The sequence below is a fragment of the Schistosoma mansoni genome, chromosome 4 (assembly GCF_000237925.1).
Source record: "Schistosoma mansoni strain Puerto Rico chromosome 4, complete genome".
Taxonomy (NCBI): domain Eukaryota; kingdom Metazoa; phylum Platyhelminthes; class Trematoda; order Strigeidida; family Schistosomatidae; genus Schistosoma; species Schistosoma mansoni.
Genome location: NC_031498.1, coordinates 20,420,652 through 20,492,740, shown reverse-complemented (window position 1 = coordinate 20,492,740; position 72,089 = coordinate 20,420,652). Strand labels below are relative to the sequence as shown.

The 72,089-nt window shown below is 39.6% G+C and overlaps 3 protein-coding genes across 4 annotated transcripts; 1 reads left to right on the top strand and 2 right to left on the bottom strand.

Moving 5' to 3' along the window:
- The first annotated feature begins 21,838 nt into the window (after positions 1-21,838).
- Smp_062640 (hypothetical protein) lies at positions 21,839-29,247 on the top strand. The gene is made up of 3 exons (XM_018797145.1): positions 21,839-21,980; positions 27,310-27,447; positions 28,909-29,247. The coding sequence occupies exons 2-3, from the start codon at positions 27,355-27,357 to the stop codon at positions 29,155-29,157; spliced, it is 342 nt and encodes a 113-aa protein (XP_018652216.1). The 5' UTR covers positions 21,839-21,980; positions 27,310-27,354; the 3' UTR covers positions 29,158-29,247.
- A 529-nt stretch (positions 29,248-29,776) lies between these two features.
- Smp_062630 (putative dynactin subunit) lies at positions 29,777-44,067 on the bottom strand (the record flags this gene model as incomplete). Its single annotated transcript, XM_018797144.1, has 9 exons — positions 43,993-44,067; positions 43,891-43,953; positions 43,748-43,856; positions 43,638-43,705; positions 43,354-43,607; positions 41,873-42,002; positions 33,099-33,356; positions 31,926-32,028; positions 29,777-29,991 (listed from the first exon to the last, which is right to left on the bottom strand). The coding sequence occupies exons 1-9, from the start codon at positions 44,029-44,031 to the stop codon at positions 29,777-29,779; spliced, it is 1,239 nt and encodes a 412-aa protein (XP_018652215.1). The 5' UTR covers positions 44,032-44,067.
- A 12,712-nt stretch (positions 44,068-56,779) lies between these two features.
- On the bottom strand, positions 56,780-61,386 carry Smp_062610.1 (hypothetical protein; the record flags this gene model as incomplete). 2 transcript variants are annotated; one of them, XM_018797141.1, is made up of 6 exons in its annotated part: positions 61,300-61,371; positions 61,229-61,265; positions 61,157-61,197; positions 61,040-61,123; positions 58,614-58,839; positions 56,780-57,230 (listed from the first exon to the last, which is right to left on the bottom strand). In XM_018797141.1, exons 1-6 carry the CDS (start codon positions 61,327-61,329, stop codon positions 56,974-56,976), a joined length of 675 nt encoding a protein of 224 aa, XP_018652213.1. In that variant the 5' UTR covers positions 61,330-61,371. The 2 variants fall into 2 exon arrangements, with proteins under 2 accessions (XP_018652213.1, XP_018652214.1); XM_018797143.1 differs by lacking the exons at positions 61,040-61,123; positions 61,157-61,197 and having other exon boundaries at positions 56,974-57,230; positions 61,300-61,386.
- Positions 61,387-72,089: the final 10,703 nt, after the last annotated feature.

Sequence of the window (72,089 nt, the reverse complement as noted above, 5' to 3'; positions counted from 1 at the left end):
TTGGCCGCTCATTCTACGTGCACGATGATCTCACTAACGCTAGGTACCTAGTAGATACAGGTGCCGAAGTTTCTGTCGTACCTATCGGTAACAGCAAGTCTCAAGCTACGATGCTCCGACTACGCGCTGAGAGTGACCCAGTCATTCTTACCTATGGTACATGAAAACGTACAGCCGACCTCCGCAACCAACGACAGTATCTGTGGACGTTCATCATTGCCGATGTTCCCACAGCCATACTCGGTATCTATTTCCTACAGCACTATGAATTGCTAGTCGTTTCACTTAGGCTGCAGCTAATCGATACTTCGTCGAACAGCAAATTCATGGGCTTTAAAGCTCACACAAATGCGTACTGAATCTCAGGTGTATTTCATACGCGTGACGATTCATTCCACACTTTATTTCAGAAATTCCTCAAAACTAACTAAACCTCTCGAGGATACTCCGTCGGTGACCAATCGTGTGGCACACCACATAGTCACCCGCGGACCACCACTCACGACAAAACCTCGCCGACTGGCACTGGACAAATTAGCTTTCGCTAAACGTGAGTTTGACAATTTTCTAGCTAGTGGTATTATTCGTCCTTCTCACAGTCCCTGGGCCTCACCTCTCCACATGGTACGATAAAAGGATGGAGTTAGTTGAAGACCATATAGAGATTAACGAGCATTAAACGTAGTTACGTGTTTCGATAGCTACCCCACCCCGCACATACATGACATCACGGCGTCACTCAAGGGCACGACTATTTTTTCCAAGATCGATCTGGTACGAGCATATCGCCGGATCTCAGTTGCTCTTGAAGACATCGAGAAAACCGCTATCACGACTCCCTCCGGTCTGTTTGAGTTCCTACGAATGCCATTTGGATTACAGAATGCTGCTCAAACCTTCCAAAGGTTTATCGATAGCATAGTACGAGACCTAGATTTTGTTCACGTCTATATTGATGACCTGTTAATTGCATCATCAAGCGTAGATGAACATTATCAACAACCAATATTACTATTCCAGGGCCTTTCCGATAACGGAATGATAGTCAACCCCGACAAGTGTGAACTTGGGAGAACGGAAATAAAATTTTTAGGTCATGTTATTAAGCAAGAGGGTTTTCTACCTTGTGAGGATAAAGTGTGTGCAATAATGCAGTACATTGTACCGTCAACACTCAAAGAACTGATGGTATTTCTCGATCTGGTGAAATTCTACTGACGCTTCATCCCGCACGTGGCAGAACGGTTACGACTATTAACCGACTTACTTCGCGGTAATCCACGCAAACTGGAATTGAACGATGCCGCGCGTATTGCATTTTCAGAGATCAAAACGGCCCTAGCTCAAACAACACTCCTTGCCCATCCTAACCGCTAACGCTTAGCATAGCGGTTGATGCATCGGATTTCGCCATAGGAGCCGTTATGCAACAGAACATATCCGGGAGTTGGCAACCCCTCGAATTTTCCTCACGACGCTTCACTCCCACGGAAATGAGATATAGAGCATTTGGTCGCTAATTGCTAGCAGCCTACTGAGCCATCAAACATTTCCGGCACGCACTAGGTCACGATTTCATCCTATTCAACGACCATAAGCCCTTAAAGTATGCTCTGCATACCAAGTCTGACCGCTACTCACCACGAGAGCGCAGACATTTAAACTATATCTCTCAGTTCACGACAGACCTTTGTCACGTCAAAGGCGAGTACAACTGTGTTGATGATGCTCTATCACGTATCCAAGTGAATGCAGTTACTTTGCAGGTGCTTTATCTACCTGCTATGGACCTCGCCCAAGCAAATGATCCTTCATGCACAAAGCACAACAGTCTATGTCCCTTCAGTGCCGGGAAGTACCCCTAGCTACTAGCTCAGGTACTATCCTATGCGATAGTTCTACGGGTCTCCCTCGGCCCATCGTACCCTCTGCTTACCGTCGTCTCGTCTTTGATACCCTTCATGGTTAATCTCGCCCAAGTATCGCAGCCACACCACGCCTCATCGCTGCACGACATGTCTGGCCGTCCATGAATAAAGATGTCCGTATGTGAGTAAAGCAATGCTCTAAATGTCAACGATCAAAAGTGCACAGGCATGTAGCCACCCCTATAGGCACTTTTGCTGCGCCTGGTGCTCGCTTCGATCACGTTCATATAGACATTGTAAGGCCATTAACACCATCGTACGGGTATGATCACATACTCACGTCCATTGATCGTTCCACAAGATGGCCCGAAGCTATTCCCATCACATCTAGTACGGACGAGACAGTTGCTCACCGCTTCGTAGAACGATGGGTAGCTCTGTACGGTTATCCCTCAACTGTCACGATTGACCAAGGACAATAATTTGAGTCCGAATTATTCTCCTCGCCAACACGGCTGCTTGGTACGGAACGCATACGCACTACTGCCTACCACCCAGTATCAAACGGTTTAGTTGAACGGTTTCATCGCCAACTTAAAAGTGCTTTTCGGGCACACGAAAACGACAATTAGTACGAAACCTTACCGCTCGTCCTCTTGGGTATCAGAACGAGCTTAAAGGCAAATATTCAATGTTCCACCTCCGAACTTGTTTACTGTATGACAGTGCGTCTGCCTGAGGAATTTTTCACACCACGGAGCAGCAACAAGTTCGGCGAATCAGACTACGTCCAACGAATGTCTGCATTTATGCGAACACTGCTTCCGGTGTCAATTCGTATACAGCATCGACAGGTCGATCTCCGTCGAAAGATGTCTACCTGTTCACATGTTTTCATACGAGTAGTTTCGGTACGCAAACTTTTGTAATAGCTTTACGAAGGACCTTTTCACGTGATTTCCCGTCACAAAAAGACCTTCAAGGTTGATCAACATGGCCGCGTCGAGATGGTCAGCATTGACCGTCTCAAGCCAGCACACGTCGATGACAGTGCTCTACCCGATAAGCCGAGACTCAATGCTAAACCCACCAAGCCTTCTAGCGGGATTTCTACATCTGCTTCGGATCCCACGCTAGATGGATCAGAGACCTCATTCTCATGTCTCAGTCAACAGCAGGTGTCATCTGCACCGTCTACGGACGAAACTTCAGTCTCACGTTCAGATCAGCAGATCACGTCGACCTTGACTTCGGATGAGATTACAGTCTCATGAGGTATGAACGAGACTACCGTCTCACTCTCCGGTCGCCGAGTACGCTTACCCGTACGCTCCTGAGACTAACCTCACAACCAACAACGGATACACTATAGGACCCTACCCCTACACTACACGCGTACTACACTTTTCTCTTTTTCTTTGATTTTTTTCTTTATCCTGAGCCCACGCCTCCGAACATCTCCCTATTGGTAACGTCGAATTCAGTCAACCTTGACAAAAGCTGGCCTGATCACACACGCTTTAATCAACGCACTCAGTCGACCTCTCTGGCACCAAATACGGTCATGTCCTCCTACTGGTATAACCAAATGTAGAATATGATATATTCCGCAGTAGACAGTATTTGGTTTAGAGTTCAGTTAACAAAATTGCGAGCGAATGGAGAAAAAGAGTTGTGTATATAGCAGTGTATTTGCCAGCAATTAACAGGGTGTGTCGTGCTATGAAAGTGACACGACGGAAGAAAGTGTGTTCAAGGTCGTACACTTAAACAACACGCACAATCACTTAACGATAAATGTACATGCAGTGAAAAATTGACAGAATAAACACAAATGACATCAGAAACGATTTACAAAATAAGGTTGTCAAGCATATCTCCACAAGAGTATAAGCTACTATCTTATGGTCACTGCTTCCAAATTCGTTGTGTAATTGTACAGATAGTGGGATGACATCTCTACTAAATATAAGATCAAGTATATTATCATCCCTTGTTGGGGTAAGAACCCACTGTGACCAACAGTGCAGGCTAAGGATTGCCGAAAATCGATCATTACTTGAATGACAACTACCGGTGCTCCAGTTAATCCCAGGATAATTGAAATCTCCATTGATAGTCTTTGCATTGACGTTTAGAGCAGATGCATGTATAAATGCATTGATAATAAGATCATTCACATTATCTGAACTATCTATGTAATATTTTTGGTATTTGGTTTGGAACCAGAGGGTTTCGATTATACCTTCTTCTTACCTGGCATAGACTTTTAATTTTCAGTGTTTTTAGGTGCACTGGCTAACATGAAATAGGTTAGCTGCACCAGTGGGTTCAGCTGCTGGGACAACGGGATTTGTTGTGACCTCAACAATGTTATTTTCGTTCATGGTACGCTTCTGCGTTAGTCTTCGGTTGGTGCTTGTATCTGGGACTATACGATCGTTTTTAAACTTCGTAAGCGCGCAGATTAGCTGTTCGGAATCTTTGAACTGTTCAGCTAATAAATAGGATTCGAATCTAAATAAGATAGGGAATGAATATTTCTGGTGCTTTTTATTGAGTCGAATACATTGTAAATAGACTGTCTTGGAGGTTAACTGCCTTTAATATCGAATTCCTTACAGATTTAATGGCGACTTTGTCAGATATGTTACAGATAACCACGTTATTCCGAGAGACAAACCGTTTAGCGACTTCGCCAGTGATAAAATCTATGACAGATTCTACTTTCATCCTGTCTTCACGTTCCGCAGGAACTACATCCTTTGACAATAGCAGTTTAAGGGTTGATAGTGTCTTTATTTCTTACTTAAGATCATCATGCTTTAATAAAGAGCCCTCAAGTGACTGTACTTTATGACACATATCGCCTAATTTCTTATAGATAGTGTCGAATTCACTCTTAATATAATCAATACTTTTAGATCTTGAAGTAGAACTCATTAGAGACTGAGTCATCCAGTAGCAGGTGTGTTATACGTCCACTGCCCATATTATCTGATTCAAAATGAATTGAAGAGCATGGGGTATGGGTAATAACAGAATCTTTATTATATATTCTTGATAGCGTTTTTCATTCCCATTTTTTTCATTCACTTATATCGACTGTTTCACACTATATCTTACATCAATGTAAACTTTCAATGCATATATGGTTGTAAGCAGCTGATGAGAAACCCCGAAATATCAGCAAGTCATATAATTCTGTCTACATGTTTATTCGGTCTTTATTTAAATTCATAAAAGTAACTAGCTGCAAGAAACGCATCTAACATTTTGAAGAGAGAAATAACAGAAAATTTATTTCATTCCTTAAATGCCTTCACAATCGATGCACACACTCATGCAGAACAATGTGCGACTTTGTTCTGAAATAAAAACTACATACTACTCCCACTGTGTCGGGTTTTTGAAAAGGTGGTGTGCAACAAACGCTTTCTTGTCTCACGCTCATATGACATAAAACAAAGCCAATTTATTGGCACTGTAATGTGTAGTGAAATTGATTATCATTTAAAAACAATATAATTTATTATACTTATGTACAAAAGGGCTTAAACAGTACCCTTACTAATAAATTCCTGTTCACACAACTGTTTGGAGTTTTTTCCCAGAACTTTCACCGACTTTGTGGAAATCAACAACATTCCCAATGATCTGTGTTTTTCCTTTAAATTTTCCCGGATTTTGAAGAAAACTAGAAGTTTTCATATGACTTCAGAGAAAACCCCGAAATTCTCGAGGATTTACCAAGATTATGGAGATTGGAAACCTATAGTTTACTAACGATGTAGTTAGTGAATAATATCCTAGTAGTTGATCATATGAAGAATTACTATATTATATGATATTGGTTGTTGTCACTAATTATATTGCGATGAATTTGTAGAAATATATAACAAGACTGTATTGTGACTAAGTTTTGGAGTCAAGCAAACACACTGGTTATTGATTTGTTTTTGAATATTATTGATTTTCTCTATCAGTCAGTCAGTCAGCTACAACAAAGTACCAGGGGCATGCATAGATAGGTCCAAGTTTCCACATCTCATTAACACAACAAGATTAACACCAAATTTATAAAAGTAATTACTTCAATGGTAGTAATACACAAAAGAAAGATTATTTAGGCATGTAGGAATCGGAAACTTTGAAAAACGTTGTCGATGAATCTCTGGAAACTTTGTGCAGCATGTCTTAGACCGAGAGGAATGCGCAAAAATTGGTAGAGATAGAAAAGGGTGATGATAGCCGTCAGCAACCATGAAAAGTTGGTTATGCTCATGAATCAAGTCGATTTTCGGAAAAAGAATTGTACCTTTGATATTAGCTGTCAAATAGTAAATTTTCGGCGGCTAGAATAATTATCGTATTTAGTCGCCGATGGTCAACAGTTGGACGTCAAGCGTTGCTTTCCTTTCAAGGGACAATGTGCAAGGGAGGTGTCAATGAACTTTTCAATGGCTGAATAATTCTGAGGTCCTTCGTGTGCATGAATTCGTCTTTGATGGACCTCAGATTTTCGCAATCTAGTTGACACCCTTTCGTAAACACGGGTAGTTCTGTAGTCATGATGTGATGAGTAACATTGCTGAGCACACACAGAGGTTTTGGTTGCGTTTGATAGAATTCGGGGTATTTGTCGAGCATCAGTTGATAGTATGGATCTGTTGTTTACTGAACAGCGACTGGGCATAACAATCAGAAAATGCGGTCCCACAAACAGACAGTTTGTTATTTCCGTCTACTAACCTCTGTTTGCTTAGGTCGATGAGTAGATTATGGTGTTACAGTAGGTCTCTAACAATGATTGGCATAGGGCCATCTGCATCAAAAAATTTCCGGTGGATGGATTGCATAAACCCGCATCAAGATAAACATACCTCTCACCATATGCGGTTTTCCGTTTACCGCTCGTAAGTTGAAAACCAGCTTACGCAGGCAATCGTTAGAATCCGTGGCAAAGACGCTCAATTTTATGTCAGTGTCAACGAGTTGGTGAGCTTTTATTATCTTATCAGTGGTGAAAAGCAGGCGCCTGTGTAGTTCAGCTGCGGTTGCAGTTAACGCGTGCCAACAGGAAGTTTCTAGAAAGGTTTTTCGTGTCGGGCAGTTCCAAGATTGGAGTACTACAGGATTTCCTACGGTTTCTGGAATACCTACATGGATGTTGTGGCAACAATACCAATAAGGACTATTTGCCTCTCGTTGTCTGTAGACAGATCTTATTCGTGGTGAGCCTCTTCTAGGGTTTTGAGAGCGTCTGCTATCATGATGAATATTAAATAGAGAGTGAGAGTATGAAAGAGATCTGTAACGCCTATTTTGTGTCGTAAAAGGTTTTGATTGTCACAATAATCCTCGGCACTGAGGGTTCTAATGATTTTCAGAATCCGGTTAGCAGATACATCCAGTTTGTCTACGGCGTTATTTTGAAATGAAACAAGGACTATCTGTACCTGTCAGGGCAGCTTAGGCAAGAAGACCTGTCTGAACAGGACGTCGTCAAAGGTTTGTTGACCAATGGCCCCTCTCATATGTAGGAACATTTCTGTTGCTGAGCAATTTTGTGGCCCGATGTTGTGGAAAGGTCGGTCTAACCTTTGTCAGTTCATGTCTAGAAGTTCAAGGATAGCTTTCTTCTTCTAAATGTCGTACGGTACTGAATCATCATCAGTGAACATACTAGGTGTGACGTACCCTTGTAAATTTCGCGGGGTTGCCTTCACTTTTGAGAACTGCGGTAGTGGGTATATCACGCCACGCTCGTGGAAGTCAGCTTCTGCATAGCAGAACCAAGCTTCGATATTAGCGGTATGAGTTAAAATGTGGGACGCGCAGTAGTATTTTTAGTTTTTAGTAGAGACGAAATCATCATTAAAATTATCCAGTCCGCACACAGTGGGTTTTTAGCATTGTCCAATAGGGAAGCTACACGCGGTCATTCTAGAATATTCTTCCAAAAGCTGACTGGATGGAATATTTTCGGCTAATTCTGAGCTTCTTAGAGCTTCCCCAACTTTACCTGTGGACTGTTCCCACAGAATGCAACATGCTGGCACAGTGATTAGCGAGTGAGATCGTTTTAAATTATCGACAATGACAGGAGAGCTGTTCCAGTATCTTGTTTTTGTACTCAGACTGCGGTCGCCTGAAGATGCCGAGATCAGAACCAGAATTCTGAGTAAAATTGGGCAATATCCAAATATAACGCTGCAAGAAGTAATTAGTCAATGTCAGAGTTTGGTGAACTTCTATGGTTGAAAACAGTGGTCGACCACCATACGTACAGGTAATAAATGACCAAACAGATTCTTTTGTACGAAAGTAGCGCAACTCAGAGAAACAGCCTCAACATACGTCTTGGTTATGCGATGGGTGGCATTACGAGGAGTTTCGTCTATACATAAACTATAAATGCTCAAAATGTCAGCATAAAGAACATACAGAATCCTGCTGTAAGAGGAAAATGTTTCGAAGTCCACTGCGATTTTATTCCAAGAGACATAAACTCCATGCAATAACCAACAAAATAATGGTAGCGTACATCCGAACAGAACATATTCGACGAAAATATGTGACCATCGAGGTTCACGGTGATCGTGCCCGCCTGCACCTAAACACTGCTTCCGACATCACACTCATAAGCCGAAGAACGTGGAAGCATATTGGAAAACCCCAAGCGCTTCCAACAACTAAGTTATCCCATAGTTCATCTGGAGGTTAATTAAATAGTGTTGCGAAGATGTGCTATACAGCTTCTAAAGGAAATGCAAAGACGAACGCCATACTATACCCTAAAGAGTTCAGGACTAGATTTGCTGAGTATAGACCTAATAGAAACACTACAGCTAGCAAACTACCTCATTAATCATAGCTGCAGTTGCGTGAGAACTAACTGTCCAGTGGGGAAGCACCTTAGGAACGCTGTTTTTCAGAAATATGGTTAAGTGTTCATGGAAAAACTAAGGGAACGCAAAATGGTAAAAGCACTAATAATTTTATACTCTGAGCCACCCCAGTTTTTAGGCCGAAACTTACTGCGTCTTATGCAGCGCTACCTATTGTTGAACAAGAACTAGAGCGTCTGAAAAGAAGATAGGTTATATAACCAGTGATTTTTTTGACTGGACAGCAGAATATTCGATGTAACTAAACAAAGCACTTGAAACTCATAAGTACCCTCCGCCACTACCAGGAGATTTACCCGAGAAAATATATGTAGGGAAGTATTTCTCAAAGTTGGATATATCAGAAACATATCTACGGATTTCAGTAACGGAAGAGTGCAAGCATTAAAATAATAATAATAATTTATTCTCAAATAACAGATTGTTACATGAGGCATGCCGGTTTACAGGCAAGATCAAATTGTTAAAGAAGTTACAATTTTCACTGTTGAAAATTACTCAGCTGGGTTGATATTTCATAAGATATGAATGTAAATGGATTTCATAAGGAACATGTCAATATCAATATCACACTTGGCGCACTTTATGGAGGTAGCGTAGCAACATACAACTGATGGTCGAGAATAGATACATGCGAAGTTGGGGGCTTTTAGAAGTTTCGAACTTATATCCCTCCAGAATATCGGAAGCATTAATAACGGTGTAGGACGAAGTCACCCGTGCCATTTCTGTTTTCGGTGGAGTATCTGCAGGAGGCTGAAAAAGGTGTAAGATAAAGGAAGGATGAAAAGCAGAGCACACAATTTTCATGGAGGAATAGTTAAGGTATAACCATTTAGTCTATTTGTCTGTTACTGAAGTATTTATTAGGTAAGAACATACTAATGTGTTAAAGAAAAATAAGTGTGGGCAAGGTATGAGTGGGTAAGGAACTGTATAAATGAAGGTAGTTCAGAAGGAAGTATGGAATTGTGTAATTATAAAATAAAGTGCTGAAGACAGTATTCCGATACAAATGACTGTCTCTCTTTACTTTAGAAGCTGTTTGAACTCTCTTTTTTGTTTTTAGATTTTATAGGGTATAGAGTGGGCTTCGTTTTTAGCCAATCGTCTAGTTTGCTTGTAATAGGATTACTCGGTAGGAAGTGGAACCAATTTAGCTTTTTTTTAACATGATTCAAAGTGGTATTTTGCATGAATAATTTCTCATCAATACCGTTGGTTCGTGACATTCCACTAGACATAAGGAGCCGTAATTAATATGTTCTGCCCCACAGACACGGGTGGATTGAAGTTATCTCCTTACCATCATGTTTGCTGGTCACTCTGACGATAAACATGCATCAGGGTTTGTTCCGGTATAACAGACTCCCTTTTGAAGTAAGGACCGCCCCTTCAATCTTCCAACAAGTTATGGACACTATGCTGGAAGATGTTCCTGGCACTGCGACATATGTCGATTATATACTAATCATGGGTACGGAACATGCTGACTTAGAGAAGGTGTATATAGTTCTCAGACGCAGAGCAGATTGTCGTTTCCGATTACGTGCTGAAAAATGTGATTTTCACATGTAGCTACTTTGCTATTTGGGGTTTATAGTCGATAAGAAAGGGAGAAAACCTAATCCAGAAAACGTCAAGGCTTTCAATACCATTCTTCCTCTGACAGATGTATCAACTCTACGTTTCTTCTTGAGGATGGTTGGTCATTATGGTATTTTTCCTCCAGATCTGCATTGTCTCTCTCCCCAACTGAAATGGTTACTAAAAAACAACACCGAACAGGTTTCGTCAACGGAATACCAAGAAGTATTCTTAGAAGGAAAACAGCTCTTCTCATTAAATTATTTACGTACGGACTATGATCCAGCTCTTCCCATTGTCATCGCAGCAGATACATCGAATTGCGGAATAGGATCGGTTATTGAGCAAGCCTACGCCGAGGAATCTGATGAAGCAATCACCCACGCTGCATGATAACTGACTACGACAGAAATGAACTACGTTCAGATAGGGAAAAAAGCTCTCTCCACCTTACTCGCTGTAAAAATGCTCTACAAGGTTCCATTCGGCAGTTTACCTTACTAACGTACTACAAGACGCTACTGACAGATTTTATGATCCAAGAGTGGTATCCCTGTGTACAAAACAAACCGTCTACAGAGATACGCAACTACACCGCTGGGCTATGGTTTCGAGATAAAATACCAACTAACACGGGGTTTTAGACAGGTGGATATCCTTTCAATACTAATCAGTTTTCATACCAAAAATGAAGAGGAGGTACTTGTAGCTGCCCTTAGATGTTGAAGCTGAGGTCCACACAGTGTTGGCAGATGCAGTTTCTAGACTTCCGGTCACATTCGAAGCCATTAAAGAAGCCAGCGAAAAAGATAATACATTGAAGATTGTTTGTCGTCGTATAGTCAACAAGTAACCCTAATCTTGTGCCCTTACAATACTTTCGCCGGCAAAATTCGTTGACAGTTGTCGATTTGTACACAGTGTTTGGCCACCGTGTTGTTAAATTCAGAGCCCTGCGACATCAAGTCCTTAAACAGTTTCATGGTGGGCACCCGTGAATGATTAAAAAGAAGCCACTTGCATGGAGCTACACATACTGGCCATCGATGGACCGTGATATGGAACAAAAGTATTGCATCTGTGGATCCTGTCTAGAAGCCATAAAGAATCTGATTAAAGCAGAACTCAACCATGGCCAAATCCAGACGGACCTCGGCAAAGAATACACGCCTATTTCGCCGGTCCCATACAAGGTAGAAACTATTTGATTGTTGTAGATTTTTTCACGAAGTGGCTGGAATTATATGATATGCAGAACGCGACGTCAGAGAAAACAATTAGGACATTGTCAAGGTTGTTTGTTTGTTTCGGGGTTCCAGAGATCTTGGTAACTGACAAGGGAGTCCTGGCAGTCCTAGAAGGAAATTCAACGGACAAGTGTATGTTTGGAAGGAAAATTCGAATGGTTTTAACGGTATGTTGTTACCAATAAAACATAAATGAACTAGGAACGTGTTTTGTAAGGCTACTCTCGGCTTTCAGGGGTTTCAAAGGTTACTTGTCAATTCGTTCTTAGGTAATAATAAGTAAGAACCAGGCTTTATGGAACGCGGGATTGGAAATGTGCTGTAACTAGTCCGGAGGAATGTCGGGACGTGTATAAGACATATAAATCAAACTCAAAGTGATTGCAGAACATTGGTCACACAAAACCGACTCCCGTTTCAAATGCTCGTGAATTCATTCAAAAGAGTCCCAAGGCGAGCAATTACAGGAAATGTGAAGGAAGAAAGAGAAAAGCAGGGCAAACTTCAAGAGTTATGGGCCTCAAAAGGAACGAGGTAACTAAGTTTCAGGTGGACTCGAGAAAATAATCTTACACAAAAGGCCTTAAGGTGGGGAGGTGTGAAGATGGCCCACGGGTAAACTCAAGGAACCTCCAAGCTCAGAAAGAGCGGAAGACCTTCCATCCAATCATCTTCCGGAAGAACATTCTGGAATTTGGATGTGTAGATTTTCTACTGAGAAAATGCTAAAAACCACTGTATGTGGATTGGATGACTAAAATGATGATTTCGCTTTTACTAAAACCACAAATATCTGAGTGATTTGTACTATACTTGACACTGTTTGGAATAACATTCCTTCTCACTCGTCTTTTGTCTTCTCACTTGCGACTTGGAGGATTCTAGCATCTGAGTGCTGAAGTAGTATGCTGTGTATCAAGAATCTAAGCTCTAGATACAGAATATTAATCATTCTTCAGTGTGAGAAGAGAATGAATAAACCACTTCTAGGTCATCGGACGAAGGGAATGGATTGCCGTATTGAAAGAGTGAACACAGGTCATTGATGAAAAGGAGAAACATTAATAGACCAATCACATTTCCCTGTATAACCCAACTGGTTACAACCACTGGCTAAGAGTAGCAAGATTCAAAGCGTACGATTTGACTATATTCTGTAGAAAAGCATCTCGGTCAAGATAAAGAGATTCCGTATTTCAAATGGGGGACGTTTTAGAATAATTTTGAGAGAGGCACTGTCGAAGGCCATACTAGAATCGAAGTACAGGATTATCACTGACTGGCCATCATCTCTGAGTATTTTGATCAAAATGTTCCAGGAACGATGTGAAGCATGGGTGTTCGACCACAAGCCTGTGTTGAGATGGGTTAATCAGGTCATCTGAACGTAAAAATGAAACTACCTGTTTGTGGATGAGTTTTTCCATGATTTTTGATAGCACGGATGTCAAGTTAACGGGCCTGTAGTTAACAATGCCACTACATGACTACTTTTTGAATCTGGGAATGATAAGAGGCGTTTTCCATACAGATGGATAGGCTGCATATTCCATAGACAGCTAGAACAGTTTTAAACAAAATAATTCGAATTCCCCACTGTCATGTTTCACAAATGAAGGGATCCCGTCAAGCATATTATCCCTTTTAGTCGGCTTTCCTTCTTATCGTACTCATCCATAAAGTTCTAATGTTTCAACTAACTTGTCATATCGACCTGGTACCTAAGTCAAATTCCATGTAATGTCCGCAAGATTAAAATCACTTCGTGTAATTTTAAACGTATGCAGTTGGTGTTAAGCCTAGGTAAGGACTTGGTTGTAAGGGGGAGTAGACTCAACAACTCAATCATTATTTGTAATATATTTTCCGTTGCCGACAGAAAAGAAGGCGTTATTGTAAAAACGTCTCCTGATTGTTAATGATTATAACATCTGATCTAGGCATAGTGTACACCCTGAGAGCTTGACCAAGAAGAATATTAGGTCTATGAGTGCAACTAAGTGACCGTTTATATTTCGAATTACTTTTTATACCTGATGTACATGTAACATGTTCTAGATGCTTATTCCCAGGGTTTGTGGTTTCCTTTAGCTCCTTCGTAATCTGGAGAAAATCGAGTGTTGGTAAGCATACGTGCGCTAGTTTGCAAGGTTTGAATTTATCGGCGTTCATTTAGTGGTCAGTTATATGAATGTTATGACATTTCCCGTAAGCTGTTGTACAGTTACTGTAACTGGACGTTGCGCTGACAGGAATTTGAACGGTTTTATCTGATTGGCTATCAACACAACTACTTGGAGTTAGATCTTAGTCAACATTTTTAGGAGGATGGACCCCACCTATACTAGGGCTGCTTTCTTCTGGGTTCAGAACTTCGGGAGATTCAGAGAGTTTATCAATGGTGGCATATTTCTAAAGACGTAGGTTGTCTTAGAATCAGACATAATGTTATGATTATGATAAGTTTGGTAGATTGACTCTGGTGGTCCGCAACTAGCTCTACCTGCTCTCCACTGGCGTGATGTTCTAGCTGGAAGAATCCTAAGATTCTTGAAAATCTCTTTGTCTCATGGAATTGGCGAAAGCTGGAAACTCACTGGCGTCTACAGATGAGTTGAATTCGAACAGGATCGGTGAGTGTAATCCGAGGTAGTATTTTTAAAGAGTATATTTGTTCATTATATTAAACGCAATTGCAATGTCAGATCACCCTATTCGTCCAAACATATCTGAAGCAACACGATCTAGGAAATTATTTGTGTCATCCATCTGATCTGAAATCTCAGCAAGGCGTGGTAAGAAAATGAAAGGTAGTAGATGGATTGAACAAAGTGATAGAAATAAAAACGGGCGGAAAAACAAGGCCGAGGTCTCGATGTAGTTAGGAAATCAAAACCTGTGTTTGAAACAAGAGTGAATATTTCGTGCCTTAAGGTAACCCTTGTGCTATTGATAGAAGAAACCAGAGAAGTAGTGAATAGGTCTTTATTTCGATCTTCGCGCAGTCACAGTGGAGCGTGGGATCATTTGTTCAGACAAACAAAGGCTCTCAACATTCAATATAAGATAATAGGGAATATAACGCTTACAAAAAGTAAGGAAGTGAATGAATACTTGAACAATACTGTTTTAGCATATGCTTGGTTGTTTGGGGTCAACTCTTAACCAACCAACCTGAGCTGTTACAAATATGTCGTGAGGTTTAATTGAAATGACGAATACAAGGTTGTGGGGCAATGGCAGGAAGATGATAGTAGAGATATAGTATGTATATCGGTATATGTATGGAGGTAAAATAGAACATAAATATTCATATTGGGTAAGTTTCAACATTATATTAAACGGAAAGATAGCCTTATATAATGAAGTAATCTAGAAATGTCGATAATCAGTATCAAACAATCAAAGTGGGTACGGCATGTGGTACAGATATAAACGGAAAGTCTGCATTAGTTGAAATCGGGGGAAGGATGGTGATAAAGTAGTTTTAAAGATTATTACCATCTAGATTTATTATGATGCTTCATGACCGAAATATGTGAAACGGAGTTTTAGGTAAAAATACTGACCAAAGGCTATGAAAGAATCACCGAATCGAACTGTTATTTTCAGAAATGAAATGGGTTATAGCATACGAATACAGAATAGTGTGCAGATATGGAATGCAATTCTTCGTCAAATGTGATTACTTATGGTTTTAAATTGATAGAATATGGTCCAGTCGGATAGTCAAAATGAATATGTAATTATGTAAATATGAATTATTATATGAATATGATTATATATACTGTGAATATTTTAAACTGAGATTTTATCATAGAGTATAGAATTTACAGTTTATATGTATATAATTCAGAAACGAGTTGTCTTTCGCGATTCCAACAAAAATGAACGATCCAGCTCTGTGAGGATCATGGAAAAAGAAAACTGCAGGCCTCGGCTTGAAAGTGACGTCCATGTATTTAAGTAATCATGAAAATCATCACAGAGAGATTTTGTTGGCCTGGTATGAAATAAGATGTGAGGGAGTGGACATATTCCTGTGTAGGCTATCAGAAATCTGATGTGATTAGACACAACAAATCTCCCTTAGGCCCCTTCCAAACTCCCGATGCTCGTTTCAACCATGTTCATCTGGATTTAGTAGGACCTTTATCAGGTTCATTTGGAGACTCTTACCTTCTGATGTGCTTGGATCGTTTCACTTGATGGCCAGAAACGGTACACATCTAAGACATTGCTGCAGAAACAGTGACCCGCACTTTCGTCAAACGGTGTCTAGCAAACCTCGACTGTTCTTCAACTATCATTGAAGATCGTAAATGACAGTCCGAATTTGGAATTTACCTTTTTCTGATCACACTATTAGAACTCTCACGATTGCGAACGACTACCTACCATCCACAAAGAAACAGGTTCGTGGAACGATTTCACCGACGGCTTAAAGCTTCACTCTCACCTGCATACGTTTCACAGTGGACCGTCGCTCTTCCACTAGTTCTACTCCGTATCCACAATTCAGTGAAAGCTGACATTGGATATACTGAAGCTTAACTCGTTTGTGAGACGATATTCCGACTTCCAGGAGAATTCGTAGATTCTTCATCCTTTTCAATTAATGTGGATCAAAACTCCTACACAAGTAGGCTTACAAACGCGATGAGTTCAGTTAAAGTTGTCCCCTCTCTATCGTAATCAGTTGATGTTTTTGTTCAACCTGACCTACGATAAAGTACACACGTCATTGTATGTCGCTAATTACTTCGACGGCCTCTCAAAAGAGCACACAAAAGACCCTTCGAAGTATTTTCGAGTGAACTTTAGTACTGTATCATCGCTAAGAATGGAATTAACGGTAGCATCAGCATCGACCGATTCACAACTGATTGTCCGGAAAGATTTTTGTTTGCTCGTTTTCATCATTTCTGAGTGTATTGTTCTTTCATGTTCGTAAACACTTGCCAAAGTTTGTTTAGCGACTTGTATTTCATCATGACCAATGAGAACACCAGTGAACAACCTGTGTGCATCTTTGTTGTCTATATGAGAAGCTCATTCCGCCCAATGGAAATCAGAAGTCAGACGAGAAGAGGTGGGAAAGATATATTTGATACGTTATCAATATATCGAGAAGCGTTTGTTCATAGCTGGCTAGTGAACGTAGGAGCTGTGTCCCACGCTGAGTCGAAACGTGATCTGGTACGAATGCATGACCGAAAGCCTTCAGTTAAACAATTCCACTTAAACAACGTGGTCAGCATCCAATGTCGAACACTTAATGAGCTATTGATTTTGGGGAATTATTTACCGCTACAGATCACTCCACCCCCTAGTGAGGTAGTGATGCTCCTCAGACGTGACCAGCCAGAAGTTTAAACCCGACGAGTTTCGCGTTGGTAAACACTCTTCTGATAGCTTGCTTCGTTTAGCAGCGTCTGGTCGTCTTTCCTTACACTAAGGGACCATAATATAACAGACTAATAGACTAAATGGTTATACCTTAACTATTCCTCCATGAAAATTGTGTGCTCTGCTTTTCATCCTTCCTTTATCTTACACCTTTTTCAGTCTCCTGCAGATACTCCACCGAAAACAGAAATGGCACGGGTGACTTCGTCCTACACCGTTATTAATGCTTCCGATATTCTGGAGGGATATAAGTTCGAAACTTCTAAAAGCCCCCAACTTCGCATGTATCTATTCTCGACCATCAGTTGTATGTTGCTACGCTACCTCCATAAAGTGCGCCAAGTGTGATATTGATATTGACATGTTCCTTATGAAATCCATTTACATTCATATCTTATGAAATATCAACCCAGCTGAGTAATTTTCAACAGTGAAAATTGTAACTTCTTTAACAATTTGATCTTGCCTGTAAACCGGCATGCCTCATGTAACAATATACAACATAGCAATAAACAAATAACAAATCGCAACAAAATGATTAATGAAATTCCAAATAGGAACAGACTCACAGTTTAATGGCTTGATGTACCAGATCACGTCAGGATCACCATTGAAGATACGACAAGTATTCTAGTTTGACAACTAGCGACCAGTAGCACCTTCTATATACGAAGCTCTTTCCGCCCAATGGAAATCAGAAGTCAGACGAGAAGAGGTAGGAAAGATATAATAATAATAATAATATATATAATATAAATAGTGTATATGCATTGTTTCTTAGTCTATAGGCTGGGTTATTGATCGTGGTTGGGCAGGAGGTTAGGAATGACAGTCCATTTATTGCTTTGTAGAGAAATATCAGATTGTTCCTTAACCTACGGTGCCATAAAGGTTCTAAAGAGAGGTGCTTACATCTACTTGTGTAATCAAGAGTGGTGTCACCTCCTAGCAGTTGGCATGTAAAGCGTCTTTGAACATCTTCTACTCTTATTTTGTCAGTGGTATTCATATTAGAGAAGATAAAAGAGCAGTATTCTAAGGAAGGTCGTACACATATTTTGTAAAGGGTAAGCTTAGCATCTGTCGTGAAGAAATTTTTTGTTATGAAGCCAATTAGACGTCTGGCTTTAGAAATAATAGAGGAGGCGTGTGCTTTAAAGTTTAGGCTTCCTGTGTAATTTATTCCTAGATCGTGTACTGAATTAAGTGTCTGGACTTTACTTTTATTTAAGTAAAGTTGGGGTTCATAGGGGTGCTTTCCAAAGTGCATGATCTCGCATTTGTGGAGGTTAAATGGTAATTGTCACCTTTCGCTCCAGATAGTTAGGTTATTGAGATCATCTTGAATCAGGGGTACACTTTCACTTAGAGCCTCAGGCTTATAGCTGTATACTATTTTGAGATCATCAGCATATAATTATGGTTTCCCAGATTTTATGATGTTACATATATCGTTTACATACATGAGAAACAAAAGTGGGCCTAATACACTTCCCTGGATGACGCCACTAGTTATTGGTCTAGGTAATGAGAGACAGTCGTTGTACTTTACCATTTGTTTACGTCCCTTTAAGAATGAAACAAACCATGAATAGAGTGGGTTGTTGATTCCGAAGGACCGTAGTTTGGCTAGTAGCCGTTTGTGTGGAACCTTATCAAAAGCTTTTTTTATAAATGGCTTCCACTCTGTGTTCTTTCTTGGTGTTAAGTTCTCGATTAAGATTGCGTGTTATGGTTTCAGGTCTTCTACGCCTTTTTGCGACTGCTAATAACACGTGTTACAGCTTTAGTCGAATATGAGCGATTGTACGTCTACCTTTAGCGCAGCACTACTCACAATAAATATATCTTAATCACTTTATTCGTTAATTCATCGGTTTTAATCTCGTTTTTCAATGCAAATAGCTGATTGATACGTTTGTTTTTTTCCCACTTTAATACATATCATGTAATTACAATCTTCATAGATCTATATACGATTCTATCATATTATATGAAGATAAACAGTGCATGGACGATTTCTCTAGAAGACAAACAAAGGAAGATGGTGATAGTCGGATGGAAAAATGTATTCAATTTTGGGGAAATATAACGAGAATCAGATTTCTGAACTGGTTACCTTGAGGAGTATGAGCGCTTCACACTGAATAATGGACGGGCATTAAGAGATAGTAATATGTTTTAGAACTAAAAAGGTCATAATCAATATCAAATGATTAAGAAAGTCTTTTTGCAAGGACTTATTTTCTAACACACATATATCTTCAAGTATATAATAGATGCCATAAGTATTTGATAGGGTTAACACATAAGAAGTTAAAATGCGTGCAACTACACATGGGAGAAGATAAAAAGCACTTTCACTCATAACGAAATATGAACTAGCTGATTAGATACCATATTGTACATGAGGCTAGTTATTAAACATATACTAAGTTAGTATACTTACTACCATACATCTTAAAGGGCATTTTCTTTATTCAAAACTCGTTCTTATGATCCAAAGTGGGTGACCTAATCAACAGAATTTTTGTTACTTTCTTATGCTTTCTCCTGTTTGATGTATTTTTATAACCTTAAGTCGACTTCGCTTTCTACGTCGAAATGCTACTACGGAAAAATGCCGACTCATATGCTAACGCTAAAGAGTTGACAAATGGAATGGTCAAATAAGATCACACGATAGACAAACATCTTCCTCCATTGCGAAACATTTAGTTGAAACTGGTCATAAGGTTGACATCAAATCAGCGTTTGTAGTATTGTACAAAAGCCTTCAAGGACGTATACTAAGGTTTATTGAAGCCTTGGCTATACGGAAATCGAAACCCCCTTTATGTGTTCAAAAACAATTTGTTCTAACCCTTAACCTACCCTGGCAATGCTGATTTGTTATCCAGAGTAGTCATCCCCCCACACACTAGACAATATGACCAATAATGAACTCGATGTCTTTGGTTTGCTAAATAAGCTTGATATAGGCAAATCCACAGTACACGATGAAATGCATTCTGGATTACTACAGGAACCAGCCATTTTCGTTGCGAACTCCTAAGTATATGTTTTAATCCATCCGTAACTCATGGTCGATTACCAAAAAGACTGGAGGAATGCCATAGCAAGACCTGTCTTCAAAACAGATGCGAAACATAAACTGAGAACTACCAACCCATCAGCCTAACCGGCGTGGTTGCTAAAATTTTATAAAAGATTATTCAAAATGAACTGTTTACGTATCTCGACGAAGTCGAACTCTTTCTGAATTCAGCGTGACTTCGGAACAGGTGATTTCTGCCTCACTAACCTATTAGTCGCTCGTGAAAGCTGGTGCGCTCTTAAAGACCAAGAGTTACCTATGGACTTAGCTTACATTGACTTCATCAAAGCTTTTGACAAAATTCCTCACAACTGGCTGTTATGTAAGTTAAGAAATGTCGGGGTTGCAGGCAATCTATTGACGGGGATAAAAGACTTCCTAGTTGGGCGCCAACAAAGAGTACTGGTGAACTCCAAGTTGTCTAGCTGGGAAACTATGCTTAGCAGAGTGCCCCAGGGTACAGTTCTGGGGCCCTTGTTATTCCTCTTGTATGTAAATGACCTCTCTCGTCTCTTATCATCATCCGCCTTGTTATGTGCTGACGATGTCAAGATATGAAGAACAACAGAAGTAAAGGTGATAGCTTAGAACTTCAAAACGACCCGGAAAATTACCTGAATGGTCATACACCTGGCAGTTGTCAATCAATGATCACAAGTGTATTGTAATGCATACTGGTCATCAAGATACAGGTACATACATGATGAATAACATTGAGCTACCTGTTGTTCAGACATATAATGACTCAAGAGTCATCGATGTCTAGGACTTGGAAACTACTGAACAATGCAGTGCAATAGCCACCAAAGGTTCTCGAACTTTATAGTCAATATGTTGTGCCTTTAACCATATCGATGATAAAACTTTCTTGACTTCGTACACAGTGTTCGTGCTGAAGATATGACAAGTATTCTAGGTTGACAACTATTACCCAGTAACACCTATATTCGAATTGTCACCCGCTTGATTAAAATCAGAAGTCAGATGCGAAGAGGTTGGAAAGATATATTTGATACGTTATCAATATATCGAGAAGCGGTTGCTCTAATATGGCTAGTGAACGTAGGAGTTGTTTCCCACGCTGAGTCGTAACGTGATCTGGTACGGATGCATGACCGAAAGCCTTCAGTTAAACAAGTCCACTTAAACAACGTGGTCAGCATCCAATGTCGAACACTTAATGAGCTATTGATTTTGGGGAATTATTTACAGCTACAGTGCGTACTAAACTTGAGTACTGCATACAAGTGGCTAGCTCCTACTCGAAAAAAAGACAGTGAGCTTTAGGACAAGGTTCAGAGAACAGCATCTAAGATGATTCTTGGAAGAGCGAAGTTCTCAATGATGCTCAACTGGCTATACTAAACATATTCCCATCGTCATACCGAAGAACCATAGACGATTTGATTATAGTTTTCAAATGACTTAGTGATAAATTTGCATCTGATATGTCCTCGTTTTTCCTGTCTTCCAAACCAGAGGATTTTTGAGGACACCCCAAAAATGTTTATAAGCCTATAACAAATTACTTGTCAGCTGATAACCAGCTTTCCCATAGGATAATCGGATGGAATTCGTTATCTCAACACGTGTTTAAAGCTCCGTCTGTTGACTCTTTCAAAAGAAAATTCGATCAATTGAGATACCATAATTATCAGGACTAGCATGGGCCACCTAACCTCCTGTACTTCCAAAACTGAAACTGATGCGAATTTTCACCTCCACGCTCGCTTTTTGAAAATGGCATTTACGCGATAAGGCTTCTATCTTCACCCCTAATTGAGTTTATTCAAGTCCAATCAACTCCAAAAGTATCAATTTTTAGAGACTAACTTGTCATCTGAGCTTTTTGAGGACGTCGGTAATTTTTATTTGTTGCACTTTTGAATCTAACAGTTTACGATTTTACACCACTTGTCTGGTTATCGGCTTGTATCTCTGCATGTTTTGTATCTGGTTCATATGAAAAACCCTGATTGATGACTAGATAGGGCAAAAAAAGTAGTTACCAGCTCCCGGGCTATCGATACCCTGTGGGAAGTGGCATCTCCATCTCCATATTTTGGGTAATTTTGGGGTTTTCCCCGAAGTCGTCAGAAGTTTGGTAGTTTTACTCAAAGTTTTGAGAAATTTTGTGAAAAACCCCAAAGTGTTGTTGGATTCTGTGGAAATATATATTTCTACGATTTTGGGGAAAACCCAAAATTTCAGTCTTCAGTAATAAGGATAGTAGGTTGATGAACCTGTGTTAATCCTGACAGGTTTCGTTCCAGTGAAGGTCCAGCTTCTTCTTGAAAATGTTCACTGATGGTGCCGATACCACTTGATCTGGTAAATCGTTCCAGTCATTGACCACTCGATGGGAAAAACGGGACCCCACCTTTAGTTTATTAGATCGCGGATTCAGAACCTTCTTGCTATGACCTCGGAGATTACTAGTGCTGGAGGGAGCAAAAAGATAAGACATATTAACACCCAGATCATAATTAAAGATACGAAATGCCAGTATAAGGTCACCTCGCGTCCTACGATAAGATAAGGGGAAAAGGTTTAGACGTTTTAAACGCTCATCGTAAGGGAGTTTAGAAAGACCCTTTACTAATTTTGTCCCTACACGCTGGACACGCTCAAGCGATTTAGTATCCTTTATCAGACAAGGGCTAGCTGCTTGGATACAGTATTCTAAGTGTGGCCTTACATAGGTGGGATATAAAATTCCCTAAACATTTCGGGGGTTTCTCCCAAACTTTGGGTATTTTTCCCAAACATGGGAGTTTTTTGGGTTTTCGTGCTTTTTCCTCAAAGTTTTCCTTTGCGACTTCTCCAAAATAGGGGGATTTGGCTGCAGTGTGTTGTCTACAAAGGATGGTACCACTAAGTTTGCGCGAAAATAAAACCTACGGCTTTCAATTGGCTTAGTAAGAGTGGTTGAACGTGGTTGTGCCAGCAATGCTGCTTGAACTCAAATAGCTTTCTATCCGAAGCCATTCACAGGAACAAACTACTTATCAGCTGACTATCAACTTTCCCACAGAATCGTCGACAAATGGACTTCATTGCCTCAATCAACAGTTTTAGTATAGATGATTGCTAAGCAGACATGTGGTCATTTGAGGCTGTAGTAATTCAGGCATAGAAGGACACTCACGTTCTATGTTAAACAAATATGTCATTACTTAAAATTCGTGGTTGCTTGTTTGTAACATTTAAATTCGTGTTGCATGAACTGCAAATAGTATAATATTTGGTCTTTCTGTATTTTGCACTAACTCTAGTGAACAAGCGCCCGTCATTAGCCCAGCATTTTTTTGTTTGTCTTTATGGTTCGATGATAGCCCAGTGAAAACATTGACGGTAATTAATGTACGTAAAATGTGAGGTGGCAAGTAAGTCGAGTGTGAATACAATTTATGGACGACCTTTACGCAACATCAAACCGACCTTGAAACAACTTACCCACTTACTAGGGTCAAAGGAGGTTTACTAATCAGTATGAGTAACTTAAATTTGGACTTAGAGTTAGAATTCAAGGTTAGTAATCGAAATGATGGTTTTCTTCACTAACTGACAGCTATGATGCGGTTTAAGCGTATGGTTGTGTGGGTTTTGAGACGAGGGCTTGGACATGTCGGTATGGGTTGTTTATTCCCTAAAACGTCAGTCGACGAAATAGGGATACTCTGATTTTTTTAAACACATGAATGCCCTATTTGTTGAGTAGTGAGGTTCTGGTGTGCTTCAATATAATATGAGTCACCAGATCAAAACCCACAGTACACGAAGTTTTTGGGTGTTGGCGCAAGCCCATCAAATTTTCTAGCTTCTAACTCTTCAATGTTGTAAATCAGAGGGTAAAAATTTCGTTATTGATCGTGTTAACTTATGTATTTATCCACGCTTTTTCCGAACCTCGAATATCACACTTCTACACCTATCTCTTTGTGCTTGTTTACTGCGGTATTCCTTCTTTTTTCTGTTGATTTCACATAGAGCTGTTGTAATGTGTTGTATTCCGACATATTGTGTTTTCCTGTGTCTAAAATAATAATAGGGATTTCCCGGTGTTAAAAAAACACAAAAATGACACAATCCAGCTTCAGTTAATGAATTATTCAGTGTTTAGTTTTCCTTAGATACCTTCCTACGAACTAATTATCTTTCACTGTATCATATTCTTATTTTCAATTTTGTTCGTCTTTACATTACTCAGTCATTCACTCAGCTGCGAAATAGCTGAAGTAAATTTTTCTATGAACTTGGCGTTCATTTTGTCGTGCTATTGAGGTATGACAACTTGGACCGATGCATATATGTGCCTGGTCCTACGTTGTAGATTACTGAATTTCATCAGATAGGAGCTATGTTTGATTGGTATTGTACGTCAAACATCTTCTTTGCCTACGCTCCCACTGACCACAGCCCGGATGAAGTGAAAGATAAATTTTACAGAAAGCTGCCTAAACTTCTTCATAAAGCTAGACACTCAAGCATTGTACTAGTAGCAGGTGGCTTTAATGCCCAAGTAGGTAGCTTAAACCAAAGAGAAAGACATTTAGGCGAGTATTTTAGTATCCTGGCTCAGCAAACAGATAATGGTTATCGTCTGTTGCAACTGTGCTCAGACGGTGGTTTATTTTTAGCAAACTAATTTTAAGCATAAGGAGACATCGTCTAACATGGTGACCACCTGCACCAAACCAACAATGGACTCAAATAGACCATATTGCCATCAATCATCGTTGGAGAGGCTCGATAGAAGGCTATCGCTCATTCTGGAGTAGCTGTTTGGACTCCGATCATGCCCTAATACGGACAGGCATTTGCTTGCTCCTCACTGGATGCAGGAAAACTACACTAAGGACACCCATTCGAATTGAATTGAGATACGGTTACCGACCGCATACTGAAGTCTTGTTTTCCCGTCCTTAGGACAAGCAGTAACTCTAGAAGAGCTACTGGCAGAATTTATCGATGTGATAACCAACAGAATGTCAGTTTAATTGAAAATGTCTTGTATTCATGAAAAAAATATTAAGCGGAGTGTACATAAACTTACGACGTAACTCTGACAGAAATAACTTACGATCCTATTCAGGTGGTCTATATCCACCAACATGGCTCTGACCAACAGGGACGTCATGAATCAATATCAAGTCTTGGTTTGGTTGTCTCTGGTATTTTCTGACGCAATCCTACACTAAATCACCGTCCGTCGAGGTAGGTGGTGGTCGGGCATAGGCAACACATAACCCAACCACTTCAATCGATAGAGATCTACAACCCGGTCAACTAATTTACCTAACACTCTATGCTTAATCATAGCAGTGCCTACTCGTCCATCTCCCATACTAGAGAAACCCTTTGAAGACATGTTATCAGAAACCTTCAACCTACCCATACCCACTTTTATAAACCAGGTTTTGCAATAATCAGGTAATAAGGAGCGAACTGTTAAACAGTATACTCATCTTTTGGTTGGGTAACAAACATTTCACCCACGCCACAAGTGATACAAGCTGATAAAGGCAAACCGAGCTTCGTAACTCCGTGTTAAGGATTCACCAGACACCGACCCACGAGGGTTGGTAAAACATCCGAAATACATTAAGTGAACGGTGCACTCAACTACTTCACTCCCTACGATCAGTCTAGGCGATGATGCAAATCAGTCCCGACGCAACAATTTTGCAGAGGGATAAAGATACGTCTCGCATTTGCTTGTATTTTTACTCAAGATCTTTAGAAGACTATTATGTCAGTATTTTCTTCAACAGGAACTGTTATGTCTTTTAGTTTCATAAGTGAATTTTTCGCAACATCAATCCTTCAAAAGTCTGATGAAGAAAGCTTTATCTCCAGAAAAATGTCTATGATAAAGTTGATTACAAATGAAAATAGTATGAAGCACTAACGAGTGTTACTTTAGTTTAACAATTTTACTGACGGCTCGTCAACATCTTTGACTCAATCAATGACGTTCGAGTAGTGAGGTGTTTTCTTCAGTTTAAACTCCTTTCATTTTTTACTATAAAAATCCCATTAAGGCCTATAATAAGCTTTCTTTTGAACAGTAAAACTACTTCAGCTTTGAGTTTTCAGAAATATTCGTAAAGCCATTGTAAAAGTATCCATCTTTTTTGACCAAAATCATATTCCTGACTAGTGTCAACTAATTCGATCACCAAATGAACTGTAAAAATATATTAAACTAAGTAAAGCGATTGCTATACATTCTTTAGGAAATCCAGCAAGTAATGGACCAAGTTTCGCCGTCTTACGTCCATTAAAAGTTCTCCAAAGCTGTTAATAGGTTGGATCAGTGTTGCGTTTTCCTTCACTTTGCCTTTGCATTGCAATAAACACGTTCAAACAGAGTAGTAGTCTACATCAAACTAATGAAAATGTTTAACTGAGGGAATCCAGTTCTCAGGTTCTATATTGTTTAAATATTTTTAAGTTACCAAATGTATTTAAATATGGAGACACTGAAAAACAGTCGCATAATTGATTAACTCATAAACGCAATCATTAATCTCTACTATTGACTTTTCTCCAACTGGTTTGTTGTTTGCTAGGGCTCACATAATATCAAGTTCTATTTTTTTCTTGTGTTCTAATTCGTATAGTAACCATGTATCTCCATTTTTGTTGTCACGCATGATTGTAAAAGCTGTTTCTGAAATAAGGCATATTGACGAGGAGGCTCTGACCTACAAAAGTGGTAGTATGAGAAACCATTAGCTTAATACGTGAGGCTTGTAAAAGCCAGTGAATATTTGAAACTTTTTATCTAGTGTATGTTAAAAAATATTCTCCAAGACCTAAACATTTTATCAAAGGAAGGTTTATGTTTTATTTGTGCTTTAGCCAAATAAGTAGCATGTAAACTATCACCATAAAAAGTTCAAATGTCGAGGCATGAAACTCAAACGTCTGAACACTGGAAAACCAATTGTTACCTAATTCGTAAACTGTCTTATAAACTCCACTTCGAATATTGGACTAGTGATATTCTTGATTCTTATTGATATGTCTTTATCAACATATGCTGTAAGGAATGATTATTGATTCTCTTCCTGAATAATTTGTACCTCATTATCACTTTTCATGTCAGCCTTGCATTACTGTTTTTTTTAAACTAGGGTTTTACGCACAATGTAGTCATACCTTTTTTAAATTTCACTTTTAAGATTTAGTTCGAATTAGTTGATTCCGACAAATCAGCGTGTGTACAAATGTCTAGTACATTATGGAATCCGATTTCCCCCATACTGAGTAGGGCGTTTAGTTGCCGTAGTTTCAACTTAATTCGACACTTCGAGCCTCAGGTGAGTTTGAGTAGATTTGTCGTGATATTGAACGTCTATCCTCTGAAATCTTTTTTATATGTTTTTTAAATAGTTTTTGTCCTACTAAATATAGTTTACAGCCTGCTTCTCGTGAGTTATTATTTCACGAGTTTAGAACACTGCATAGTATGACGGAAGTCAATAGTTCGGACGCAATCGGAAGTAGACTTATCCTCAGATAGTTGCATAGGTGACGTAACTTTTCTTTAAAGAACACCAAGAGCGCACCGGTGATGACTGTATAGAAAGTTGGTTCTGGCCAACAATAGGTTGTAGTCTGCGCAAAGTTGCAGTACATAGCCACTATTATTCAACTTGCAACTGATAAGTTTTCATTAGTCGCTTAGTCGAGTCTGTGCCTAGATGATCGACCTATGCATCCAAATCCCTGGCTATTACTACAATATTTGTTTTAACACACGTAAAACAGGCTTTTACATTCGACAGATGGAAGACGAATTTTCAGTACTTCAGGTCTTGAATATGTAGCAAACATCGGTTAGACAGTCGAACCTAGTACATATGCACATCGGTCCAAGTTCTCATACCCCATTAGTACAGAAAACGAAGTTAAGACAGATCCCAGAGTAGCATATATAAAAGCAATCAGGAAGACTAGGCATCGAAAAGACGATCCGAGAAAATATAAATTCGTAAAATAAAAACAAGAGAAAGTTATGAGGAATTCAGCATCTCGAAATCTGGAGGATAACAAAAAAAAGATGCACGTGTGCCATTAAAAACGATTTGAAGCCATATCATTCAACGTCTCTGACCATTGAGTACGATAATCACCCGAATCCCAACCAGGTAGTCTTTATCTATTAATATGGCTAAGTCCAGTTGTCGGTAACTTCATGGACTGATGCCATGTTTCGGTTTGGACGCCCTTAACTTTCTTCCAGCCCACTCCTGCATCAGGAAACATCTCCCGTCGCAGGTTGGTAAAAGTCAGTCGATCCTTTTGAATCCGTGACGAGATTTCGTCAGACACTAGACCATCAAAACTGGTGAGACTCTAAAAAGAAGTCAGGCGGTCGATGCGCTCAACTACTTCACTCCCTATCATTAATTCAGACGATGACGCAAGCCAATCCTGAAGTAACATTTTGCATTTAGAGGGAGAGAACAGCATCACGAAACTTGCTTGCATTGTTGCTTAAGGTGGTTGATTGCAGCTCGGATGAAGTTTATATGAAGCTATCCCACCCGAAAAAAGCTAAACGCTCTGATGTGTTCATTTTACGCGCAACACAACCATGTGAAAGGCTTTCGGGTACTATAAACCTACTGTACGCACTACTAACAGTCAGTAAATTAGTCACTCAGGTCTTATTGCTTTAGAGTTCCTGTGTTGCCTAATTGATCAAAACTTTTGATTATTGTTTATTATAATTGGATTTTATTCATTCGGAACTTATTAGTTGGTTTTTACTTTAGACACCAAAAGAAGTCGGACCAAATAATCGGAACAATCGCCTTCCTAGGTCGTATGAATTGATGATGCGAACCATCCACAATAGAATAGGTCCGACCCAGTTACCTCGCAAAAAGCTGTACACCATATTGCTTTCTCGTCGGGAGAACAAAATGTCGGAATCAGTTAGAATGTCCACTCCTGAAGGGCGGGCGCTCATTTTTAAGAGACTTATTGATAAACAGAAACGTTTGTGGCCGCATACTTGGTAGTTTGTTAGCTTCAATTTCCCGGATATATTTTTTATAACTTGTGTACTTCAACTTTAACTATCTTCAAATATAGTGCATATTAACGATAAATTGATTTTTCAAACCATCATTGGATTGGCTTCATAGAGTAAGAAAATAAGGGTGAATTTTCATACTTATGTGAAAGCAGTAGTAAGGTGCCACTTATTGGTTGTTCCAGTTGAAGTTCATCCATAGTGCGCCAAAATTTATAATTAGAAAACGGGAACGGACACATTATTATTCTTTGCTCCTAAATTTTTTTTCGTGGCACATCAACTAACAGGTTCTTTTCAAAAAAACAATACTTTTCTGTGGTGACTGAAAGTCTTATTATTGTAAACGAAAGAATTTAGTGCCTTCGTGTTTCCGGCGACCTACTTCAGATAAATCACACCGTCTTTACTATTAAAAATGTTAAATGGTCTACAAGCAAGTGGTCCCAAAACGAACTGAAAGACAAAATAAGATTTCAAATTATAATGGATATGATTAAAAACCACAAACCAGTTGTCAATAAAACATTACGTAAAGAATACTGTTTTGAAAGAATGAATGATGGGAAGAATGTTTCCAACAACGAGTATACTCAGCAAATAATTTACTTAGAACTAATTGGAAAATGTGATTCTATGGTGGTGAAGTTGTCCTTTATGACCTCCATGTTCTTGATAAGATTATTTTGTACCTGAAATATAATGAAACTAATGAAGGATGAAGCTACCTCTTCTAAAAGTTTGGTATACGAAGATAAACTTCCTTCCACATTTTTTTGACTTGATTCTATTGTACGCAGAGATTGGCTAAATTGAGACGCTGAAAGATTAACAAATGATTACGTTTGGTCAGTAGGTTGATAAGTATATTATCAATCAGTAATATATGAATAAATGCGGAACTTTTTATTATCAGCAGTTTTAATTTTTAAATAGTGAAATGAACGTATCTCGGAGAGTTAGCAAAAATAACTATTGTTTTGAACTATATGATTTACTATGGAGAAAGTCAGGTTAGTAGGAAAATCTGCTTCAATGTTATTTAATAGGTAATTGTTTTACATGACCATTTGTGATGAGGTGAACAGTGTTCATAGTACTTATTCAATAAATAATAATGAGATTCGTTTATGAACCATGGTTATATGTATTTCGCTTTAAGCCAAACTACAGTTGTATGGATGTTAATACTATTTGTCTGCCCAAACAAAGATAGATGAACAGAGGTTCAAACTTGCAATCAAATGGTTAATAGTCGAATTATTTAACAACTAAGCCGCCCCTCCACTTCAATAAACTAATTTTGTTATCGTACGTAGTATGTAATGTAATGAAGATTACCAGTTCAGAAATAATTTTATGAAGTGGTGTATAGTCTGTTTTAATACTACTCTCCCAATGTAGGACTGTATGTACTCAACTTTCCATTGTCACTGCTTAAAATTTGACATTAAGCTTGATTAAAGGTCCAAGTGATAATCCTATTCCTTCCAAAATATTACCTTTACAAACAGGAAGTGTTTTAGTCAGATTTTTGTAGTGAACACTTGTGGCCGTGCTATGATGATGTACATGTTATGGTGGTTGGAATAAATGGGTAGGGAATTGATCTATAGATAAAACGCAGTGATCCAGTATAGTCTGTTGATAACTGCTCACGAGATCGAATTGTTGGTGCACGGCCCTAAATAAACGAATATCGAAAGCAACGCAACTGACTAGCGGAATAGCTTTCATTCCTAAAAAAAGTAGTATACTCTAACACAAAATACTAGATACAAACTTTACTTAAACACATAAATATCGGTACAAAGGGGCACCAGATATATATGCGCCACACAAATCTCATTTGATTTGTGTGAGGGCTGTGACACTGCCCAAGTGCCCAAACTGAAGCAGGTGGTTTTCTTAGGAGGCCACACCCGGAGCCTTTGGCCTAAATGCCTGATCCACAAGGCAGTGGAGCATCGTGAAGAGATGCAGTCCCATGGTAGCCGGTGACCAACGATTGATTCATACGCCGTTTGTTCCCTCAGGATACTGGAGCCCATGTACACCATTGGTTTGGAATCAGGGTTTTCCAACTCCCCTAGATGGACTTTCCATGTCCACCAACCCGAGTAAAGCGCTGGACATTCACTTTTCGTCCTCTCAATTTCGTAAAAGACATATAAAACCCAACATGAATGTGTCATTTAAATAATTGACTGAAGGATGTGACCTTCGAAATGTATACTCAACTCTTCACTGGAATTAAAACTCTTACGCCTGATTGCCCACGTTTACCCATATAATATACAATCTCTGAGGTCTGACGAGCGTAATTCAATTTCGAGTCCCGATGCTTTCCAATCAAAATATTTGTTAATATTTCATTTGGATATTACTTTGTAATGGACTTTACATATGTTGTTTTGGACCAAATAGTAGGGTTAGGTTTTGCGAAATTTGATGTTAAATCCAAGTGATAGTTGTATGAAGTGGTATTAGTATTCAACGGAACAGTTCATGATCTGTTGCTTGCACAAGCAAATACAAATGGCTATCCAGCTCAAGAGCGAAGGTAGGAGTTTGTGTATTTTATTTTAGGTCATACTATTTTTTGTAAGGACTCAATTAGTTGATTAGACCGAGTTACGTGAAGTACGATCCAACTGTTATAATCATTATACCATCTCCCCACAGTAAATAGAAAGCAGGCATTTCAAAAAGTGAACAAGATAAGTTACATGTCAAATCATATGTTCTGTTTACCTTCTTCATGTAGTGATTTTAGGGTGCTGAGTCGTTCTACAATCATAGGTAAACTATCGGCCACATCATTCCATTTCTTTACCAGTTCGTAAAGTTCTGCGATCTAAAATTAGGTAATAAATGTATTTATTCATTTTATGAAGTCTTCCAGTCATCACTCAGAAAGATAACTGGTTGTTGTTCAATAATTCGGTCAAAAATAAGTGTGGAGCTTTAAGCTTTACTGATAATCTCTAATCGGCGAACTCACCAGGGTATATGTAAATAAAGTAAGGAGAATTTCATCTGTCGAAAACACCTGTGGAAACGCTAGTAGTATAGTAAACAATACAATAACTCAATTAAAAACCAGTACCAAAAATATGCATAACTAAATTTGTTTCTCACTAATTTATTTAGTTTTGTAAGTTTTTAAACTGAACTTTAGTATTAATTCTGTTGATAGAAGTAGAAAAGTAAAATCCTTATACTATATTCTGTTTAGTTTTTATATAAGAATAACATCTTTTCGAAATTAATAGGCTGATATTAATTCCATTACACAATAGTGCTTAATAATGAAGATGGTGTAGGAATACCATATCAATCACTTCGAAATGTACTTAATAATTTACATGTATTTCTCTAAGCTAGTATAGTAAGAGGGTGAAAAGGTGATCCTTTATTCTCTTTCTAAAAAATTTTTAGACTAAGATGGATCCCGGATCCGTCCACCTTGTCTTTCTTTGACCTTTCAAAATTATTTAGTGCATTCTATTAAGTGGGTTTATTATTTCCTTGAGGATCACATTTTCTACGGCTTATCTTTTTTCGGTGCTACTTATACTATTCCTACTTTGGTACTGATCATGACGATGATGTGACGAATTGAACCAGAGCAATTGTGTCCAGTTCTACGATACCTACGGCTGACTGACAGCAAAGTTCTTTGCTAGGTTGAAAACTTCAATTTTACTTTGTCCTACAAGGAACTGTCAGGCATAGGTTTGGAAAAAAACGTTTAGCCACATTATGAATAGTTATTTGAGACAGCGATGGATGCAGTTTACAGTCCGGCAAATTTATGTGCAAGTAAAACTATGATGAGCCCTAACAACTACCCAGAATTCATTCTCAACATATTGTAAATAGGTGTGACATTTTGAAGCAACACAACGCAAGGTATAAACTCACTTTATTTTGCATATCATAATCCGCGATAGCCTCTCGCTTTTCAGTAACGGCTTGTAACTTCCCTTGCAGTGATGCTAGACGAGCTTCGATCATATCAAGATATCCCTGCTGAAATAACGACGAACGAGCAGACAAACGCGAACATGCTTCCAGAAGACCATGAGTAGTTGTATCTGCTGTTAGAGCTGTGAGTTTGTTAGGATCTGGCTGGCCAATAAGAGCTTCGATGCGATGAATCCGACGATCGACATCTGCCACCTAAAATTTTACACTATTTTGTAGGATCTTGCATAAACATATGTTTAGACAAGTCCAGTATAAAACCATCAAGCGGATCTGCTTGGTTTTTTGACAACACATATTTCGTGAAGAGAGTCAAGTAACTTCGTTAATGACCCAGAAACATGTATAATGAATTATAAACCGCTGGTACTGTCTTGAATGATCTCAGATGAACTGTGATGCCTTTGGAAACATGACAGTAAGTAATCCAAGACATTCACAAGGCAGTCTTCAGTTAAACATAAGTATAAGGATATTAAACGGAAAAGTCAACTTCTAATTTGAAACAGAACTATGGCTATGATAATTCTTTGAGGCCTTATACTCAAAACATTACTAATAAACTTATCAACATACCTGTAACATATTGGCTTTCCTTGTGCATGAAGTAAGCCGATTCGCCAAATTATGAAGAGCGGATTCCTCTCTTTTTTGGTGGGACTATAACTTATGGAAGGACCAATGAGATTTAGAATAACAGGTCCTGCATTTTGGCGCAAATTTCATTCATCCAAATAGTTAAATAGCGTCTTGGTATTTTAGTTTATGTCAGTTCGTGATGAAAACCCTATGTCTAATTCCTAACCATTAACTGCGAATCATAATCTTTATACAAGTTCCCAAACCTCATTTACCCTAATAAGCAGGTGGACATTCTTGAAGTCACTTTAGCGTCACTCAAAGGTCGTCTATAAATTATAGCCTCACCCACTTTTTACTGTACTGAAAAACACTACTGAGGACATGTTGATAGAAATATAGGTTCAATGCAACCTGAAAACGGGTCTAGTTTTGTTCGATATAATCTCTGACAGGTTTTTCTTAAACACTAAACGAAATTACTTTATCGATGCTCTCTTTGTGAGAATGAATAGAACTACGTTTTCAGCAGCAATTCGAATACTCTACTGTGTTTTCTGAATATCCTCAACACATATTTCCGATGAACATCTTAGAAATTGTCACTGAGAAAGCTTTCACATTCATTTTTAAACTGCGCAACAGTGGCTTAGTACATAAAGTATACCAGTCAGTTTTCAAATTTGAAACCGCCTGTAGGTCTACTAGAGTTACTGCCGGTCCCAAGCCCAGGTAAGGAAGAAGGGTTTGGCATGCGGTTAGCGACTCCATCCCATAGAAGACTAACTACCTAACAACCCGCTAACCAGAAAAAACAACTAAAACTATTTAAACCCTGCCCCGGGAGTTGAAGTAATAATTATGACGCCTCATGATGAAAGCCGAAATTTTTCGGAAGTCACGAGGCCGATGCCCCTTCTAACAACCAGAGCAACAATTTTTATAGGTACATGGAACGTCCGGACAATGTGGAAGACTGGGAAATCCAGTCAAATAGCAACGGAAATGAGGAGATACAAATTAGAAGTACTTGGAATCAGCGAAACCCATTAGACACAAGCTGGACAGCAAAGGCAAGATAAGGGAGAGATGCTGCTGTACTCCGGTCACGAAAAAGAAACTGCTCCACGTACTCGAGGAGTTGCTCTGATGCTGTCCAAAGGACTACGTAAAGCATTTGTAGGATGGGAACCTCATGTATTCACAATCATCGAAACAAAGGAGGGAATCACAATGAATGTTATCCAATGTTATGCAACCACCAATGATAGCAAAGACGACATTAAAGATCAGTTCCACTCGAGGCTAAAATTATTCATAGCGAAGTGCCCAAGAAAGGACCTGACCATCCTGATGGGAGATCTAAACGCTAAAGTTGGAGTGGACAACACAGGATATGAAGATATAATGGGACGAAATGGACTGGAAGAGAGAAATGAAAATGAGGAGAGATTTGCAAATCTATGTGCATTCAACAAATTGGTTATAGGAGGCACAATATTTCCACAGACGCATACACAAAGTTACATGGATCTCGCCGGACCACACCACAGAGAACCAGATAGACCATATTTGTATCAACACACAATTCCGAAGGACAATGGAAGATGTGAGAACCAGTATATGAACTGACACAGCTTCAGATCACCACTAGCTGGTGGTTGTCAAGATGAAACTGAAGCTAGAGGAACACTGGACAACTGGGGAAACAGCATTACAAAGGTTCAATACAGCCTTCCTTCGAGATACTAACTCTCAGCAACAGGTTCCAAGCTCTACAGGATTTACTAAAAGAAGAAACTACGATGGCATACAACTAGAAAGGGGCCAAAGAAGCATCATCATAAGGAATGGGTCTCTATGGGAACCCTGGACAAGATTGAAGAAAGGGAGAACAAGAATACAGCAATTAGAAACAGTAAAACACGAGCAGAGAAATTCAAGGCACAAGCAGACTACGCAGACCCGACCGTTGCTGCTACCTTGACGTGGTGGTCGGGCTTGCCTATCGTGATGAATCAATCGAGCTATACTGGCTGGAACAATCGTTCCTCAAGGTCCTACTATGCCAGGCAGGTCGTTTGAAGAGCGGTGAGACTAAAAGCAGCAAACCCAAGGTCCGAAGTCGTACTGCCGACTGTACAGAGGTGTGACGGCAGTAAGGTGTTTCCTCCAGACAACCAGCATGACAGCGATGCTGCCTTCCCACAAGGAGGGGTGGGGTTAGAAAAAGTCGACCCTAAAAATGCACACCTCGCCTTATCCCACGGATTTTCGTCTCCGGCGGTAAGGTCCTTTGAAGAACGGAGCTAACACAAAAATCACCCACAAAAAGGTCGTGTGTGACCGACCTCAACAGTTGTCCCTTGGGCACTGCAGTCACGCTCTCAGGTCATTAAGACCACTTCTAACCCAATTTCCTTTTCAGGTACCTCTAGAAGAACCCTTCCACGGTGTGGGCAACCGGGAAGTGATAACTGCCCTCATACCTCTAACAGCACTCAAGACCACTGTACTCATAATCAATCTCCTTCAATTCCTACTATTCCTTCTACCTCGACTTTCAACACTAAACTTCCTCTTTCGGTTTCCTCCTCAAGTGTCACCATGGCCAACGATTCTAGTGCGCGAAACGCTGTCCCAGGTCTACTAAAACCTCGCTCCAAACTACACATTGGAGCCTTCAACGTACGTACCCTATGCCAAATCGGTCAACAGGCCTCCTTAGCTAAAACCCTAGAATCTCGTACCATTGATGTATGCTGTGTCTCCGAAACACGCATACAGGATCCTATTGTGGTCATTCACTTGACCTCACCTCGCCAAAATGGACAGCCAACGAAATACACCCTCCGTGTATCTGGCGACCCGTTGGCTAGTTCTCGTGGACTTGCAGGTGTAGGCATAGCACTAAGTACAAGGGCAGAACAGGCACTACTAGAATGGATCCCCGTTAACAGGCGCCTGTGTGCTGTCCGGCTAAATGGCTCCGTAAGAACTCGGAAGGATAGGGACACACGTCGTTGCCTTTTCGTCGTTTCTGCCTACGCTCCCACTGACTGCAACCCTGATGAAGTAAAAGATGACTTTTATAGAAAACTCTCTGAGCTTCTTCAGAAAGCTAAGTGCTCAGACATAGTAGTCGTAGCGGGTGACTTTAATGCCCAGGTAGGCAGCCTAAATCAAACAGAAAGACATTTAGGTGGGTGTTTTAGTATTCCGGCTCAACGAACCGATAATGGTGATCGTCTGTTGCAACTATGCTCAGACAATTGTTTATTTTTAGCAAGCACTAATTTTAAGCATAAGGAGAGACATCGTCTAACATGGCGACCACCTTCACCAAACCAACGATGGACTCAAATAGACCATATTGTCATCAGTCATCGTTGGAGAGGCTCAATAGAAGATTGTCGCTCGTATTGGAATACTTGCTTAGACTCTGATCACGCTTTAATACGAGCGCGCATTCGCCTGCGCCTCAATGGACGCAGGAAAAGTACACTAAGAAGACCCATTAGGATTGAACTGGAGGATGAAAAAGCCAAATGCGAATTCCAGAAACAACTGAGTTCACATCTAGGCAGTTCTGTAAACGAGACTGACCCAGATGCTGCTTGGAAAGACACACGAACAGCTGTGGAAACAGCAGTAACATCTATTAGTTATTTAAACCATAGGGCTCCAAAAAACCAGTGGATTTCTTCTAAGTCTATTTCACTGATGGATTCGCGTAAACTCATCCCATCAGGCTCTGAACACGACGAAGAGCGTAAACAAATTAGATCAAGGTTAACTAAAAGTCTAAGGAACGATCGTGAGCAGTGGTGGGCAACGAAAGCAAAAGAGATGGAAATGGCGGCGGCTGTAGGCAACACCAGACAACTATTCAGACTAATAAAAGAAACCGGAATTAAGAAGTCAAGTGTAAGTGAAACGATCTCGGAAAAAGACGGAACCCTTATCTGCTCTCAACCCAAACGTTTAGAACGATGGGCGGAACACTTTAAGGAACAGTTTAGCTGGCCTTTAGCTACTGCACAACTACCCACTATTCCCAGAAAACCTGAATGGAACATTGAAGTAGGCCCCGCGACCCTACTTGAAGTTCAAAAGGCTATAACTAATCTGAAACGAGGAAGAGCAGCTGGTCCAGATGGATTGGCTCCAGAGGTCTTTAAATATGGTGGTCCAAATTTAGCGATTAGGTTGACTAATATTCTGGCTAAAATCAAGGAGACGGACGTAATCCCATCTGACTGGTCACAATCTCTGATTGTCCCAATATATAAGAAGGGGCAAAATCATCCTGTGATAACCATAGAGGGATTAGTCTGACTAACATAGCATCTAAAATACTGGCCTCAATAATTACCGGACGCCTAACTAAGACTTGTGAACTGCAACCACGAGAAAATCAGGCTGGCTTCAGACCTGGTCGTGGCTGTATCGACCACATATTCACTTTTCGTCACGTTGTAGAACACACTCATGCTTATCAGTGTCAGGTAATGATAGATTTTCCTGACTTAATAGTAGCATTTGACCCTGTAGATCGAGAGGTTCTGTGGCAGTGTCTGTCATTGAAAGGTGTACCTCAGAACTACATGAACCTTTTGAGGCCTCTTTACTCGAACACCACTAGTCAAGTGAGAGCTTATGGCGAACTGTCACCTGATTTTACAACCTCAAGTGGTGTCCGTCAAGGCTGTACACTATCCCCATTTTTGTTTAACTTCATTATAGACCTACTGCTGGGAGTAACGCTCTCGTCTACAGAACTTTCAGGGATTGACCTCCTACCAGGAGGTCCACTTATCGACTTATAATACACAGACGATATAGTCCTGCTTGGTGAAGATGCTGACAAAATGCAGAGTCTTCTGTTAGAACTTAGTAATAATGCCAGAAAGTTTGGGATGCGTTTCTCCCCATCCAATTGTAAATTGTTACTCCAGGACTGGCCTGCGTCAACACCTGAACTAAGGATAGGGAGTGAAGTAGTCGAACGCGTCGACAACTTCACTTATCTTGGAAGTCTGATCAGCCCTAATGGGTTGGTGTTTGACGAAATCTCAGCACGGATTCAAAAAGCTCGTCTGGCTTTTGCCAATTTACGTCACCTATGGCGAAGACGAGACATCAGTCTATCAATTAAGGGATGAGTATACCGCGCAGCAGTTCGCTCTGTTCTACTTTACGGCTGCGAAACATGGCCATTAAGAGTAGAAGATACTCGTAAGTTACTAGTATTTGACCACAGATGCCATAGGAATATTGCTCGCATCTGCTGGGGTCACCGGGTTGGTAATCATGAGGTTAGACTCAGGGTATTAGGGAATGATGGTAAATCAGTTGATGAGGTCATGAATCTTCATCAACTGAGATGGTTGGGCCACGTGTTATGTATGCCTGAACACCGATTACCATGACGCGCAATGCTTACTAGTATTGGGGATGGTTGGAAGAGAGTTAGGGGCGGCCAAACCAAAACATGGCATCAGTGTTTGAAGTCACTAACTTCTAGTCTGAGCCATGTTGGAAGATGCAGACTACCTGGTTGGGGTCCGCGTGACTATCGTAACCAATGGTTGAAGACTCTGTGTGACATGGCTCAGAATCTATCGCAATGGCGTAGGTGTATACACTCTTTATCTTCCCTTAAACCTTGAGATTAAAATTGCTTCATAACTTTTTTCCTTCCTATACTATATCCTTATATACAATCTTTCTTTATGTACTATCACCACTAAATTAACTACTTCTATGAATCCGGTATTCATCTTGTTGTGCTAACGAGGTATGGCAACTTGGACCGATGCATATATGTGCCTGGTCCTACGTTGTAACTGACTGACTGAGACTACGCAGAAGCAAACAAGGAAGTGGAGAAAAGCATTAAAGCCGACAAGCAGAAATACATGGGAGAACTAGAAACGACGGCAGAAAAAGCTGCAAGAGAAGGGAATATGATACAACGAAGAAAACTAGCAGGGAGATATAGTAAACCAGAGAGACCAGTCAAGGACAAAGACAATCACGGGGATTCAAGAACAGAGAAAAAGATGGGTAGAATACTTCAAGGAACTGTTGAACAGGCCAACCTTATTGAATCCACCGGACATCGAAGCAGCACACACAGACCTTCCTATAGATGTCACTCCATCAACGATCGAGGAAGTCAAGATGACCATCAGACAAATCAAGAGTGGGAAAGCGGCAGGACATGACATTATACCAGCCGAAGCACTGAAGTCAGACATTGAAGTAACTGCAAACATGATTCACCTTCTATTCAAGAAGATTTGGGAAGAGCAACAAGTGCCAACGGACTGGAAAGAAGGATATCTCATCAAGATACCAAAGAAAGGAGATATGAACAAATGTGAGAATTACATAGGCATCACTTTGTTCTCAGTACCAGGAAACGTTTTCAACAGTGTTGCTGAACCAGATGAAAGACGCAGTAGACGCCCGACTTCAAGACCAACGGGCTGGATTCCGTAAGGGTCGGTCGTGCACAGACCAAATTACGACACTCAGAATCATCGTGGAACAATCAGCTGAGTCGAATTCGTCACTATACATCGACTTCATTGACTATGAGAATGCGTTTCACAGCGTGGACAGGATAACACTATGGAGTTCCCGAGAAGATTGTCAACATTATCCAGAACTCATACGACGGACTACAGTGCAGAGTCGTGCATGGAGGACAGCTGACAGATGCATTTCCAGTAAGGACCGGAGTCAGACAAGGCCACCTACTCTCCCCGTTCCTGTCTTCTGGTGATTGACTGAATTATGAAGACTTTGACATCTGAGGGGAAGCATGGAATACAATAGACATCTCAGAATCAATCAGTAATTTGGACTTCGTAGATGACCTAGAAACTTGGAGAACTACTACAACTATCGTCAAGAAGGTACACGTATTTATAAACAGTTGTCTACGCAGAATACTCAACATTCACTAGCCGGATACTATCAGCAACAGCCTATTATGAGAGAGAATAAACCAGCTTCCAGCTCAAGAGGAAATTAGGAAAAGACGTTGGAAGTGGATTGGACATACATTGAGGAAATCACCGAACTGCATCACGAGGAAGGCCCTAACGTGGCATCCTGAAGGAAAGTGGAAAAGAGGAAGGCCAAAGAGCACATTAAGCCGGAGAATAGAAGCAGATATGAAAAGGATGAATAACAGCTGGAAAGGATTGCCCAGGACAGGGTTAGATGGAGAGTGTTGTTTGGCGGCCTATACTCCTCCACGAGGGGTAACAGGCGTAAGTTACATGGGGAATGTGGCTTAAATATCATTATGAGAAGCAGTACTCAGTAAATCAGACACACTCTGAAGCTGAACAAGTTTATAGTTATGGGAACTATTACATCACCGAAATTTAACTAAATGAATCGCCCTTAATGTGGTTGGTAGATATATAGCCTGTTTGTTTGTTATCGGGGACAACTAATTTCGGATAGGGTATTTGCAGTTAAAAATAATTGCTTTTATCCACAAATAACTGAAAGACCAAATACTTATATTTACCAAACTCTCAATCTTTAACTAATTAATTTATCTAAACACATTGGTGCAAGGAGGCACCAAGTATATATGCGCCACACGAATCATTTGATTTGTGGGAGGGTTGAGGTATTGTCCGGGCGCCGAACAGAGGCAGGTAGTTTTCTTAGGGGTCCACGCCCCGAACCTTTGACCCAAAGGTCTAATCCAAAGGGCAGTGGAGCAACGTTAGATGTAGTCGCATGGTAGCCGGTGACCAACAATAAGTTCATACGTCATTTATTCCGTCAGGATCCTGGAATCCATGTGCACCAGTGGTCTGGAATCGGGGTTTTCCGACTTCCCGAGGTAGATCCATATCCACTAACCTGGTCAAAGCACCGGAAACTCGTTTTTTGTCCTCTCAATTTCGTGAACACACCCGCCGCGAAAATGAAGTGAGCAGGACTTCCCTGTCAATGACTGTATACGCGTGGCCATGTGAGAGCATTTTGAGGGGGAGAGATAACTCTCCCAACCCATGACCGAACCAGGGCAATTGGGGATGTGAAGCAAGTTGAACTATATCCACTGAGTAGCAAGAGGAAACTGTGTAGTTACTTACTTTTTCAGCGTCTGATTGCTGGATAGAGCTCTTTCGATCATATATTTCGTAGATTAAATGATTTGACTTATTTGGACTTCTAGAAGCTGGTTTTTCCGGTTTGAACTCGTCGATCTGTCTCAAAATTTTACTAGAAATTAAAAGATTGACTGATAAACTTGCAAGTTTAATATGATAGGCAGCCATAATTTATATTATAAATAATATCCATGAAGTTTGAACAAGGGGTTGAATGATATACTTATGTTTTTGTCATCATGAAAAAATAAATTGACAGTATAAAATCTGTACTTCTCAATGAATGCTCGTAGTATTTAGATCATATAAGTTTCCAGTTATGTAGATGACCACATCTACAAAATAAGTTTTTCCCGAAGTGCAACAACCAATTAGCGCTCGAATCATAAGGTACACCAACAGCTTTTACATCAAGACACAAATGAGATTTGTCACCTAATTTTTCCAACAATTGACTGTTGATACACTACGAATATCATCCTGAGAACTGAACCTTTATGATAGTAAAACAATAAGTCTGTAGTAATTAGATGAGTGAGAGTTGAAGTTCCGACGCTTTGCAACTTGGTTTAAATTTCTTCTTCAGAGAGTAAATAAAAAAATTCTCTACTGGTTGAGATAAACATACACCATCGTTTTACTGTAGTGAAAGTTTATACTAAATGCATCACGGGTTAGACTACATGTTGTTCCTTAACTTAAAATTTTAATGTTCAGTGGTAGGTTTATGGGTGCAAAGAAGACTCTACAACCAATTCACTCATAGTATCAGGATTAAATACGTGTAGAGTTTCTTAGAAATTACATACCGAAGAGCAATAATTGGATTTTACCAATTTTCATTATTTTGACCTTTTAAAAATTAGTCTGTTATGTTAACAGGAAACAAACGCATCCAAATAGACAAGACTGCAAGATATAATAGACTATAACTACCACGATATCACTTGCATTACTTAACTAGCATTATATGACAAAAGACCCATAGATTTTAATCACTCCAAAATAAGCATATTGCCACCTCGTAGTTGGAGTTATTCTAATTAATAAGATTCTAAAAAACCAGAGGTTCTTACGAAATCGACCAAGATTTTGCTGAGACTAATTCTTAAAAACTGACATACGGTCAAGTTTATGGCTTGGTAGGACGATGTGCCTCAGTATCAATGTATAGTTCTAAGCGCTGTGACGAATGAATGAATTATTTGGAAACATAATCCTAGACAGGTGGAGCATAATGTGAGCTTGTGAAATACTGACTTAAAGCCTGGTGGTTAAACTAACTTCCTAATCAGATAATAACCAACAAACCAATCGTTTAGTTAATTTGTTATTGTTAGCTAGCAACAAAAAGTACGCATTCAATGGCGGCTTATCCAATCTTTGGATGACATCACTTAACTTTTAAGCTCGCAATGGAGGGTATACCAAATAGATTATTCAGTTACATAGGATAATATTACCTATGCAACGTTTGACCAACAGTATCAGATGAGTCCAAGCATACTGTAGATAATTCGGCAGGATTAATTGTTGATAACTTCTTAGATAACATTTCTGCGCACGACAGTAGATGAGCAGTAGAAATAGGTTCTTTTGGGTTTAGATTATTTTGGTCTGATACAACTTGTATGTCACTAATCAACTGAAGTGTCTCAGTTTGCAGACGCTGGAACCTGTTTACAAGCGATTCTTTATCCTTTGACTCGGGAGAAAACTAAGAATAAAAGTAATTCTTGAAGCTTACAAGATCATACTGATCCATTTCTATTGCATATCCAATTTTACCATTCCCAGATATTGAGTCGGAAAAGTCTTATCAACAGAGGTAAGTTTGCGTATCATTTAAGAACTGACCAACATTTGAAGAATCGACCTTGCAGCCAGCAAACCGTTTATGTGCTTCTGATACTGACAGTTTAACAACTTCGATCTCTCTAGCTGACATAGTATCCTCGACGGTTTCCTTAAAAATAAGTGAGAACCGTAGCGAACCTCACCTTCATCGTTTGATCTGCTTCCGGGAGCTCTCCAGCCTCGTAGACATCTGGTTGTCCGTGCGCCTAAGTTCAGGAGTGAATTCCAGTACACAATTAACTTACAATCCATGGTAAGTCCGCGTATTTCGGGTCCAGTGACATCACCGCGACCTTCGATCTGAAAGTCCCTCCCTCTTCTTCTGCTTAATAAAACTAAAAGGCTAGAACAAAGTCATGCGGAATTACTTCAATAATTTGACTTATTGCGTAATGTGCTCATAGAAATAGCATATAATATTTGCAAAGAAAAAACTGATAATAGTAAACTACTTTGAATGTGCAACTTGACTCAGGCTTCAGTAATAAGGATAATAGGTTGGTAGACCTGTGGTAATCCCAACAATTTGCTTTCCAGTGAAGGTCCAGCTTTTCCTTGCGAACTTTCACTGATGGAACAGATACCACTTGTTCAGGTAGGCTTCCAGTCATTAACCGCTCGATGAGAAAATTGGAACCCCACTTTAGATTTATTAAACCGCGGTTTTCGAACCTACTTGCTATGACCTCGAAGATTATTAGTGCTGAAGGGAGCATAAAGGTAAGACATATTGATACTCAAGTCGTAATTTAAGATACAGAATGTGTGTTCTACGATACAAGAGGAAGAGGTTCAGCCGTCTTAAGCGGTCGTCATACAGGAGTTTGGGAAGAACTTTCACCAATTTTGTTCCTATACACTGAGCACACTCAAGTGAGTTAGTATCCCTAATTAGACATGGGCCAGCCGCTTGGATACAGCACTCTAAGTGTGATATGTAAAATCTGATACATCTCGTCAAGGCATTCGAATGCTCGGTGAAGTGACCATAACGCAAGAAATCCTTTGGCATCTGCTGCGTTGACATACGTAGATAAAGGACAGTAGGGGGACTTAGGTGGTACTTGGGGGTAAATCACTTTTGACCGGCTTCCATTCAGATGACGTCCCATTTATTCCCACTCAGCCTGCGGCCACATAAGAAGTTTCGTATCCATTCTTGTACAGCACGAGTGGTCTTTAAATAATGTCCGCGAGAGAAGACAGCAACCGTGGATGTAACCAATCAGGGTCCAGTATCTTACTGAATTTGAGGTTAGTAATCAATTGAAGAACAGTTTCCTCATTCACATGTACATGTTCAATAGCATGTATCTCAGTAGTGTGATTATGACAAGTATTTTTACAATACTCAGTCAGATTTGATTTAGCTAGTAACATCTGGCACGTATGGCTGTCATATGCCTACTGTCTTTCGTGAATAGTACGGCATCTAGCTGTGGTCTTTTTACGTATATTCCAGATTTTTCAGCATTCACACTTGGATGATTCATGTCCCGTTAACAATAATAAGTCCTAGGAGTGTTCCCTGCGCTTCAATAGTTTTCGGGTTTCCTTGCTAATCCATGAAAGGAAATGTGATAGCCTACGTGTTAATCATGGGATAAACGGTAATTTTACGCACTCGAATGTGGCTTTAACTCATCACACTCGTCTTCTATAGATCCATCTGCTTCGATCAACCAGTCTCCTGACATAGCAGAGTCTCAGATAACCCACCATCGAAGTTATCTTGGATGCTTTATTTTTAAGACTGCAAGCACTCGTGTACCACACATATAGTGTTTCATGAATAACTCGTTCTACCCATACAGGTTTAGGAATTATTGGCTTACAATAACTGACCACTCAGAAAGCCTGATGGTAAGAAATAGTTCGCAATTATAAGAAAGGATATATTTTATTATAATGGTTTGGAAAACTTGAAAAATTAAGGCCTTATTGATTGAGAAACACACGTAAGTAAATGAAGAGTATAGTATTGAACTCGATTAAAAGACTGAAATCACTAATGGGGCACTTGAGGTTTGCTAATAAGCACAACGATGTGGTGAATACAGGTTTTAGGATGGATAAACGTTCAGCCAAATACAAAATCTCCCAACGATACTCAGGGACCCACGTAAACAGTAGTTTTCAAATTAAATCAAAGACTACCATTGACAATCTTTCAATGATCTCCACTTCTTTCGACGTTGTCCGAACTGCTCTTATTGCTTATAGTATGGCAGAACTCGTTATTTTTCATGCTTTTGGAAAAGGCTCGTGAGATTCAGCAGTTCATTAAAGACATGGAATCAAACGAAAATTTCAAAGAATAACGTAATAAAAATAACCACCATGAAATTAAAATATATAATTTTTAATATTGATATAACTCAAATAGAATGTTAACTTGAATCCGTATATATGTTAAGTGAAAATTTAAGATGTGATCAGAATAAATATGGGTCAGATAGGGTGAGAAATATGATTGTGCAATTACAATTCGATCACGTGGAAGATTAAATTGTGTGAAAAATTAGTAAGACGTAATAAAGAGGGATGAGTGCGAAGTGAATGAAACATGTAAAGGGGAGGTTAATAGTGATTTTTAAACAATAATAATAAAAGATTTGTGAATAAAGATAAGAGCGACAATTGCATTTGACTACGAAAGGTCGAAAGTAAAATAGTCAAATCAGGTCATTCAATAGCTAGGATTACCAGTGATTAATTGGCCTTGTGGTTGGCCAGGAGAGGAGGAGGTGTTGGAGGTACTTCTCCTGTACATATAGCTCCAGTTTCTTCATCCGGATGGCTAATGCCTCAGTTATTAATGATCTGTATATCACAAATGGCTGGAATTATCCTACTTTACAGCCAACATAAGTCGCTAATAACAGAGAGGAGCCATTTCTTATATACTTATAGCCCGTAATGATTAAAGTTCCTTCCGGAGTTCCATTTCGTTTAATTTGTATTTTAATTTCAATGTTTGGTGTTTCAGTGGACTTTAAATATGTTTGCTATTTCAACATTTTATTTTTAATATCATTTTATGTTGAAAAAATCAAATTCTACACGGTCCTTCAGGGAAGATTTGTGATATCTTGACTGCACTGTGGATTTTCCGGTTCCGATTGTGGTTTAGAGTTATCATTTCAAGGGTCATATAATTTTACTGTTATACACCACGGAAAGAAGACGCTGGAAATCCCTTCACAGCATTTCGTTGGACAGTACTGTCACTTATTTGTTTCTTCTCCTTTCTTGTATTTTAACTTTTATTCAGGTCTCTTGTTAACCACACTACGTTCCTCACTCTTCCTCTTCGGGGCTTTTGTCATTTGATCCTGGTTAAAGATATGTTTTTTGTTACATAATTTACTGCCACGTGTTGCCGAGCAATTGACAACAAGATTGTGATTGATTAAGCTCACGGTCACGGAGTGGTTCATTGTATGACTATTAAACATTGACTGTCTTCTTGGGAAGGTTTCTGGAATTCCTGAAGATAGATATCTGATCCCAAACTGCTGAGAATAATTTTATTGATTCTCAGGTATTGAACCCTTGTTTATCAACTACCCTACTGTTTTTAAGCACGTTGGTTTGTGCTAAAGAGACCCTTGACTTTATAACACAGGCTGTACCGTTTGAGGTATTTTGTACATTCGATGAAAATTATTCTCTTATATAGAACCCTTTAAAATAAACACAGTTTGTGTTTTGATATAATTTAATACGAGTCACTCAAAGATGCTTCGTGAGCTATACAGAGGAATATAGTCTATTGTTACCGAAAATTTTTCAATTTGTTAGTTCTGTGTTCAAACCGAATACTAGCGTTTCTGTCGATACAACGTTACTGTCTCTGGTTTCTGGATCAAACTGTGATAAAAGCGATTGGACAAATGTCCTTGTTTAACTTCTGCATTTACTAGCCCTTTATAAGACTGTTTAGTTGTCGAAAGCTATCTATGTTTCGAATATATTCTATAAGAACTACTATACTTTGAAACTTTTATGTTGTAGAACATCAACGTTGATGTTCTATGTCGAAATGATTGGGGGCCTACTAGAGTTAGACGAGAATGGTGACGAACCAACTAACGCTGAAGTCACGCCTCGCGACCAGCCCTTACGTGGATTGAACCATCGACGCATCAAAGGATAATGGACGCTATGGAGACTGTACAACACAAAGGACGTTATTACAAGAATATATTAGTTAAGGTACAACTACGGAAGTACAGAAGTGAAAGAATAACCACTGCCGCGTGGGCCAGTCCATGGCGTACGATTGATTTGTGCGCGTTGACTATCCTTGACCTTGGCAGGGATCAATGATCTGTTCGATATTCAGTGACCCTACAATGTGTATGCATCAACAAATTCAAAGCGATTACCCGGCAGTTTTTCAAATGCAACTGTAGCCTCAATTTAAACGATAGTCTACATTTTTCTAGAAAAGCGGTTCAGTAAGCAAGGCGGACAAATCTTCAGGATACTATACTCTATATCTGGAATCTCTGGAGTTTCGTTTGATTGATGGATAACTGACTTACATCTATCTTAGCCATCTGAACTCAGGGTATAGAATGATAGTATTATTATTGCTTGAGGATTACTGACACTGATTTTTTGTCTACCATACCCTGAACACAAAAAGTGAACTGGTTGACCTTTTCATGAGTGTTTCAATCACTGTAACAATCTGCCTACGATTCCTTATCTTGATGTATTTGAATGAAAGTCGGATAAAAGAAAGTATATCGTTTATAATTAGCAGTATCTGCTCTCAGTAACTTGAAAACCATGTCCACTCAGTTGAAATCTATTCATTTTTGCATATGTATAAATGTATATATGTATATGTATAAATTTTAAAGGATATGTTGCGACACACCCTGCTAAACATATTCTCTTCAAAACATAATAATGATGATATATTTTCGTCATAGTGGGTGTAAGATCCATTTCGAAGGTTTTGTGTGTGAAAAACTCTCCATGCATGCATTTGCAGCTTTTTCTCATTGGTTTCTTTAGCTGTACATTTCATTAGTCTTTTTGGTGCCATTTGAGATTGTAATATTTCATTTTATGATAGTTTCCTCACTTTTCTTTCGCTTTCACTGAGTTTCTATGTTTCTTCCTGAACTGCATTTATGTTGTTTTGGTTGATATTTAATTTTGGCGGCAGCCATATTGATTGTTCCCCCTTTGATTGTTTTGCTTGAGTTGACTGGGATCGTGCATTTTGATTGTGAATTGAAACACTTTTCCAGAGTTATTATTATTATTCACAAACATCTTATGGGTACACAAGTGTTGTGAAGAAACCATTTCGGGTTTCTTCAAAAATGCAATAATACACAAGTTTCAATAATGTTAGCATTACATTTGCAAAAGATAATCAATATGTATGAGGTGTATATGATTAGCAAAGATAAACCGAGTCTGAGAAGTTGAATTCAGCGTAACACAAGTTATTGTTTTATTCCAAAACTTCGTAATCTTAAGAATAATATTTATTTAGAAGGAAAAAAGAGAGAGAGAGAGCAAAGAAATAAACACATAGTGAAAGGGTCCAACCGTGATGATAATAATGTAATGGATATAAACTTTTGAGATAAACGAATAATTTAAAAAATAAAATAAAATAAATAGATAAGGAAAATCAGAAAGAAAATAACAACAACAATAATAGTAACAATAATAATAAACTTAGTACACTCGGATAAATACATGTAGATTTATGTAACAGTATACAGAGTGAAAACCGGATATTAGTATAAACATTAGTGCAGTAATAATTTAGAATGATGCTATCATAGTCACAATTAATTGCAAAGGATAATCAAATATAAATTTCTATGTGTTATACATATGTTGTGAAGATTAAAATTTAAAAAAATCTGAGAGTTTATTTGTGTAAGTGTAACATAGGGTTTTTTTGTTTTTAGTTGTAGACTTTGGATGTTTAGGAATAAAATATGTTTAGAAGGACAAGAAGAGGTGAAAAGAATATCTAATAAGTTGAGAGACCAATAATGATATTAAGAACAGTAATAATTATAAATACTAACATAAGCAGACTTCGTATATTAAGATAAATACAAAATAAAATAGACGTGAAAAGTTTCAAAGGTTTCACTTTGCTTTTCAGTCAATTAGATAGATGACGGACCTTTTTTGTATAAATCATTGTTAAGCACGTTGATATTCAATAGGTGACACAATCCACTTTCGGAAAAAAAATCATCAAGAACCGGTTCGTAGTTTCACTGCATTGGAGGTTGGAAACTTTGTGTTATAAAGCAACAAACAATTACCTTCTGAACGGATTTTTACTTGATCTATCCAGAAAGGATAGCATAACACTTATTTTTTGGTGCGTTCGGTAATTTTCTTATATTCCTTATCAATTTGTCTATTTATTGTAATTTACATAGATTAGTGGGGGGACAATTGTTGGTTGAATAACTGAGCGGTAATATTTGTTTAGGCAATAATGTATGTTTGTATTTATAATGAAATTTAGAACCTTTATTTCCCAAATCCCTTTGTTTTCATTTTAAATGTAGTATATTGCGTTTCAACAATACCGAGACAGTTATTCTTCAGACAAACCTGTGTAAGCTGTCAGAAATCTAAGGTCACTAGACACAACAAATGTCCCTTAGGCTCTTTCAAAACCCCTGATGCTCGTTTCGACTATATTCATCTGGATTTGGTAGGACCGTTACCCGATTCAAACGGATATTCATATCTCTTAACATGCGTAGACCGTTTCACACGATGGCCAGAAGCAGTACCTATTAGGGACTGTTCACATATCAGTAGGCTGGTGAATAAAGGACAATTTCTGTCTTCTAGCAACTAGTGTACACAAACGTCTACAAGGCAGTTTGAACCTTTCTGTTCCCAAACAGAATGATATGCACGTAACCAGAGGAAATTCAGAGAAATTTTATCATCAGAATATTTTCAGTAGGGCGGTTGGTTAAATTATGAAGCGTCCATCGTCATTCTGAATAAAGCTATCGGGAAGCAATTCAAGCCAAGCTTATGACTGCTCAACATGATAGATTTTGTCACCTGATTTTTAAACTCAGTTTGTAGCCCTCATAAGGCTGTTGCCGGTCGCAGATTGGGATAGAGAAGAAAGGTTTGTATTGAGTTAGTGACCCCACCCCGTCGGAAACAACGATACTAAAAATATCTAACCAGTGGGAACCAGTTATACTATTTAAACTCCATCCTGAGATTTGGAGGATCTTCATTTCGTAGAATTTTGACGCCTCACAGTGAAAGCCGAGATTTTTCAATAGTCACGAGGCCAGTGCTTCTTCTTACAACAATCATAATGGATACACGGAATGTCGAGACAGTGTGAAAGACCGGGAGGACTAATCGAATAGCCACGGAAATGAAGAGACGCAGCTTGGCGGTGTGTGGATGAAGTAAAACAAATTGAACTCACGCTGGGCAGAAATGTATATATGGTGAATAACGGATACATCTACTTTACAGTTAAACGGTTGATGTTTTGTTTAAACTTGTTGAAGATAGCACCAGTATTATAGTTTGACAATACTTTACCAATAACACCTACAGTCAAATCGCGCCCACCCAGTAAAACCAAAAGTCAGAAGTGAGGAGGTTGGAAGATATATTTGATGGGTTATCAATATATCGAGAAGTGACTGATCTAATCTGGCTAATGATCGTAGTAGATGCTCAGCGCGCCGTTCTGAAGCGTGATCTGGTACGGATGCATGACCGAGCGCCTTCAGCTAAACGAGTCCAATAAAACTAATGTGGTCAGCATCTAATGTCAAACACCCACAGAGCTATTGATTTTGGGGATTGATTTACGGCTACATATCATTCTCCCCCCCTAATGAGGTAGTGATGACCCTACGACGTGACCAGCCAGAAGTTTGAACCTAACGAGTTTGTCGTCGGTAAACACTTTTCTGATAGCTTGCTACGTTTAGCAGCGTCTCGTCTTTCCTTAATATAACGGGCCATGAAATACAGTATAGTAATCGTAAAACAAAGTGCGATCGGGATCTCGATTCTTTATAAACTTCATCATTCTTTTCCAGCAGTCCTGGAGAAGAAAAAAATATGTGTAACTATATGTCGAAATACACCCATACTTGCGTAAAGACACAGGGTGAGCGAAAAAAGTAATCTAATACGCTTGCGACAGCGTAAAAGCGACTGAAAAATGTCTTCTTTGTTTGTTTTTTTGTAAAAGTAATGTACGCTTATTAGTGAAAAAAAATTTTTTTGGAATAAATATATAAGTATGAGCATATTCAATTTTCTTTTAGAATATATAATTCAAAGGAAGATAGAGAAAAAGTTTTTGTCTTACGTGTAATAGACGTTCAAAGATTCCGGAAATCTTACTTTTCTTCCAGAACGCGTTGTCTTAAGTTTATTTTGAGACGCTGATGGAGTATCAACGTGCGTGTCGGCTGTCGTGTGGCGTACTACGAGTGCAGGAGCCGTGTCGTTCGAATGTACTGAAGGAAAATCGACGTAGCTAGGGTTTCCTTCTAAGTACGCTGCTTTGAGTCGATCGATACTGATGCTATCGTTCGTGCCGTTCTTATTGACTACATAGTACTTAGGTTCGCGTTGAAGAACTTTGAAGGGTCCTTCGTATGTTGATTCGAGAGGTCGTCGATGTGAGTCTCGACGAACGAAGACGTGTGTACTATGTCGTAATTCAGGCTGAACGAAAACATCAGTTGATCGAGGTCGAGTGTGAGCAGATTTAACTGAACGCATAGCGTTTGTAAGCCTACTCGTGTAAGAGTTTAGATCCATGTTCAATGACGAAGCTGAAGGATCCAAGAATTCTCCTGGAAGTCGAAGTGTCGTTCCATAAACGAGTTGTGTTGCAGTGTATCCAATGTCAGCTCTCACTGCATCGCGAATACCTAGTAAGACGAATGAAAGAGCATCGGTCCACCGTAAAACATTTGCAGCTGATAGTGAAGCTTTTAGTTGTCGATGAAAACGTTCTACCAACCCGTTTGCTTGTGGGTGGTAGGCAATCGTTCGAAAGCGCGTGATTCCTAATAGTGCGGTCAGACAACGGAAAAGTCCAGATTCGAACTGGCGTCCGCGGTCTGTAGTGATGGTTGAAGGGCAGCCGAAATGTGCTACCCATCGTTCGACGAAGGCACGGGCCACTGTTTTGGCAGTAATGTCCTTAATAGGTACTGCTTCTGGCCATCGTGTGAAACGGTCTACGCATGTTAAGAGATATGAATATCCGTTTGAATCGGGTAACGGTCCTACCAAATCCAGATGAATATAGTCGAAACGAGCATCAGGGGTTTTGAAAGAGCCTAAGGGACATTTGTTGTGTCTAGTGACCTTAGATTTCTGACAGCTTACACAGGGGTGTGCCCACTCCCTCACGTCTTTATTCATGCCAGGCCAACGAAACCGTTCGGCTATTAGGTTGATGGATGCAGGAACACCTGGATAAGAAAGATTGTGCAACGTATTGAAGACGTTGCGTCGATAATGTTTTGGTACTATTGGACGATCCCTACCTGTAGATGTGTCACAGAGTAAGGTTCCCTCAAATGTTCCCATCTGCTTAATACTTAGTTTAAGAGTTGTCGAAAATAACTCATACTGAAGATCAATTTCTTCTTTTTGAAGCTGTGAGAGTTTAAGAAGGTTGATTCCTTGGAAACTGTTCAAGGAACTTATTGGAGGCGAGGCGTCTGCGACTACATTGTTTGCTCCAGAAATGTGTTGTATATCTGAAGTAAACTGCAAAATGTAGTCCAGTTGTCGAGACTCTCGCGGTGAGTACTTATCTGAAGATGAACTTAAAGAGAAGGTAAGAGGTTTATGGTCGGTAAAAAGCGTGGATTCTCTTCCTTCGATGGAATTTTGGAAATGCCGTACAGCACAATACATAGCTAGGAGTTCCCTACCGAACGTGCTGTACCTAGATTCCGCGTCTAGCAACCGTCTCGAGAAAAATCCTAAAGGTTGCCATGAGTTGTTTACCCAGTGTTTTAAGACTCCTCCGATTGCTGAGTCGGATGCGTCTTCAGCGATACTAATGGGCGCTTGAGTGTCCTGATGTGCAAGCAGGATTGCCTTGGCGATATGTTCCTTAACTGTGGAGAATGCTTTTCGAGTGGTGTCGTCTAAACTAATTGATTTTGCATTTCTACGAAGTTGGTCGGTTAGCGGTTTCATAAGGAACGCACCATCTGGTATGAACCGTCTGTAGAAACTTACGAGGCCGTTAAAAGTTCGCAAATGCCTAATCGTGGACGGTTACACTCCCTTATGCAACTCTCAAGCAACTACTTTTGGACCATGTAAAGTATGCACATTTCGAATGTGGTGAAGGAGAAAAATTCAATGAAATAATTCTCCAGGACATCAGAAATTCTACCAATTTACTACGTCGTCGCAGTCCAATACGTAATGAACGTTATTCAGATAATCCATTGAGTTGTGCAATAGCTCACGAAGATGAGCGCAAGTTTGGTAAATGCTTGTTCTGTGGCAAGTTTCACCTATGTAATTCAAGTGGATATCGTAATTCTGAATGCCTTAAATGTGGTAAAACTGGATATATTGTCAGTTTGTAATACCATAATTCATTCCGCTAAAACTAATGCTAAAATTTGCGATTGTGATCCTACTAAGTTGGATGTTTCTAATGATCAATTATCTTTATCCAAGACTTCAAGAAGCGGTTTAACGTCATATAGCATTCCAGAGTTGAATGAAACCCAGAATCATTGTGAGAAAATTTTTTTAAGCCAACTTCTTATCAGATTTCTCGTGTTACTGTACTTGATGTGGTTTGTCATAATGATCCACATATTTCTGATGAAATTTCTTATAGCTCTGAGAATAGTATGCTGAATGAGTCAAATCATGATCAAAAACCGGATGCAGTTTTGATAGATGCTGATTTTTCTAATGATCCATTATTCTTTAATGAAATTCTTAATAAATTTGAGGGAAATATTTCAGAAAAACCAAATATTGATGTCATATCAAATGCTATTCGTCGTCACATTGGATTTATCTCTAGAGATATCCCCAATGAGTGTAACAAATATGTTCCGAATGAGTCGAATTCTAGTCACATTTCTGATGTTATTGTATCAGATGCTGGATATTCTCTAAATCAATGTGTGTCGTGTAGAGTCCCTAGTTAGTGGTATGATAAATCAAAGAGAACAGCAAGTTTCCCCGAAGCAATCAGAGAACCAGCTTGCCCAGATATAACGTTTTCACGGGCAGAAAATCCAAACCAAGTCCAAGATTATCCTAATGAGTATGAGGCAGATGCATGTTTTCCATTCGATTGTTTCGCAGGTGAACCAAGCCTAGATGAATCACATGTGTTAATTACACATGCATATCTATCTGTGTATTCCGATATGAATAACAAAAAGAGTATGTATCATAATTTTTGTGCAAGTCAAAGTCATATGATGGAATGCCTCGAATTACGTGTCAGTGTGTATTCCCAAATACTCACATATAATAATCGATGTATGAGATGTAAGAAGATAATGCAAATTAGGAACGTCAAATTCGTTATAACATTGCGACGTAAGGACCCAACATTATTTCGTGGGAGAGGATATTGTTGGGGAGTCTATGATGCAAATTCTAGAAATCAATGGTTTCACTACACAACTGATATGATGATTGTATGCAATTCCAGGAATCAGGTGAGTCTGTTCCAATTTCGGTTGTTAATTCTAATACAAATGAGTGCATTCTAAATAATACAGAGTCTTTATTCAATACACTGTCGGACAGACACAGGATGAACTTAAGAAGACGTATGAACGACTACAGACATTTAGACTCCAATTTAAGCTGTGGCGGATGTGGTGTTTATATGAATCAATGATTCCTTTGTACTTGATTTTGAATTCCAAATACAATACATTCGTTCGTGTTTATCTTGTACTCATTGATCAAATTGCGTTATTTCTGAGATTCCTAGTTTATACTTTATTTCAAATATTCCTAATTATCACACACAGTAACAGGACCAGAAATGATAGACACTTAAATAACCCACTGTTGTTACGAATATTTCTTTTACAATTTTTAATGCGTTTCTAATTTGACGTAAAAGGTTAAATTAGTACAATAAAGTAACTCGAAACATAAACCTCGATCGTTAAGCTTAATAAAGTTAGGGGAGATGTGTTAGATAACCAATTATTTGAGTTAATTGGGAACTGTTACACAAACCTACATTGTGCAATTTACGATGTCTTTTTAAAAGAATATTCCACTTCGGTACATGCACAAGGCAGACGCTCATTGAGTTCGCATCCTACAGACTGATAGAATGAACTATCGCTGAATACTGGAACGCGTGGATGATCTCACATTCAGTCTGTGACAAGAAAGCATGAAAATTTTACGTCGTACTTAGTTTTATGTACACACTTCATTCTATTTAAAATGGTAAGATACATCAGACTGGTCTATCAACAAGAAGTGTGACGAGTAAACTTTTCAACTGTATTTTATGAAGAGTTCTCATTATTTTTCGTTGTAGTTCACTTTTGTTAAATTTGAGGACGATATCAGTGTATGTATGCCGATTTCTACATCTTTACATCCCCCAAAAAATTAATGAGCTTTTGTCTCATATTGAATGGCCTTACGATTAACTCGTCTAAATGTCAAATTGTTGACTTTAGCCTGAGACAGGAACAAAACCTAAACACCCTGTTAGAATCCATAATGCTTATACAATTGGAGGTTTCCTGATAAACAGTGTCGAAGGTCAATTATCTTGGTGAAACTTTTCGTTTGGTATTGAAAGAATAGGTGATAGATGTTGATTTAACAGCTACTAAAATTACACAAATTACAGAATTCTTTCTAAACCAAGGGATTGGTGATCCTACATTAAGTGAATCACACAATACAAGCCAAACTTACATTTGCAGCTAGTTCATTGCAATTTAAATGAAAATTAATTAAAGTCATAACAAAACAGCAATCAGCATTAAAGAAATACTAATATGCAACTTCAAGTAATAAACAGAGAAAAATAAAAACAAGAGTTAAGAAATAAGGAACTGATTCCCAATAATTTATATAAATGCCAAATCGCTTACGACTGGTAGTCCAATATCGGTATCAAAATTAAGTACATATTATTGATAATACATAAAATATGAAAATAAAAATGTATATCAAAGTCTAGCATCTTTAAATATACGCCTCATGGTCACACTCACTCCGGAACGACTTTGACATGAATTAGCAAGATAATTTATATTAAACCGATAGGGTGAAATTCCACACATAGAAAAGTCAATGATGTGTTCTGTTTCCGCCTGTGAGCTACCTAAAGATGGAGCATAAGCTGAAGGAGAGTTGAAGTGTTCAAGAATGTTGCATAATTCATCTCTCAGTTGATTGCTGATTTGACGACGATGATCCTCTTTTTCTGAGGTAAACAATCAGTTTAAAACAGTATTTATTAATAGACAATCGATGAAAAGAATCATAAATGATAAATCCCCACAAAACAAGAAAGTGAAACACTATGTAATTGAGTGAAAACTTAAAAATTTTCAACTCCTAGACTAATAACGTTGTACCGAACCGCCCACTACAGATATTAAGTCAACACTATTTAATATCGTCCATGTACGTGCCGGCTTCTTGATAGAACGCATAACAATCCTTTGAAACTATTTCAGATAACCAGTAACTACAAGTGAATGTAAATTCATTGCTTCTTGAAGAAGTGACTGCTTTTGTAATATTTAAGAATGTTCTATGCATTCTACAAGAAACTGTTATATTGTTATATTCCTATCACAGTAATTGCATTTTTATAACAATAAAACCAAATTATAAGCTTTTTGCACTCACTGCAAATCCTCATACTCGTCTTCTAGTCTCATCCAAGCCGACGAAAATCCCCTGACATCTTACATTCTTCACGGAGCTTAGACACCTATGTCTTATTCTAGACACCTATTACCTTTATCTCCTCTTCAGCTCTCTTTTATGTTCCTGAAATATCCATCTAAATATACTATACAGACAAAACCCTATTCTTCACGTAAGCAGTTGATAAAAACCCAAAATAAAATGGATTCAAACTATTTAGTTCATTTCTGTTCTTGATCCATCAAAAGAAAACAGGTCAAGTAATTATAAAACCAACATAAAGCAACAAGTCCGAAGTTCCTTAAGATCAAAACTCAAAAACCTAACAAATTTATGTACTTGAGTGGGGTTCTTTTCTCAATTAGCATCCTAGATTAATGACTTTTAATACAACTCCACACATGAAAATCACCCAACCTTGAGCACAAATTTCGCCACGTTGTAACTCAAATGAATTGGCAACTGCAAAACACAACCGCCACAATCCAAAACAATCACCAATAATAAAACTATAGCAGACGATCTCCAATAAAGGTTTATCAGAGTGGAATTTCTAACAATTCTACCAAGACATTTATAGCGATTTAGTGGTTCTACGTAATGGACATATAAGTATTCACGTCTCAGAAACATAATAAATATCTTTTTTATGACAAATACCATCGTTTAGACCGAAATTGATACAGGTTTATATTCAACTGAAATTATGTCAAGTATCCTGGTAAGCGTAAACCAGTGAATACTGATGTGAGGCACTTGGAATGTACGAACTGACGATATACTCAAGTTGCCCACATTCCCATAATATGAAAACGATACGAACTCGAGGACTAGTGAGTAATAGTATAGTGACTAAACCACTCATTAAACATATCAACACCCACTGAATTAGAGGAGATAAAATAAAAATGCTCAAAAACATCTAGATTACCATTTGCACTGACAGTTTTCAAAATCACATTTACAATCCAACGTTCCCAAGTCGAGGCTTCTGGTCCCAACCAAACCCCTTTTCTGTGAACCATAAACTCCAAGTTAATTGCACCACGAACTTCGCCATTATTGTTAGATGAACAGCTATCACGATGCATGGCTTCAACAAAGGCTGAAACTGAAGTCGCCACCTTTTCGATAAGTTGGTTTGAGTTTATACACACCTGATAAAAGTTTGAACAGAAGCCAAATAAACTTAAAATTATGTGCAGCAACACACCCAACAGACTAAAGTCAACATGAGGTTACGTTATAAGAGCTTAATGGAGTGAACGGTTCAGAACTTTATATACGGATTAAACGTGTATATTTTGGCTGCTGAGGAAGCGGTAGCTCATTCAGTTAGTTATGAACAACGTAAGACCTGGGAAATATGGTTATTGGTTTAAGTTCCCACTCCGTATCCGTCTTGAACCATTAATTTCAATGACCGTATGAAACTTAACCATGTAATCTGTAATAACCAATACAGTTTAATCTTAAAGTCAATGACTTTATGGACAGATGCTACATCTTGTTTTGGCTCCATAAAGCTTTCCTCCAACCAAACTCCACATCGGCTAAAATCTCTTAGAACACGCAATATCAACACATGTTGACATATCCGAATCGTGGTTGAATCTTTAAAGCAATACAAATTGCGAGGATTAATATAGGTTTCTTGACCTCCTATCCTTAAAAAGGAAGGCTGAGTTAAGCAGTGGCTAGAAATGATGACTTTAGCTCATATGATGAGGCGATAACGACAGAATAAAACTGTTTAATAATACCATTTGCATACTTGGTTTTTTAGTTGTGTAGACAGATAAAGCATATGGACAGTATAGAGTAGATTTATCTCAATCCATCTAAAAAGCCAATTTTTTTATGAATTGGATATTCAATTTTATTACGAACTACTGAAATTGAGCTTTCTTACAAATATCTTAACTAATTAATCTTTGGAACCATAGTGCAAATGTTTTATTTTCTTACGAATACATTTCCAGAGGACTTTTTTATACACATTTGTAAGGACTCCCCTAATCCACATACAATCAGAAAATGAAACGCAAACAGTAATTAACCTAGAGAAAGAATAATGCTTTTAGAATCCAGGGAGAGTGGAAAGACCTAGTTTCTACTGTTAGACTCCAATAATATTTTTCCTTTGGCCTTACTTATGACCATTTGGAACTGGAGTTGAACACTTTGAATGTGCATAAATGGAGTATCAGTTTGAGTGTGACGGTATAAGAGATAGATCAGCCAAGTATTATATTCAAATTAATTTAAGCTATACAACCTAAAAAAGTTGGTCTATTGAGTTAAGTACGATATGATTCAACCACATATACTATCCTTGCCAGTGGTAATAACAGTCAACCACTACTAATCAATCATTGACACCTAAATAACACCATAACTACATAGATTTATGAATCCCACGCGTATACAGTCACTGCCAAGGAAGTCCTACTTACTGCCTTCTCGTGGCATTAGTGTTGTTTACGAAATTGAAAGGACGAAAAGCGAATGTCCGGCGCTTTAACCGGGTTGGTGGACACGGAGGGTCCACCTAGTGAAGTTGAAAAACCCTGATCCCAAACTGATGGTGTGCATGGCCCCCAGGGTCCTGAGGGAACAAATGGCGTAGGAACCAATTGTTGGTCACTGGCTACTATGGGACTGCATCTCCTGACGTTGCTCCATTGCCTTGTGGATCAGACCTTTAGGTCGAAGGCTCCGGGTGCGGCCCCCTATGGAAACCACCCGCTTCGGTCTGGGTACCCAATCAGTATTACAACCGACACACAAATCAAGTGACTTGTGCGGCGCATAGGTATTCTGTGTCCTTTGCACCAATATTTGTGTCCAAATAAAAAGGTAAACAATAATCTTAGGGGGAAATTCCAACTCACAACAAGTATATGCAACCTGTATCTTTATTGGTCTAGGCATACAGTAGACGGAGTAACTCTCCAGTTACTTGAAGGCAATCGATTTAACTCCCTCTACTCCGTTTAAAAACAGGACGTGTATTTGGCTTCGACTTCTAAATGTATGAGTCATAAATATACTATTTTTCTGCATCTGGTTCACTGTCACTCAACTTGAAACACAGTTACGTACTTGTTCACGCCTTGCCTTGATTTCGGGGACTAGTCGAGTGAAGTAAAGAGTCAGAACAAAACCAAACAAATAATAGTATCCGAGTCGGATAACGAAAGACCTAACATGACATAAAGTTCATCAAAACAATTAGGATGGTTAAACAGCGTCTAAGAGATTTTTGCCTTGACTTATGTCTACTCTTAAGCATGAATGATGCTAGAACCACACAAACTACACCACAGAACACTCACTAGGAAGTATGGAACTTACATAAGTCAAGTCAAGACTTTTACAATCCACATCACATATGCCAAGATAGGAATTGTAGCTCACTGCTCCTCCTTTAAAATCAAGCTGTATTGAAATAAAAGAACTATAGAAACTCACAGTCGGTAACGTCCTATGAAGTAAAATTGTATGAAATAAAGCTGAAACACAATGTTACAACAAATCGGATACCTGAAACAACATCCGAAATTTCAGGTTCTACAACAGACTATTAAAAGGATTAAAAAACTAAAAAAGCATACGAAGATAAAGGAATATTCTCTGCAATTCATCACAGGTAAGCCCAGGTCAAATCTGCCACCACGACCTTGAGTGGCATTGTTCAAATGGTCCAAATGATCCAAATGGTTGTGGACGGAATAGGAGAGGCTTTCGCCTAACGGGTTCCGTGTCTAGTAGCAGTGGATCACCAACACCTCTAGACACGAACCTAGGTATATTACCGATAATAGAGGAAAAGAATGAAATTGGTAAATTATAAAAATATGTTATCCCTAGTCCTTAAGAATAAGTCAAGTTTCCTCTTAAAGGACTCCTGCGAAGTCTCTTGGGCTAGCTCAGTCGGCAGAGAATACCAGCATTTGACAACTCTTACGGAGTAGAAGTTGTGTCTACAGTCTTGTAGCTGTAAACAATTCCCAAAATCAATAGCTCATTAAGTGTTCGACATTGGATGCTTACCACGTTGTTTAAGTGGACTTGTTTAACTGAAGGCTTTCGGTCATGCATCCGTACCAGATCACGTTTTAACTCGGCGTGGGACACTGCTCCTACGTTCATTAGCCAGCTTATAGTAAAGGTTCCTCGATATATTGGTAACGTATCAAATATATCTTTCCTACCTCTCCTCGTCTGACTTCTGGTTTCTATTCGACTGGGAACGAACGATTATGGAAGATACTACTGGTTGCTAGTTGAAAAACTAGAATATCCGTAGTATCCTCAGTGGTGAGACCGACGTGATCTGGTACACCAAGCCAATAAACTGTGAGTCTGTTTCATTTTGGAATATTATTATTCATTGTTATTGTTTATTTGAATTTTATATATTGTGATTTACTGTTTTTTCGCGAATTTTTTTTTCCCGGATCTATTTTAATTAGACATTTTTCGTTATCTATATTACTATGACGGAACACTCACCTAAGGTTTTTAAGTTAAAGTCCATTCCCCTTATTTCGATTCAGTTAACGCCATTTTCGCCCGACAACATCGAGTCCTAGTTCTGCTACGCAGAAGCTGACTTTTGCATGCACGGAATCACGGACTCGCGCACACGTTTCCTTGCGGTAGTTAAGGCGTTACCGCGCGAATTTAACAGGTACGTAACACCTAGTATGTTTACTAGTGATGTTCCGGAACCTTACGAAACTCTCAAACGGTCGATTCTAAAACGCGGAGATCTAACTGATCGACAACGGTTAGACCAACTACTTAACAATATCGACCTGCAACATGGTTCCGCGACGGACATGTTGTCAAGGATGAGAGAAGTCATAGGTCAACGAACGTTCGACGATGGCCTATTCAGACAACTTTTCTTGTCTAAACTCCCGAAACAGGTGCAGGCAGTGCTCGTCTAGTTCCAAAACAACGCCGTAGACGAACTAGCCGCATCTGCCGATCGAATCTTAGAAATAACGAAATCGACTAGCGCTGAGGTCTTTTCCGTCAAGGGAAAACCTCAATCGACCCCGACTGACATAGCCGAACTATGTCACACACTTACACGATATCTTAGAGTTCGTAATGACCGTAGTCGGTCAAAAAACCCGCGTAGAAGTGTCTCACGTAGGCGATCTGGCTCTCGACCACGAGAGACAGACAATCCCGACTGGTGCTGGTATCATAACCAGTACGGTAAGTCTTCCAGAAATTGCAGGAAACCCTGCAATTATCCGAACTCCAAATCCACGGACACGAATAAGATTTCGGGAAACTTCCAAGCCGGCACGCGGTAACGGCAACCGTAGCTGGCGAACATAGCCGCCTCTTATATGTCACGGATGTGACTACGAAAGTTCGCTACCTCGTCGACACTGGCGCAGAAGTTAGCGTTCTTCCAGTAAATCTCAACGACAGACTTCGCGAGTCTGTTTTAAGTTTACAGGCGGCAAACGGAAAGCCGATCGCTACTTACGGTAAAAGGTACGTCTACCTTAACGTGAGTTTACGCAAACCCATACACTGGATTTTCGTCGTCGCAGATGTCTCTATGCCAATCATTGGTATAGACCTGTTACAATACCACAATCTACTCATCGACACACGCTCACGAAAGTTAATAGACGGAAACACTAAGTTATCCGTTTCCGTAACTCCTTGTTCTGGTTGCAGGTTATCCCCAGTCACGATCAAACACACCATAGACCCCTTGTACCAATCAGTACTCGACAAATACCCCGGGATATACCAATCGAAATCGAAATTGTCTTGTGTAACCAGCAATGTTACACATCACATCTCGACTACAGGACCACCTGTATTCTCGAAAGCCCGTCGACTCGCTCCCGAAAAACTTAGGTTAGCCAAAAACGAATTCGAGCACATGATAGACTTAGGTATAATTCGACCATCGAATAGTCCATGGTCATCCCCATTGCACATGGTCCCTAAAAAGGACAGCAATGATTGGCGGCCAACTGGTGATTATCGGCGTCTGAATGCTAAAACCATTCCCGATCGTTACCCACTGCCTCATATTCACAATTTGACAGCTACCTTGAAAGGTACAACTGTCTTTTCGAAAATCGACTTGGTTAAGGCTCACAACCAAATACCGATGGCAACCGACGACATTCCTAAAACCGCCATTATAACTCCTTCCGGCGTCTACGAATTTCCACGAATGCCTTTCGGCCTAAGAAATGCGGCTCAAACCTTCTAAAGGTTTATAGATGACGTCTTCTGAGGTCTCAACTTCGTACATGCGTATGTTGATGACTGTCTCATAGCAAGTACGGACAGAGAATCACATCCCAAGCATCTGGACATTGTTTTCGAACGACTCCAAAGGCATAGCATTACTGTAAACATTCAGAAATGCCAAATCGGAGCAAACTCTTTAGACTTCTTAGGACACACCATTGATGCTCAAGGCATCCGACCTCTTAGAAGCAAAGTGGCGGCCATTCTGGATTACCCAGAACCGTCCACGATTAAGAATTTGCGAACTTTTAACGGCCTCGTAAGTTTCTACAGACGGTTCATACCAGATGGTGCGTTCCTTATGAAACCGCTAACCGACCAACTTCGTAGAAATGCAAAATCAATTAGTTTAGACGACACCACTCGAAAAGCATTCTCCACAGTTAAGGAACATATCGCCAAGGCAACCCTGCTTGCGCATCAGGACACTCAAGCGATTTGTTATTTCTTTATTGCTATGTTGTACATTTTGGTCCCATAGTTTAAGGAAAGACGACCAGACACTGCTAAACGAAGCAAGCTATCAGAAGAGTGTTTACCAACGCGAAACTCGTTGGGTTTAAACTTCTGGCTGGTCACGTCTGAGGAGCATCACTACCTCACTAGGGGGTGGAGTGATCTGTAGCGGTAAATAATTCCCCAAAATCAATAACTCATTAAGTGTTCGACATTGGATGCTTACCACGTTGTTTAAGTGGACTTGTTTAACTGAAGGCTTTCGGTCATGCATCCGTACCAGATCACGTTTTAACTCGGCGTGGGACACTGCTCCTACGTTCATTAGCCAGCTTATAGTAAAGGTTCCTCGATATATTGGTAACGTATCAAATATATCTTTCCTACCTCTCCCCGTCTGACTTCTGGTTTCTATTCGACTGGGAACGAACGATTATGGAAGATACTACTGGTTGCTAGTTGTCAAACTAGAATACTAGTCGTATCTTTACTCCAAAAGGATCAGGACACTCTGGAACGTATCCAACGTCGAGCCGTGAAATCAGTTCGGTTACTCAAATTCAAACCTTATGAAGAGCACCTCCAATCACTTAACATTTACCCGTTAAAGTACAGGCGTCTTAGAGGTGACCTTCTTATGACTTACAGTATCTTTAAAACTTCTTGCCATCCCATTACACATCTTCGTAATCTTAGTCACAACACTAACCTAAGGGGTAAAACCCAGAAAACGGGGACGCGACATGGCAGAACAGACTGAGGATACTACGGATATTCTAGTTTTTCAACTAGCAACCAGTAGTATCTTCCATAATCGTTCGTTCCCAGTCGAATAGAAACCAGAAGTCAGACGAGGAGAGGTAGGAAAGATATATTTGATACGTTACCAATATATCGAGGAACCTTTACTATAAGCTGGCTAATGAACGTAGGAGCAGTGTCCCACGCCGAGTTAAAACGTGATCTGGTACGGATGCATGACCGAAAGCCTTCAGTTAAACAAGTCCACTTAAACAACGTGGTAAGCATCCAATGTCGAACACTTAATGAGTTATTGATTTTGGGGAATTATTTACCGCTACAGATCACTCCACCCCCTAGTGAGGTAGTGATGCTCCTCAGACGTGACCAGCCAGAAGTTTAAACCCAACGAGTTTCGCGTTGGTAAACACTCTTCTGATAGCTTGCTTCGTTTAGCAGTGTCTGGTCGTCTTTCCTTAAACTATGGGACCAAAATGTACAACATAGCAATAAAGAAACATAGTACAATGAAAATTTTGGTTCCTTGCGGAACTTCGTCGTTCTTTTCCAGCCGTCCTGGAAAAGTGGAAAAATAAAACGTGTAAGTGCATGTCGAAAATACACTCGTACTTGCGTAAGGACACAAGATGAGCGGAAAAAAATAAACTAATACACTTACAAACAGCGTAAAAGCGATCGGAAAAAAATGTTGTTGTTTTTTGGTTTTTTTTATATATAAAAAAAGTATATATATACGCTCAAAAAAATAAAAATGTTGTTTTTTTTTGTTTTTTATATGAATAAAAAAAATGAGCATATTAAAAAAAATGTTTATAATAAACTATGAAAGGGTAATTCAAGATAAAGCTTATGTCCTACGTGCAATATTCGTTAAGATGTTCTGGAAATCTTACTCGTCTTCCAGAACGCGTTGTTTTAGGTTTATCTATCGACGTTGACGAAGTATCAAGTTGTGTGTCGGCTGTCGTGTAGGGTACTACGTGTGTAGGAGCTGTCGTACGATTGTACCGAAGGAAATTCGACGTAGCTAGGGTTTCCTTCTAAGTACGCTGCTTTGAGTCGATCGATACTGATGCTATCGTTCGTGCCGTTCTTATTGACTACATAGTACTTAGGTTCGCGTTGAAGAACTTTGAAGGGTCCTTCGTATGCTGATTCGAGAGGTCGTCGATGTGAGTCTCGACGAACGAAGACGTGTGTACTATGTCGTAATTCAGGCTGAACGAAAATATCAGTTGATTGAGGTCGAGTGTGAGCAGATTTAACTGAACGCATTGCGTTTGTAAGCCTACTCGTGTAAGAGTTTAGATCCATGTTCAATGACGAAGCTGAAGGATCCAAGAATTCTCCTGGGAGTCGGAGTGTCGTTCCGTAAACGAGTTGTGTTGCAGTGTATACAACGTCAGCCTTCATTGCATTGCTTATACCTAGTAAGACGAGTGGAAGAGCGTCTGTCCACTGTGAAACGTTTGAGGCTGATAATGAAGCTTTTAGTTGTCGATGAAAACGTTCTACCAACCCGTTTGCTTGTGGGTGGTAGGCAATCGTTCGAAAGCGCGTGATTCCTAATAGTGCGGTCAGACAACGGAAAAGTCCAGATTTGAACTGGCGTCCGCGGTCTGTAGTGATGGTTGAAGGGCAGCCGAAATGTGCTACCCATCGTTCGACGAAGGCACGGGCCACTGTTTTGGCAGTAATGTCCTTAATAGGTACTGCTTCTGGCCATCGTGTGAAACGGTCTACGCATGTTAAGAGATATGAATATCCGTTTGAATCGGGTAACGGTCCTACCAAATCCAGATGAATATAGTCGAAACGAGCATCAGGGGTTTTGAAAGAGCCTAAGGGACATTTGTTGTGTCTAGTGACCTTAGATTTCTGACAGCTTACACAGGGGTGTGCCCACTCCCTCACGTCTTTATTCATGCCAGGCCAACGAAACCGTTCGGCTATTAGGTTGATGGATGCAGGAACACCTGGATAAGAAAGATTGTGCAACGTATTGAAGACGTTGCGTCGATAATGTTTTGGTACTATTGGACGATCCCTACCTGTAGATGTGTCACAGAGTAAGGTTCCCTCAAATGTTCCCATCTGCTTAATACTTAGTTTAAGAGTTGTCGAAAATAACTCATACTGAAGATCAATTTCTTCTTTTTGAAGCTGTGAGAGTTTAAGAAGGTTGATTCCTTGGAAACTGTTCAAGGAACTTATTGGAGGCGAGGCGTCTGCGACTACATTGTTTGCTCCAGAAATGTGTTGTATATCTGAAGTAAACTGCAAAATGTAGTCCAGTTGTCGAGACTCTCGCGGTGAGTACTTATCTGAAGATGAACTTAAAGAGAAGGTAAGAGGTTTATGGTCGGTAAAAAGCGTGGATTCTCTTCCTTCGATGGAATTTTGGAAATGCCGTACAGCACAATACATAGCTAGGAGTTCCCTACCGAACGTGCTGTACCTAGATTCCGCGTCTAGCAACCGTCTCGAGAAAAATCCTAAAGGTTGCCATGAGTTGTTTACCCAGTGTTTTAAGACTCCTCCGATTGCTGAGTCGGATGCGTCTTCAGCGATACTAATGGGCGCTTGAGTGTCCTGATGTGCAAGCAGGATTGCCTTGGCGATATGTTCCTTAACTGTGGAGAATGCTTTTCGAGTGGTGTCGTCTAAACTAATTGATTTTGCATTTCTACGAAGTTGGTCGGTTAGCGGTTTCATAAGGAACGCACCATCTGGTATGAACCGTCTGTAGAAACTTACGAGGCCGTTAAAAGTTCGCAAATTCTTAATCGTGGACGGTTCTGGGTAATCCAGAATGGCCGCCACTTTGCTTCTAAGAGGTCGGATGCCTTGAGCATCAATGGTGTGTCCTAAGAAGTCTAAAGAGTTTGCTCCGATTTGGCATTTCTGAATGTTTACAGTAATGCTATGCCTTTGGAGTCGTTCGAAAACAATGTCCAGATGCTTGGGATGTGATTCTCTGTCCGTACTTGCTATGAGACAGTCATCAACATACGCATGTACGAAGTTGAGACCTCAGAAGACGTCATCTATAAACCTTTAGAAGGTTTGAGCCGCATTTCTTAGGCCGAAAGGCATTCGTGGAAATTCGTAGACGCCGGAAGGAGTTATAATGGCGGTTTTAGGAATGTCGTCGGTTGCCATCGGTATTTGGTTGTGAGCCTTAACCAAGTCGATTTTCGAAAAGACAGTTGTACCTTTCAAGGTAGCTGTCAAATTGTGAATATGAGGCAGTGGGTAACGATCGGGAATGGTTTTAGCATTCAGACGCCGATAATCACCAGTTGGCCGCCAATCATTGCTGTCCTTTTTAGGGACCATGTGCAATGGGGATGACCATGGACTATTCGATGGTCGAATTATACCTAAGTCTATCATGTGCTCGAATTCGTTTTTGGCTAACCTAAGTTTTTCGGGAGCGAGTCGACGGGCTTTCGAGAATACAGGTGGTCCTGTAGTCGAGATGTGATGTGTAACATTGCTGGTTACACAAGACAATTTCGATTTCGATTGGTATATCCCGGGGTATTTGTCGAGTACTGATTGGTACAAGGGGTCTATGGTGTGTTTGATCGTGACTGGGGATAACCTGCAACCAGAACAAGGAGTTACGGAAACGGATAACTTAGTGTTTCCGTCTATTAACTTTCGTGAGCGTGTGTCGATGAGTAGATTGTGGTATTGTAACAGGTCTATACCAATGATTGGCATAGAGACATCTGCGACGACGAAAATCCAGTGTATGGGTTTGCGTAAACTCACGTTAAGGTAGACGTACCTTTTACCGTAAGTAGCGATCGGCTTTCCGTTTGCCGCCTGTAAACTTAAAACAGACTCGCGAAGTCTGTCGTTGAGATTTACTGGAAGAACGCTAACTTCTGCGCCAGTGTCGACGAGGTAGCGAACTTTCGTAGTCACATCCGTGACATATAAGAGGCGGCTATGTTCGCCAGCTACGGTTGCCGTTACCGCGTGCCGGCTTGGAAGTTTCCCGAAATCTTATTCGTGTCCGTGGATTTGGAGTTCGGATAATTGCAGGGTTTCCTGCAATTTCTGGAAGACTTACCGTACTGGTTATGATACCAGCACCAGTCGGGATTGTCTGTCTCTCGTGGTCGAGAGCCAGATCGCCTACGTGAGACACTTCTACGCGGGTTTTTTGACCGACTACGGTCATTACGAACTCTAAGATATCGTGTAAGTGTGTGACATAGTTCGGCTATGTCAGTCGGGGTCGATTGAGGTTTTCCCTTGACGGAAAAGACCTCAGCGCTAGTCGATTTCGTTATTTCTAAGATTCGATCGGCAGATGCGGCTAGTTCGTCTACGGCGTTGTTTTGGAACTAGACGAGCACTGCCTGCACCTGTTTCGGGAGTTTAGACAAGAAAAGTTGTCTGAATAGGCCATCGTCGAACGTTCGTTGACCTATGACTTCTCTCATCCTTGACAACATGTCCGTCGCGGAACCATGTTGCAGGTCGATATTGTTAAGTAGTTGGTCTAACCGTTGTCGATCAGTTAGATCTCCGCGTTTTAGAATCGACCGTTTGAGAGTTTCGTAAGGTTCCGGAACATCACTAGTAAACATACTAGGTGTTACGTACCTGTTAAATTCGCGCGGTAACGCCTTAACTACTGCGAGGAATCGTGAGCGTGAGTCCGTGATTCCATGCCTGCAAAAGTCAGCTTCTGCGTAGCAGAACCAGGACTCGACATTATCAGGCCATAAGGGAGTTAATTGAACCGAAATAGGGGGAATAGCCCTTAACTTAAATACTTGGGTTTTCTGTTCGGTCATTGTGAAAAATTAAGTATTATGATGAACGGAAAATAAATAATTAATGTATATATGCAAACTCGAGAAAAAAATCACAGTATATAAAAGTCAAATTAAGCAACGAAATGATTAATGAAATTCCAAATAGGAAGAAACTCACAGTTTATTGGCTTGGTGTACCAGATCACGTCAGGATCACCACTGATGATACGACAAGTATTCTAGTTTGACAACTAGCGACCAGTAGCACTTTCTATATACGAAGCTCTTTACGCCCAATGGAAATCAGAAGTCAGACGAGAAGAGGTAGGAAAGATATATTTGATACGTTACCAATATATCGAGGAACCTTTACTATAAGCTGGCTAATGAACGTAGGAGCAGTGTCCCACGCCGAGTTAAAACGTGATCTGGTACGGATGCATGACCGAAAGCCTTCAGTTAAACAAGTCCACTTAAACAACGTGGTAAGCATCCAATGTCGAACACTTAATGAGTTATTGATTTTGGGGATTTATTTACAGCTACATAACTACAGTCTGTAACATGTTGCAGATGGACTACTTTGCACTTTGAAGTGTTGAAGGTAAGTCCGTTGTCGTCTATCCATCTTCGAAGTCGAGTCAGATCCTCTTGAAGTTCTAGTATGTCATTTCGGTTACGTATCTGTATCCAAAGTTACACATCATCAGCATAAAGCAATAAGACCGACGATACTTGTTGCGGAAGATCGTTTGTGTAAATCAAGTAGAGTAGAGGTGTTAGTATTGAGCCCTGTGGGACTCCACTAAGTCATTCCATAGCCTGAGAGAAAGTGAAGCTAACACTGACCTCGAAATGTCGGTTTTCTAGATATGAAGCGAGCCAGCCAATCGGGGGGGGGTTGATACTCAATTGTTTAAGATTATTGATAAGACATATATGGTTGCCCCTATCAAAAGCGTTTGAGAAATCAAGGGACACGACGTCAACCTTGCGATCAAGGATAGTTGTCTATCTATCCACCGCAGTCAGCAGGTTGGTCATACAAGAATGGCCCTTTCTGAAACCATGCTGTTTGGTAGAGAAGAACTTTAGTGATAATAAGTATTCTTGTATACCGTCGTATATTAAGGACTCCATAATTTTAGGAGATATGGAGAGAAGGGCCACTGGTCGGTAGCTTGAGGGTTCACTGCATCGACCTCCTTTGAAAATTGGTGTGATGTGAGCCATCTTCCAAATTTCCAGCAATTTGCCTAGGCATATACAACCAAACATATTCACTTGAAAATTGGTTCTCCCTAATGATACCCTACAAGATGACTCGAAGGAATCTAAATTCATCTCACAGAGGCAACGAAACTCTCCAGCCCTGACAAAACCCAAGATACCAAATAGGGAAACACGTAAGGTTGAGACCAACTGTTCTATGGGTATTCCAACAACAGCGAATAGGTTCTACCCACTGATATCATGTAACTTGCCACCAACACCTATGAGTTGCAAGACGGGTAGTAGGCTTGAGAGTAACAGACCCTTTTACACACACACTCACAAAAACTATCAGAGTACTGATCACTCCACTCACCGTCTAAAGCCCAAAACCATTAATAAGCATGATAATTATATGTTCCTCACCTCACACCCTATCTACATTCCTCAGGATCGCAATTGTAATTACTCTCAGAGGACTTTCCACACTCTTCAGTACGAACCCACCACATAAAAACGGCCTTCTGCTCCTAACCATCAATTTCAGATTCCGAATCTCTCAAATGTTTAAAACCACATAATTTTTCCTAAGTGTCATGTCTTTTTTCTACTACGAGTAGACAGATAACTCACTTCTCTTATGGACAGTGATCAACTAAGGCCGATCAAAAGAAGCTCAAAATATCCTAAGTTCTTGTGAGTTGCTCAATGTCTTACGTTCCTGACACTAAAAATTTTACAATATTTTACTTTTTCATATCTTCGGATTTGCTATTAGTTCTTACCATCTCATAACCACACATAATCTGACTTGTCTCTTATAGCTTATATCATTAGTTTTCTTCACGGCAGTATGATATGCTTAGTGAATGTCTAACCCATAATACAGATGCTTT

What these genes read in the sequence shown, in the direction of transcription:
- Smp_062640 (XM_018797145.1), top strand. Translation starts at nt 27,355, where the DNA reads ATGTCTAGTACATTATGGAATCCGATTTCCCCCATACTGAGTAGGGCG. An exon ending in TTCGACACTTCGAGCCTCAG is followed by an intron (nt 27,448 to 28,908) that starts GTGAGTTTGAGT and finishes TTTTTACTTTAG; the next exon opens with ACACCAAAAGAAGTCGGACC.